This window comes from Benincasa hispida, chromosome 6 (genome assembly GCF_027475165.1).
Source record: "Benincasa hispida cultivar pf3 chromosome 6, pf3_genome.v1.1, whole genome shotgun sequence".
Taxonomy (NCBI): Eukaryota; Viridiplantae; Streptophyta; class Magnoliopsida; order Cucurbitales; family Cucurbitaceae; genus Benincasa; species Benincasa hispida.
Window position 1 is genome coordinate 21,756,469 of NC_143483.1, and position 72,089 is coordinate 21,828,557.

General features: G+C 36.7%; 2 protein-coding genes across 2 annotated transcripts; one reads left to right on the forward strand and one right to left on the reverse strand.

The window, feature by feature from the left end:
* The first annotated feature begins 999 nt into the window (after window positions 1-999).
* ARL1 (ARG1-like 1) lies at window positions 1,000-6,529 on the forward strand. Its single transcript, XM_039035090.2, has 12 exons — window positions 1,000-1,608; window positions 2,835-2,958; window positions 3,321-3,403; window positions 3,510-3,621; window positions 3,698-3,802; window positions 4,101-4,151; window positions 4,395-4,484; window positions 5,226-5,334; window positions 5,435-5,583; window positions 5,671-5,724; window positions 5,825-6,054; window positions 6,130-6,529. The coding sequence occupies exons 1-11, from the start codon at window positions 1,472-1,474 to the stop codon at window positions 6,032-6,034; spliced, it is 1,224 nt and encodes a 407-aa protein (XP_038891018.1). The 5' UTR covers window positions 1,000-1,471; the 3' UTR covers window positions 6,035-6,054; window positions 6,130-6,529.
* A 4,990-nt stretch (window positions 6,530-11,519) lies between these two features.
* EMB2004 (RNI-like superfamily protein) lies at window positions 11,520-30,965 on the reverse strand. The gene is made up of 18 exons (XM_039034767.2): window positions 30,707-30,965; window positions 30,317-30,611; window positions 29,899-30,099; window positions 29,492-29,550; window positions 29,179-29,316; window positions 26,281-26,355; window positions 26,099-26,182; window positions 25,940-26,001; window positions 24,614-24,683; window positions 21,522-21,597; window positions 21,265-21,395; window positions 12,846-12,905; window positions 12,669-12,743; window positions 12,469-12,573; window positions 12,291-12,386; window positions 12,113-12,193; window positions 11,929-12,030; window positions 11,520-11,849 (listed from the first exon to the last, which is right to left on the reverse strand). Exons 1-18 carry the CDS (start codon window positions 30,749-30,751, stop codon window positions 11,781-11,783), a joined length of 1,824 nt encoding a protein of 607 aa, XP_038890695.1. The 5' UTR covers window positions 30,752-30,965; the 3' UTR covers window positions 11,520-11,780.
* Between the last annotated feature and the right edge of the window lie 41,124 nt (window positions 30,966-72,089).

Here is a 72,089-nt window from a genome sequence, read left to right on the forward strand (position 1 = left end):
ATCATTACTTGTATAATGAAAATAGTAGGAAAAAAACATAAACCCAAACTATCTGCACTCCAAAACACTGATTGAAATAATCTATACTCTAAACACAAGCTATTACAATCATATTAAAATAATCTACACACCTATACTATTATAGTCCACGTACTATAATAACATGAACTATAACTATCACTAAGCGTTCCAAACAGCTTGGAGGTTTGGATCTCATCCATCCAATATCGTACTTAAAAACAAATTAAAGGCAAATTGCAAAAACCACCATTGAAGTATAATGGTTGTTGCAATTACATTCTCAAACTTTCAGTTGCAAAAATTGATCAATAAACTTGTGCAAGTGTTAAATTGGACCCTTAAACGTACAAAAGTTGTAGAAAATACACCCTCAAAAGATAAGATTGAATCCTCGAACTTATAAAATTATTACAATTTCTACAATTATGTAAGCTTGTGAGTCTAATTTTAACACAAGCTCGAGGGCTCAATTTTTACACTTGAACATTTGAGGATTTAATTGCAACTACACCATACTTTACAGGGTGATTGTCAATTGCCCCCCCCCCCCCCCCCCCCCCCCCCCAAAAAAAAAAAGTCTTTATACTTTGATTTTAGTTCATTTTGGTTTATATACTTTGAAAATGTTCATTTTGGTCCATATATTTCTAATTTCGGTTCATTTTAATCCTTGTACTTTCAAAATATTCCATTTTGATCCTTATACTTTAAAAATTAACCATCTTGGTCCCTTAATTTTCAATTTTATTTCATTTTTTTAGAGATTAAAATGGTTACTTTTTGAAAGTTTAAGAACTAAATTAAACCAAAGTAGAACATACAAGAATCAAAATGAATATTTTGAAAAATGAATATTTTGAAAGTGGAGAGACTAAAACGAACAATATGTGGCCAAAATAAAAATTTTAAAACTACAAAGACAAAGAAGAATCAAAATAAAAAGTAGAGGGATTTAAACAAAAAAAAAAAAAGAAAGAAAGAAAGAAAGAAAGAAAGATGAGGTGTAGGCCTTTGTCTTTTGTAGCAGTGAGGAGGGAGTGAAGCTTGCGGCTAAAAGCGTAGCGGGCGATGGTCTGTGAAACTGAAAGAGCCAAAGAGGAGAGCGCAATACGCACAAAAAGCGAAATGGTTTGGAACTTTGAATTTTCATTTTACCGAAACAAACACAATCTACACCTAATCTCCTCCTCCTTCTCTCTCTCTCTCTCTCTCCCTCTCCCTCCCTCTCTCTCTCTTCGTTCTATGTGATCCAAACTGCAAAAGCTTCGGCTGGATGTCCATGGAATTGTTCTCTGTTATTACGAGCTGACGTTGTCCGGGTTGGTCGAGAGCTAATTCCATGGCCGAATTGCAGTTGCAAGCTCCAGTTTTAGTCTGAAACAAATCCCAACTTCAGACCGGGGTTTTAGGGTTTTCTTTTTAAGGAAAAATCCCATCCCCTTTTCCAGAAATGCCCGCCCACGGATCCAAATCCGAGAAGCAAGATGCGGCGGTGTTGCACCGTCGAGATCCATATGAGGTTCTTGGTGTCTCCAGGAACTCCACGGATCAGGAAATCAAAAGCGCTTACAGAAGAATGGCTCTCAAGTAGGTTTTGAACATTGATCTTTTGCCTCTATTTGCTTCATTTTTCCAGTTTTATTCGTAGAACTTCGACCTTTTTCTTCTGGATATACTTGTAGTTATTTGTCATATTGGCAATTTCGTATTCGTACAGTCTCGTTTTTCCCTAAGCTTTATTCTCAAGGAGACTTGGAGGGGTATAATTGTTGCTTTTCTGGTAGGTTAAGATATCACGTAAAGTCATATTTAGATTGTTCCCCAAACTAGCGCACTTTAGCCCTTTGCAAGAAAGACTGAAAAGTGAAGCTGTAGCTTTGAATCACTTCTAAGCACTGGGTTAACGGCGCGCCGAAACCTAATAGTAGCACTGCGAATTGCTTATTCTGCCCCTTCCAACAAGTCAAGTATGGAGCTTTCTTTTTCCTCGTTAGTCCTTAATTACACTTTAAGCCCGATGTTGTCAAGTTAGGGGGTCGTTAACAATGGAAAATCTTTCAGAAAGTTATCCATCAAAGGCTAACTTTTTGTATTTAAATTTAAATTGTTTTACAATTTTCGTATTTGTAACTTGAACCGTCTCATTATCTTGTTCACGGAGTAGGATTTCCTATTTTTTTATGTCAATTTCGTTATACAATTTCCATATACCAGTTGATGGTCTTTACTATTTATACAAATAGTATTTCTTAGTAAATTGGGTTTATATTATAATAAAATGAAGTCTGAATTTATTGGAACGCTTATATGATCTTCCCTCGATTTGATAGTTTGCCAAGGAAGTATTTAAAATTTCCAAAACAAAGTAGTGAATTTTATTTGTTGTACGTTGAAGCAACTTTTATGATAATTTATTTAATTGCCATTGTTATTAAAAGTCACCTCAACCATTATTTCTGTGCTTATAATACTGCTTGCGCTGAATGTTGTTAATGAAGTATCATATCCCTTGATTCTTAGTAGGCTCTTGATCACAATTGCCTGTGAACCCCAATATTTCGTACTACTTCCATCAAATTTCGTCTTCCTTTTTGCTGATGTACTTTAATGTGTGTTAGTTAATCTTTTCCCTGCATAATAAGGATTAAACTCTACCAGCTAATAAGTATGCTTATGATGTTACACCTTACGATGGTAAATAATAATGGCTCTTTATTGCATTACTTCATTGCACATGTTATTATATTGAAGTGGTTTACTAAATATGTTGACATGGTAGTTGACAACATCATGAACTCTAATTTTAAAACCAGGTATCATCCTGACAAGAATGCAAATGATCCCAAAGCTGCTGACATGTTTAAGGAGGTCACTTTTTCCTACACCATTTTGTCAGATCCAGAAAAAAGACGACAATATGATGCTGCTGGCTTTGAGGTGAAAATTAAATATCATTTTTGTGGATTTGTGCATTTTAGGGAAGTTTCCATGTTCAAGATGTGTATATAACAACTGTACTTCGAAGAAAAATGATTAATGTATTTATTACATAATTGCAAAGGGAAATAACTATTGAAGCAGGGGTGAAAATAAATCAAAAGCTTCTTCCCTCAAACTCCTATGTACATTGAAAATTTTAAAGTGGACTCTTATCTAAAAAAAATCTTTTTTTAAAGTGGATCGGACTTACTAAAATTACTAAATACCCTTGTTAGAAGATTCTCTTGCAGTTCTTTTTTGCTTTCCATTACATTATGTGTTTATTCTAAATGAAGAAAGGTAATGTTACCTTTGCCTAGGCCGTTGAAACAGAAAGCCAAGAATTGGAGCTAGATCTTTCAAGTTTGGGGGCAGTGAACACCATGTTTGCTGCCCTTTTTAGGTATGTCTATCCCTGTTTCTGCTAATTTTTGTCACTTCATAAACTGTTTAAGCCCATGTTTTCTAAATTATACATGTTTTATATTGTAATCCGTCCTTTCATGCAGCAAGCTTGGTGTGCCAATTAAAACTACTGTATCAGCGACAGTTTTGGAAGAGGCACTTAATGGGGTTGTGACTGTTCATCCACTTCCATTGGGCACTCCTATTTCTAAAAAGGTGTACTGTTGTACTGAATGTTTGACAACCTTTTAGGTTATGGGTATGCTTATATAGGTTTCTCTAATTTTTACAGGTTGAGAAACAATGTGCTCATTTTTATTCTATTATGATTAGTGAAGAGGAAACACAGGGTGGACTTGTTTGCCGAGTTCAATCACCTGACAAAAGCAAATTTAAGGTCCGGTCCAACTCCAATCATCAGTATCTGGAATGTCATTAGTGTTTGTCTATAGAAGTTTCTCACTGAGTATTTCTTTCCTGAAAAAATTTGAGATCGTTTGCCTTTACCATGATTATACTTTCGTTCTCTTGCCACAGTTCCTCCTTTTCCACTTTAATGATTACTGAATTATATGGTTAATCACTATTTCAGATAGGCAAAGAATACAATGAAGTCTAAAATAAATAAATAAACAGAATTGCATTTCATCTTGCATTAATTATTTTCTAAAATTTTCATTCATTTTTCTATGTAGTTATTGTATTTTGATCGGGAAGAAACTGGTGGACTAAACCTTGCTTTACAGGTACTGTGCAAGCTTTCCTGGTAAATATTACTCGTTTGTAACTTGTTCACCAGTTAATTATTTATTGCTGGAGAATATTTCTTCTTTTAGTTTTGTGATAGAAGTTCAGGTTTTTGGTTATTATTATAATGTTTCTCTGGACAGAAAGGGTAAATTCATAGACATCAATGAACCTCTTAAGTCTTAAGATCTTTGCATTAAAGCTCAGTACTTGACATGTTTGAATTCTTGTTATATTTGTAGGAGGAAAGTACAAAAGTCGGAAAAGTCACATCTGCTGGGATGTATTTTCTTGGTTTCCCTGTATATCGATTGGACCAAACAGCAAACTCGGTAAGCCATCTGTAGATTAATTGCTGAGATTGAGTTTGATATCATATTTTGTTCTCTATCTGATAATTTAAAAAATAAAAAATATGTTCAATGATCATTTCACAGAATTTGTTCTCATACAAAAAGGGAAGTGAAATATTACCACCATCTCACAAAGGAAACAGAAATACATTTGACAACTCTTTCTATGTCTAATTTTAGAACTTTTTGAATGAAGAATGAAATTGCTTCTGAAAGTCACCTTAAAAATAAGTAATTATTTGAATTAAGATTCTGTGCCATCTGAACTGCAGTTATCCTCTGGAACATGCTACATTTGCTACTGTAAATTTTGCATTCTCTCTCATCCGTGTGGGATGAAAAAAGATTAGCTGAACATGCTATTGTATGACCATAAAAGTGTACAATTTGTTTATGATGGTTAATTTTATGGAAATGTAATGTTTAAGTGATTAAGGAATACAAACTATATGAAATCAGGAAAAAAAAAAGGGAATACAAACAGAATAACTTCAGTAACTTTTTTGTATAATTGGAAACGAAAAGCAGTGCCTCCTCCAAAACACAATTGTAAGAGACTTTGAAGGAGAAACAGAGAAGTTGAATCTGGCATTCTGCTAAGTATCAAATGCACCTGATTTCAAAATGTTTGAGAACTATGAAACAAGGATCAACTTCAATTATACTTAATTGCCCAACATCATGATATTGTGCTCATTAGGATTTTGTTGATCTTTCCAGATGACTGCCGCTAAGGATCCTGATGCTGCCTTTTTTAAAAAGCTAGATGGATTCCAGCCATGTGAAATTACTGAACTAAAGGCTGGAACTCATGTCTTTGCAGTCTATGGTCAGTTTGAATAGGTTTTGATATTCAATAACTGAGTTTGGAATACAATGTGTTGTTTAATATTTTTTTTTACATGGACCTGATGACCTGCATTCTCTAGGTGACAATTTTTTTAAAAGTGTGAGCTACACAATTGAGGCATTTTCTGCAGCATCGTTTGCTGAAGAGAAAGAGAATCTTAGAACTGTGGAAGCTCAAATCTTGACAAAAAGGGTGGAAATATCCAAATTTGAAACAGAATATCGTGAGGTCTAGTATTTGATAATTGATATTGAGCTCTGATTCTGTAGAACTTCTATATGAAAGCGTACTCATAGTTATTGGAAATCTCAATAGGTTCTAGCACAATTTACGGAGATGACGGGTAGATACACTCAAGAAATGCAAGTGGTAAGTTCAACTCTGAAGATATGAAGTCTTAGCTGCCTAGTGAATATGCTTTTGAAATGATTGTTTCTTTACAACCAACTCCGGCTCCTTTTCTCTACAGATCGACGAGCTTCTCAAACAGAGGAATGAAATTCATGCCTCCTACACAACTGGTCCTCCAATAAAACGGAGTAGGAGCCGGATTAGGGGTTCCTTTAAAGATGCAAAAGAAGACAGCCAAATAAGGGAGAGGAAATCTACAAGGGATAGGCCTAAGAAGAAAAAATGGTTCAATATCCAATTAAAGGTTGAAAAAAGAAAATCTTGCTAAAGAGGTGGAGAAACATGAAGGTATGTTCTTTCCAGCATTCGTTACTGTCGTGTACTATGGCTTCGTCGACACTCTACTCATCTTCAATATTGCAGGGAAGGTGAATCTTTTTCCCAAACATAATTTTTTCGGTTGCATTCGGATTGATTTGGTATAATCAAAGAAGATATGAGACTCGATAGCGAGTAATAGCCTGACCAGAGTGCTATATCATATGAGTAATGGCCCTGAACTCCATGGGCATGCTGTGGATGACAACTTGTCTACAAAGATTCTTTTAGTTGGATCCTTCTAGTTGGATCCTTTCTCCAGCAAAAATCATGCATGTAAATTGTATAATTTATTTACGGAATCCCATCGCTGAACTGCTGTTTGTGTTGTATAATTAAGTTTTGTGAATAGCAATATTAGCTGGATTTCGCACGACAGAAGGCTGAGCTGTATTCATGGAGTTCATTGTGCTCGTATGAATGTTAATGCTTCTCTTTACTGTGACCAGGCTTGCTATTCTGCTAGTTCATCTTCCCCTGATTCCATCGGCGATACCAGTAGGTGACTCGCTGGACGATTTCAACTGAGCCGTGCTAGTATTTGCTAAAAATACCTTTTTGATTTGGTATGATGGGTTTGGGGATGAAAAAGTTGTTTTACTAGTTGAACTGTTCATGCATTTGGTATATCTTTCATTAGAATAGCCTCAATGGAGAATATATGGTGATGCTATTGTTATTAGGATATCAATATTCGAAAAAGGTTTCAGAATTGATTCATTGGCTAAAGAAATGGATTAGAAAACAACTGTAGATTGACATTGTAGAAATGGATCGTTGTGTTTGGGGCGGTTCCTGTTCTTTTTCATGTTTGCAATCAATTTGCATTGTTGGTTCTGGAAATTGCATTTTGAGTCTTCCAAGGACTGAAGCTACAACATTCCTCACTCACGGTCCATGTCTCTCATTGAAGTTTATGGTACCTATAAGTCTGGTTCCTTGAATTAAGTTTGACTCATCATAAATGATGCTTGAATGCATTAAATAGAATCCCACCTTGAAGTCCTTGTAGTGTGATGCCTTTCTTCATATCATTCTCCCTTTCCTCCAGAGGATTCATTCTCAAATCTGAAAGTATCTATTATATCGATGGATGAAATTCTAACGGTTTTGAAAAAGTAATTCTCATCTTTCTCACCTTCTAGAGTAATCTTGTAGTTGTAGGATTTCATATGTGAAATATCATTCGAACTCCACTTGGATTTCTTTGAAGGACAACAGTTATACTTTCAAAAGTGTCTTCACGCTCAATTTCTCGTGTTGAACACCTTATGCTTGTTGCCATGGAGGAATTCAGAAGCAAATTTGGAGTTGTATTTCTCACAAGATTATTTTTCAATCAGTGTATATGCTTTTGTTTTGGTCTTTTCTCACTTTTCTCTAACTCACACACATCAACATGAACTTTTTTACTATCAAACAAATTTTCACAATCTAATTGCCAACTAAGTATGATAGTATCTTTAGTATGCATTGCCACCAAACTACAAAGTATGTAATCATTCTCACAAATTCAACTCGACATAATTTGGATTTACAAGTCTCATATTTTCTCGAAAACCCCTTCATTATGGATCCTTGCTAACATGATTTCCATGATGTCCTTGTCCTTGAGATAACATGGATTTGTTTGAACTTCTTTTCTCTAATATCTTAGGTAACATCTTAGTTGAAAGAACTTCTATCCTTGAGATAACATGGATCCTTACTAACATCTCTTGTATCAAATGATAAGGCATTCATAATAATACTGCTCAAGAAAGAACCCTTGAATCTCCTTACACAAGATTTGTATCAAGCAAGAGACAAGGCTAAAATAGATTACCTCTTAAGATCAAAGATCTAGAAGTAAGATTCGAAAATGTTTTCTAAATTGAGTCACTCCACAATCAAACTTGATCAAAGTTAGATTGAATGGCTTAGATATATTCTATCACAAGAAATGTAGTAAAACTTGTGATCTATTTAGTCTAAAGAAGCCAAAAGTCAAAATAAAGCATTAAAGAAAGAAGTCATCTTCTCAACCTCTATCTTTTCAACCACAATCTTTAATGTCTCTCCATTAATGAAAACAGCCTCCGCCTTTCCGATCACCATCTTTAATGCATCTCTTTCCAACCATATTTAATGCATCTTCTTCTAGAAACATTGACTACGCATAAAAAGAAAATAAACTGAAATTACAACAAAAATGTTATGAGAACTAATAAGAAAGAAGTCTCCAAAGTGCTTGGACTCCTTGATTCTTATCAACTTATGTTTATTAATGGCAATTGGGCCATAATTCATATCAATGTCTTCGAAAGTTAGGGCCCTTTAGTAACTAATTCATTTTTTTATTTCAATTTTTAGTTTTAAAAAGGGTGTGTTTAATAAATTATTCATTTCTTGGTTTTTCAGAAATTTGGGAACAGACTACTAAAATATATGAGATTAGAATGTGAAACAATGCATGAGTAATTTTAACCGAAGTTCATGATTCCGTTCAGCCACTCTCCTTTAGCCTGTTTTTGGTTAAAAATCTTTCATTTGAAAGTGCCCCGCAAATTTTCATATCCTCTGAAGCAGAGAAGCTGCTACTAATCGATGGAGACCACGGCCATGTTTGTTTCAAGAGCTGAGGTGCTAATGCTGTGTAAATGAGAAGAGAAATGGCGTGTTTGGTTTTACTTTTCAAGCATTTAATTTTGAAAACAAGTTTTTCGCAACAGTTTTTTAAACACTTTGGAAGTGTACCATAAACAGTTTTTATCAAAAGAATTTAAATGAAAATGATTTTATTGAAATACATTCTTTTTTTCTCTAGTCAATCCAAACATGCTTGAAACTTATGAGATTACAAAATTTTTAGCCATCATGTCAACTCCAATGATCACCTCTGGCGCCATTTACGTAACCAACTTCGACGATCACTTTGTTGACTAACTCCAATGATTCATATAGTTTATCTTCTTTTTTTTTTTTTTTTAGTAATTTGACATTAATAAAAATACCAAATATAGTAAATCAAACAAACTTATGTATAAAAATACTCTTGAGAAAAATGTAGTCAAAAATTTTTATAAAAAAAATGCTTAAATGAAAAATTAAAACTTTTTGTAAACATTTTTTGCCTAGCTAATCCAAACATCTCCTAATATATAACTTATTTAATGGATCTCGTCAAAGTTCAAAGCAAGAAAATTGTGTACATACGAAAGAGAGAAAGAAAAAAAAACTCGTTCATAAAATTAAGCTAGATAATAAGATAGGAAATTCTCCAAAAAAATCTTTTACAATGATTTATACATGTTAATTCAATTAAAATAATGTGATAGTTTATTTTAGTATTGCAAGCTCTTCCTCAAAAAACACGCTTGATCAATCATTTTTCTTGAATTGCTTTTGAATTCACCTACAGTCCCTTTTTTTTCTTTGAATTATGTAACTATGTTGACAGTAGTTTCTATGTGGTATAGCAGTGGGAGCCTATACTCGACAACTATCACTCCTAAATATAAGTTCAACAAATTAGTCAAATCTCACGTATTTTGTGTATGTTCAATCGTACTTAAACGTTCACAAGATGACCAATGACAGAAAATAACGTAACTTAAAATCTAACACATTTTTAAAAATTAGTGGAACATATCTTTTCATTTCTATTTACAAAATATGACATTTAAGGTACCAATATTTGTATAAAACAACACAATACGGGAAAAAATATAATAAAAAAAGTAAAAAATAACCTCAAACCCATAAGAACTCCATTTTAAACGATTCGAAAACCCAAACACATAAATCCTAAACTCAAATTAAAGTAATTTGCAATCAAACAAAGACTTTCTAAATGCAAAGTAAAAATAGTTCACACCCCAAACACAAACTATCTACCTAAAATAAAATAACATACATCTCAAATACAATTATGATCCTATAGATTATAATTATCACAAACTACTATAATCAACTTTGCACCCTAGACATCCCATTATGAACACATATTTCAATGTCACGTGTACAAATTTGAGTATTATAATAATGAAATGATATTACGAGCATAAAACAAATGGAAGTAAATCATATGGGTATGAAAATACAATATCTCGTTTGGTAGTCATTTAACTTTTGCATATAGTTTTTGAAAATTGAACCTAAAAACACACTCACTTCTACATTTCTTGTTTTGTTATCAATTTCTTGCTAGTATTTTCAATAACCAAACCAAACCAGCCAAATTTTAGAAACTAAAAAAAAGTAATTTTGAAAACTTCTTCGATTTTCAAATTTTACTAAGAATTCCATTCTTACTTAACAACGATGCAAATAATGGTAAAAAATAGCAAGAAAATAGGTTTAATTTTTTCTTTTTCAAAAAAAAAAAAAAAAAAAAAAAAAAAAAAAAAAAAAAGGACCCAAAACTTACTGAACGAAGCTCAAGGAAACCTAGTAAATTGGGAATAAAGAAAACTTAGATTGTTAGTTGGCCATATGACACCATAAGAATCGTACTTAAGAAGCTCGAGTATTGACTCCATATATACTACTATAATTTTATAAGTTTCTACTATTTAAAATATTGTTAGATAAAATGAAATTATTGATCTTGTAAAATAAAACAAAAGATTATATAGTACAAAATTGTAACAAGATGAAATTCTAATAGAAGAATTTGTTAAAAATTAAGTCTCATAAAGGCCGGCTAAAAATACTCAACTATAATTCTTTAAATGGCTTAAAAGTTTATTCTACTTTTCAAACACAATATAGCATCCAAACACAAACTTTCTAAATCCAACGTACTAACTCCAAACTTCAAAACTCGATTTAGCGCCAACAATCCCAATGCATGAAAATAACCTATACATTCATGTTGAAGCCTCTACAATCTCTCACTTGAACCACTTGTATGAATAAACCACAAATTAAAAATACATTATCGCTTTCAAAACCTGAACTGGCAAATATAGAAATTATTAAATAACTAAATATCAAACAGAATTTATTCTCAAAATTTTCATAATTTCCATGATAGATGTGTAGTTATAAGTAATTTTTAAAATGATTTTTGAAAATTCTAAAACCACTTTTAAAAAGATCATTTAACTTATAAATTTTTATTATTTATATTCGTGAGCGAACGAGCTTACGTGCACTTTGAATAATCTCAAGAGACAATCCACTTGAATCTACAATATTTGGGTATCAAGGAAATATATTAAATCCTAAATAGATGGTCAACATGGATTAAACCCATTACCTCTCTAACTCTTTATCAAACTTAAGTCTTTACCACTAGGCCAACTAATGATAGTTAACTTCCAAAAAGTATTATATAAATACTCCCAGTAGTCATCTCAAACACACTCTAAGACAACTGTGATTCTCTTATTGGGAATTGGAAACTTTACTTTTTTTAGTACAATAGGGATAGGAAGATTCAAATCATAGATCTCTCGATCAATTAACACATCTTTATTTCAATTGAAATAGAAAAGAAACTTTTTATAAGCTTGCTAAGTTACGTCAGAACCAATAAAGAATAGAACAGAAAAAAAAAATTATGATACAATTTCCTATTCCTCTCGATGTCAAAATTTCAAAGCTAGTCCCTCAGAGAATAAAGCGAGTAAAATTTTGGAGGGAAAGAATTCAAATAAGTAAATGGTTTCGCAAAATGCATCTAAATTCAGCATATATTTTAAGGAAGCGTTCTAGTAAGAAATACTAACTTCCTTTTCACACATCTCATGGACATGATCTCTGGCATCTGTTAAAGCACTCTGCAAGGACATCACAAAACCTCAATAAGACAGAATCATCATCATGATGAAGATGAAGAAGATATGGTGATGATACAACCTGCCCAAATTTGGTCAAGAAGTTATTGGAAAGATTCAAGGATGTAACTGCTATGTCCTCATTCGCTTTGAGTGCTTGGGCAATGGCGAAAGCGCCCGGATCCTGTTTTCCCAAATTAGAACCAAAGTAAAACAATATGAATGTGTACAACCGATGAACACAAATAAGGTCAAGAAGCATGTACCCTTATTTCATTGAAACCTAAATCTAGTGAAGTTAAAGCTTCATTAACCACTTTCAAGCTGCGAGCAAGGCAAGTTGCACCCTGAAATAAATGGTGGGAAAGGAAAGAAATTCTACTATTAGATGAGTACACTTCAGTTTCTACTAATGAGCACGACACTACAACGATAGATACAAACCTCGTCCCGGAGACCATTGCCCCGTAAATCCAAGACAGATATTGTAGTATTATATTTCAGAGTTTCAGCAATTAATTCAGCACCCTTTGGTCCTATCTGCAGACCATTTTTTTGCAAGAAATTAAAAGAGGCATTTTTATTATGGCTCATCGAGCCAACCAGTCATCATATCCTTTACCTTACACCAACCAAGCTTGAGGTTTGTTACATTTCCATGGAACTTCAGAACCTCAGATAAAGCCTCCGCTCCTTCTGGTCCAATGGGATTATAAGAAATTTCCAACTGTGTTTGTGGGTGTAAGACAGAGAGATAAGGATATATCTGTTCATGTCAAAATACGACAGAAGTTAAACATTCTCAAATGCTAGATGGCTCACAGTTGTGATGGCATCGTTATCCTTCAATGCTTGGGCGACCTTGCTAATACCCTCACCATGGATGTTATTCCCTCCCTGTAAATAAACCCCACAAAAAAGAGCCGTCCATCTTAAAATTTATAGTCAGGGAAGAGAAAAACAATATATGAAAACTTACAGAGAACCATGGCTCCTCACCAGATCTAAAGTTTTTATTGTCCGATTTTGCTTTAGAGCATCAGCAATCTTTTCTGCACCCTGGAGAATTGGAGAATACAAAGGAAGTTCGTAAATAATTTAATGTCCTGCAGAATATATGTATGTACACACAAACACACACACATACACTACATATACATTACAATTATAGTTTCAATTTCTTAACTCGTGCACACTAAAAATCTAGTATTTTCTTTTCGCTCAATCCGAATAATTTATTGTGCTTCTCACATAATACAATAAAAATAATTATAGTTGGGTGAATGTTGGATCTTGAAGCTAGGTTGAGGAAGTCTTTGATTGTGTGCCCAAGTCATGTTTCTTTTATCAAGAAACAAACCTTTTATTAGGAATACAAAAGGCCCAATTAAAGGGCCAAGAAACCTGGGCCAGCAAATAGTATCAATACCATGGACAAGATTCAAAGGACATTTCCTATTTTGTCTCTCTCTCTAAACTGCTGTAGGTTGTGCTGTAAAGATTGAAGAAACCATCAACCACCTTCTGCTTCTGTGCTTCATTGTGATTTTGCCAAAAATGCGTGTTTTTCTTTAAAGCACTTGCAAAGCTTTGGTTAGCAAGGTTTTAATCCTAGTTCCTTGAAGATGTGGCTGTCTAAAGCACTTTCTGGCTGTTTTTTTGAAGGACTAGGCAAGAGTTCTTTGGGAAAATGTGGTTTAGAGCTATTTTGTGGTTTCTTTGGAAGGAAAGAAATGTGTCTTTTCACATAAGTCGTCTTCTTTTTCATGCCCAACATAGGTTGTTTACTTTCTTTTTAGTAAAAGAAAAGATTCATTGATATGTATAAGGGGAGAACCCCAAGCAAAGATCAAGAAAGATCTCAAATTACTAACTTAAAAAGATAAATTGAAGTGAGTGAAAGGGTGTGTTAATTTACACCAAGAAAAAGCAGTAGACAAAACAAGTTCTAAAAATCAAGCATTAAAAGAACATGTATCCTTAAAAAGTCTTCCATTCCTTTCACCCTATAAGCCCCAAAGGAACGTACGGATGAACGCCAACCAAAGCACCTGCTTAGTACCACCAAAAGGATGACCCACTAAAACGGAGGCCAAAGCGTCAGAAATATTATTAGGACAAGTGAACGACCAACCAAAAGTAGGCAAAAGAAGATCCCAAAAGCTGGTAGCAAAAGAACAATGGAAAAAAAGATGAACCGGCGATTCAGCATGCTTCTGACACATATAACACCATGAGGGAGAGAGAGACATATAAGGCATTCGTCGTGGCAAACAATCAGCAGTATTGATGGCGCCCCAGCTGAGTTTCCAAAGAAAGATTTTAATCCTCTTGAGATATTTATCCTTCCAAATCACCGAATAGAGATCAAATCGAATCCATGCCACCCATCAAATTAGTCATAAGAGATTTAACGGTAAAGCCCATAGAGGGATTAATAGGCCACAACCAAGCATCAGGGGAAGAATGTAAGCAGACAGATGTCTAGTGAAGGGATAAACCCATTCAACAATCTCCAACTCAGTAAGATTACGATGAAAATTCAAATTCCAAGAAGATCTAGAAGAGATCCAAGCATTGACAACAATAACCTCAGGTTGTCGTACAAGACAAAAGAGTCTGGGATAAGTACTGGCAAGGACACCCCAACTAAGCCAAGAGTCATACCAGAAAGACATAGAAGAACCATCACCAATACAATGTCGAATCCAATTGGCAATCAGATCAGCAAAAGTACAAATGTACCTCCAAAGTGCTTTGGAAGAACCACCAAATAAGTGAGGGCCAAACCCAATCAGTGGAATAATATTTAGCAACGATAAGCTTTCTCCATAAAGCATTACGCGTAGAAAGGAATTGCCAAGTCCATTTTGCAAGAAGAGCAGAGTTTCAACATTTAAAATTACCAATGCCAAGACCACCTAATAACCGAGGATGGTGAGAAATCACCCCATTCACATTATGTAAGCCTCCATCACCTCGAGAACCCTCCCAAATGAAATCTCTGACCAATTTATCAAGGCAACTAATAACAAATGAGGGGGCCTGGAACAAAGACAAATAATATGTTGGAAGGCTAGAGATAGTGGCTTGAATGAGAGTGTGATGACCCCCTTTCAATATATAAGCATACTTCTAATTATGGAGCTTATGCTGAATTCTCTCAACCACGGGCTGCCAAAACGAAACAGACTTCGAATTGCCCCCCAAAGGAAGCCCCAGATAAGATGCAGGCCATAAACCTCTTTTGCAACCAAAAGAACGCAACCACCAGTCAAAATCAGAGTCTGAAACATGAATCCCAAGGAGCTCACTCTTAACAAGATTGATTTTAAGTCCTGAAGCACATTAAAAAATGTGGATAATGTGAAACAAGTTCTGTAAGGCAGATCTATCAGCCGTAGAAAACAATAGTGTCATCAGCAAATTGTAAGTGAGTCAAAGAAAAAGCCGAGTGGCCAATAGGATAAGACCCAATGCAGAGCTGTGGTCAAGAAGACGACTCAAACAATCAGCAACTAGAATAAATAAGAAGGGAGAGAGAGGGTCCCTGTCGTATTCCATGTGTAGGGATAATCTTACAGCGTGGGCGGCCATTAACAATGATGGAATAATTCACACTAGTTATGCATCCTCTGATCCAAGTGCGCCAACGGCAACCAAATCCTTTGATCTAAAGAATAGAATCAAGGAAATCCCAATCAACCGTATCAAAGGCTTTCTCAAGATCCAGTTTTAAAACAATCCCTAGTTTATTCCTCTTATTCCAATCATTAATAAGCTCATTAGCAATCAAAGAAGCATCAAGAACCTGTCCATTCGCCACAAAAGCAAGCTGATTGGCAGTAATGGTAAAGGGAAGAACCTTCTTCAGACGATTTGATAAAACACGAGCAATAATTTTGTAGGCACATGGTATAAGGCTAATAGGTCTATAGTCTGAAACAAATCTTGAGTCAACCTTTTTAAGGATCAAACATATATAAATTTCATTCAGCCTTACATTAATCACCCCCGATGTACAAAAATCATTAATAACAAACATCATATCAGATTTAAGAGTAGTCCAGAAACATTTGAAGAACTTCGCTGTAAAACCATCTGAACCAAGGGATTTACTAACACCAAGGGAGGAAACAGCAGCAAAAGTCTCATCTTCAAAAAAAAGGACGCTCAAGATCCGTAGCTTGAGAGGGAAAAATAGGATTCCACTCAATATTAGTGGGAAGAAAATGCTGGCTCGTCTTTTGTGAATAGAGATGAATAGAATGACAAAAATTCATTCTCAATATCCTGAGCAGTCAGAAGACTATGACCATCCCGAGAGAATTTCTGTAATGAAAACTTACGATGGTGGGCAACAACAATTTTGTGGAAAAACCTGGTATTTTCACCACCCTCATGATGCCATTTCATCTTACAACGCCGTTGCCAATGAATGTGATCTTGAATGGTCAATTTTTGAATCTATTCCCGAAAAAGGCAACATCGCATAAGTTGATCCTCATTAAGGGCACCTTTATCTTCCAGATTATCTAAATTGGTTAATTACGAGACAAGTGAAGGAAGATTATTAACTGCATTGCATCGAACATTATTCCAATCCCTAATAATTTTCTTCATACCATAAATCTTTATCATAAAACCATGGCCTAGCCAGCCATCAATAGGATGGGAATTCCACCAATTCTCCAGCAAGGAATGGAAAAAAGGCACCTGCAACCAAGAGTTCTCAAATCTAAAGGGGCAAAGGCCCCCATCAATATTTCCGAAGATAAGACCAAAGGAAAATGATCAGAGGTGATGCAGGCCAAGCGTTTGAGAGTAACTGTTCCAAATTTATGAAGACAATTTTCAGTAAGCAAAAACCGATCAAGGAGAGATAAATATTGTATAGGACCTGAGCTCGACCACGTAAAGCAACCATTTAATAAAGGAATATCCCGTAGCTGATAATCAAATATCCCTTGATTGAAGGCCTACATACTAGAAGAAATTGTCCTGCCATGAGATTTTTCCCAAGACCATCGAGTAACATTGAAATCACCACCAATAACCCAATTCTCACCACCCAAACCAGCTACATCATCAAGTTCTTGCCAAAAATCTGCTCGAAAAGCATTACCAGAAGGGCCATAAATTTCCAAAAGCCAAAAAGAAAACCCATCCGTCAGTGAAACATGAATTGGAACATAAAAGTGTCCCTGTATAACCTCAAGGATTGAGAAATTAGGCTCACTTCATAAAATAAAAATACCCCCAAACATATCAATAGCATCCAAAGCAGTCCAACCAATAAAAGAAGAACTCCATATAGATTTAATTAATGCTGAATCAACAAATGACAACTATGTTTCTTGAAGGAGGACAAAACCAAGGTTATGTTGGTGGATAAGCTTTTTAACCAAAGCATGCTTCTACCAAGAATTAAAACACCGAACATTCCAAGTGAGGAACGTCATCGATTCTCAGAGGGTCCCTCCCTAATCGCCAAGGTGGCAAATTTATCGCAGTGGATAGATGAAAAAAGGCCTTGCAACTCCCTTTAAAGCTTCAGTTTTTTGCTAGTAGTATTGATGATTTTTTTGTTTTTGGGGATTGGGAGGAGGGACAGAGGGAATAGCCATAACACAGCCATGTAAGGACAATATAAAAGCCAAGTCATGAAGATTAATGGGTAAGGAAGGTGGAGTAGGGAACGGCTGTCGATTAATTGGATGGAGGGCATTAATTGGGGAACTGTGGTCAACCGTAGAAGAAGCTAGAGGATTTTGATTAGAGCTCAATTCTAGTGGAAGAGGAGGAAGAGGGTGAATTGGCAAGTGATTTAGAACATCCGGTTGGTCAAGAAAATGGCCACACGAAGGGGCAAGGCAATAAAGTCATCTTCCTTGGTGGGGCTGGAGAGATAACCCTCTGTATCAAAACCAATAAAAGGAAGGTTTGGATTGTTGGTTGAGATGGAGTTTAAAGAACCAACATGTAAAGTGGTGGGGCCCTCACGAAAAGTAACTGCTAAGAGAGAAGGTTGTGAATAAGAGGGAGAGGCCGAATCGGACAGACTGATGTTTTGGTTTTGGAAGGTAAAGGATTAGGTGGACTTGGAGAAATGATGTGCCTTGAATTTACAGTTGAAGTGGGGAAGGTAAGGATTCCGTTGGTTGGCCCACAAATTGATCAGTTAAGGAAAGGGAGGGAGGAAGATTGGAATTCTCCATATTCATAGGAGATTCGGCCAAATAAGGAAGGTTTATAATTTCCTTAATTATAGAAGATTCGGTCAATTGACCAAGATATGGGGAGAGAGAGGGAGTGACTGACTGATTGGATTCAAAAACCATTGACTTACCTTTTTCACTTAATCGAGAATCAATGAGATCCACCTTTTCAGTAGCCCCTTTAATGTTGTTTCCTTGTGGAGAGAGAGAACAACGTTGTCCCTGTCCGGGGCCGGCATGTTGGATTCTGATCAAAGTTCCATCGGCGGCTAACTCTTTTGGAAGACGAATTTCATAAGGAATGAAACCACACTTGTTTTCCTTGATCTTTAGGCGAGCAAAGGAAATAACCAAGCCCCGTTCAGTATGATTTGAAGGTTGAATAAATCTGCCACACATATCACCAATGTATCTAAAGATATCTAAAGATGAGTAATTCAACCTCCATAAGATGCAGCCATTTATTGTTGGAAAGATGATGGTACGGATGGGGAGAGAAATTTAAGTTTCAGAGGGCCAATGGAAGTCCAATCTGAGTTGGCACATAGTTTTTGAAAGGTATCCGAACTAAAAACATGCAGCAAAGCTTTGTTATCAGAGATGGGATTAATAATACACGAAGATGATAGATAGGATTGGAGAGAGTCTCGGATAGCCAGCCATGAATCACTAATTGCAAACCGCTGGACAATCACCATAGCTTGCCAATCGAATTGTGGTAGCAAAGGGGTAGAAGAGGGGCAAAGACAACCAGAACTTGAAGGGGGAAGTCATGATTGGTCGTGGAGAGGGGGAGGCTTCTTGATTGAATAGCCTCTTTGTAAGATTGCTTGATAGTATTGATTGGAGCTTTGATCATTGTTTTAGACTTCGCAGGATAATTTGAAACCAAAGAAAAGAAAGAACACCATCCTCTTTTGTCTTCCATAGCAGGGACAAGGATTATGGAACGGCGGCCAGACTGCTCTAAAAGGGTAAACTCAACAAAAAAAACCATATTTGTTTGCTGTGTTTTTCAAGCCAAAGATGGTTACAGGGATCCTTGAATAAAGACTGGAAAGAAGAGGCCAACCAATCAAGCGATTTCTATGAGATAAAGACAGAATGGATGTTAGTTTGACTTTGTTTTGAAAGCTTGAAATGTTTCCTTTTAATCGGAGTTATCAGTGTTAGGGAGAAAATTTTCCCATCAATATGTATCGACCGGGTGATGGAGGAAGAAAGGGTTGTCGGTGGAGGTTGGGGCATGGTGGTTGGGGCTAGAAAAGGAAAGTTCTATGAGGAAAGAGGAGAGAGCATTTTTTTCCAACATAGGTTGTTTACTTCAGACACCATTCCGTTATATTGGAATGTCTTTTTTGTAATCCTTCCTTTGGGAGAGGGGATGCCTTATCCCTCGCCCTTTGGGTTGTTTTGTTGAGGCCTTGGGCCATTTTGAATGGCATCCCTTGTTTCTCATTTTTTTTTTAAAAAAAAAAAAGGAAAGGAGGGGGGAGGAAAAAAAGGACCAGCAAAACAAGAGTACGCAAGAATCGAGTCCAAGAAGAGCCAAACAAGAACTAAGCTAATGAAGCAAAAAATGGCTCCAATTCAAAAGAATAAAACCTACCACTATAAAAGTCTTTAGTCACAGGCGCTCAAAGTGAGGCATTAAACCTAGCTAGAGACTAAAGCTCCTCCAAGATTTCTCTCAAAGACAAAGAAACATAATTGTAAAGTCCGTAATGAATTTTAGAACATACTTCAGAACTCAAAGACACAACTGTACAACCTATTAAACAAAGTTTTTCAAAGTCACCGTCATAGTGGATTTTAACCGACTTCATTGAGGTAACTCTTTATCTACAAATGACCCTCAATTGGAGATGATAACATCCTTCTTTTCAACCTCTTTTCTCTGAACTTTCAGCATGTCCAGTGCTTGTCACAAAGACGTCGGTGCTATGATCGAGGAACTCCTCAATCCGCCTTTTGGGGAGAAAGGCCGGTTTCTTCGGAGTACTGGTGTTTGTGCAATTTTATGGGTTTTATGGAGGAGCGGAACAACAGTTTTTAGAGGTGTGGAGAGGGGTCACAGGGAGCTTTGGTCCCTTGTTCGTTTTCATGTTTCCCTCTAGGCTTCGATTTCGAAGACCTTTTGTAATTATTCTATAGGCATGATTTCGCATAGTTGGGACCCCTTCCAGTAGGGGAGCCCACTTTCTTCTAGGCTTGGTTTTTTTGTATGCTCTTGTATTCTTTCATTTTTTCTCAATGAAAGTTGGTTATTCGTATTTTTTTATTAAAAAAAAATCATGGTCGTCCTCTACCAGCTCATCTTTTATGGTTCGACCCCGCCAAACCCATTTTATCAAAATTATGGTTCACATATCCACATAAAACATGGATGGAACACTTTGATATTGCTCGGTTTAAGGCCTCTCATTGTTTTTTCTTTTCTTTTTTTAATAGAAAACATCAAAAGATCTAAAAAGTATTTCCTCCTTGGAACTCAAGGACACAGAACCTATAGAACAGGTCTGTTCAAGTAAGTTCGTATCTAAAGAAGTATTTTCTCATTGTTGTTCTTTTTCTAATTTATTTGAGTGTTACTATCCTTGTGATGTTTATATTAGTTTTGAGTGCTTTTATTCAATATTCATAGGTTTCTCTAAAAATATTCATAGGTTTCTTTGTATTTGTATCGGTTCTCCTTTTTTCCTTTTTCTTTAGGAGTTTGTATATTGAAATTGGCTTGTTCAAAAGGAAACTTATAATCTTAGCCCTGGAATCCTTTTGCCAACATCAAAATTCAAGACTATGCTTATCTGAGTTATTATCTATGGTTCATCTCATAGACCGCCCCTCACAGATGGCAGTGGCTTCCAGCATTGGAATCTCTCTTCGTGTTCATGGGGAGTTTTCTTTTTCCCTTTTTGCTTTGAGTTGGAGAGAGTTCAAAAGTTCCATGCTATCATGAATTTGTAAATCAAGCTTCGTATTTTATGTTATTCAACAATTTAACAGAATACTTAAAGCTGGTAATAACTTCAATACTAGGAGCAATTTAGAAGCTATGCCAGTTACTATATCACCAATATCATTCATGTACAAATTTAATAAAATCAAGCTCTTAGTTCTCTATTCAATAACTTAACAGAATACTTAAACCTTGTAAGAAATTCAATACTATGAGCGAGTTTAGAAGCTACGTCTGTTACCTCATCACCGATATCATTCATGTACAAATTCAATAAAACCAAGCTCTTAGTTCTCTTAATGAATTCGGCAACATGAAAGGCACCTTTGGCAGTGATTGAGTTGTTACCGATGTCAAGAAGTGCAAGTTTTCCTGCAGAGAAAGTAAGAATGTTGATGAAGTTAATGAATCGCAAATGCATAAAATATAATGCATGAGAATTTGATCAAGCTCAAACGTAAATATCAACAGAAGAACCTAGAATTGTATATGGCACACCTTTACGTGAAGATAAACCTGAAATTAAAGCACGCACTCCCTCGTCACCAATTGAATTTCCATTCAGATGAAGTTCCTGCCAATTAAACAAAATTTAAAGAATTCAATAGGAGACAAGGGGATGTGTTTCATTATTCTTAACAAAGCTTTTCATTGATAAAATGAAAAGGGACTAATGCTCAAAATACAATGAAACAAAACAAAATAAAGTAACTACAACCAAGTATAACCCATAACAGAACTAATCAGGATTCCAAGTCCTCTACTACCCTTCTGTAGTTACTACTGAGCGGCCTAACCACTAAAGACCTAGCCGAAATCCAATCCAAGGTGGAAACTTCAAGTCTCCAAGTATGTTTTATCAAATGTTACTAAGTAAGTTGGGCCTCTGATGGATGGCAAGTTGTTGTTGGGCTAAACAATGAGGTTACCATATGGCACAAATTCTCCATGGAGCCAAAGACCAACCTGAGTTGTTAGCTTCATTTAAGTGAGATGCAAACTATATGATAACTAAAACTAAAAGAGTGACCACTCCATATGTTAGGATGAAATCAGACACAGACTTAAAGGAAGTCCTAATTGAATCTCGAAAGAAGCACATCAAATAGTTCAGGCAAAGAATGAAAGCTGTTTTTGCATGGATTGTTTCAAGACTAGGTGCTCGATTCATGATCAAACCAACCTCATAGACAAGAACTAAGAGGCCGTTTGGGGGCTGAAATGTAATCAAGTTTACTAGGAATCTTAAAGGTGTTGGATTGCTTACAGAATCAAGGGTGGAAAGAAATGGAATCGTGAAGCATGAAAACAGTGAAAAAGAGGGTTGAATTAAAAACGGTGGGAATGGAATAAGTTTGATATTTCAATTTGGACCCAAAATACTCAATCCACACATGGGTTTTGGATTACATGACATTACATCCCAATTCCATTTAAGTCCAACAAACAGCCCCTAAATATCAACAATTATACCCATCAATTTGTATACACAGCTTAATCCAGACAAAAGCGAAGCCTGATTTCTCATTATAAAAAATAATAATAGATTAAAAAAATCAAAAATAAAACAACTCGATCTAGATGAGGACACGGGTTCAATATAAACAATTCGATATCTTGTTAAGCAAGTAGTAGTAAGCATTTGCCACCAGATCCCAACCACTCAACTAGCTCAATCTTTCAAGACACAAATCTACTGCTTGCTTTATCGCAGAAAGATCCTTGCTCATCCCTTGTCCCTTATCCCTTTATCCTTTTTTTATAAGAAACAACAGAGTAAAGCTATCCAGGAGTCCCTGAGCCCTTATCAAGACATACAAACTTGTATGCTTGCCTTATTTATACAAAATTCATGGATTCCATAATATGCTCTATAGTTCCAGGTACCTTAACTTTACCACATTCTCCTTTTGAAATATGGAAATAACTCTTACCAAGTTTAATAACTCTCTTTGGACGTCTATTTCTAAAGGTTTTGATAACTATCCTCTTGTTCTTATCATTTAGGATTGGAGCCCTTCTTTATCTTGATTAGGTCTCACCAAGTTTAATAACTCTCTTTGGACATCTATTCTAAAGGTTTTGATAATTATCCTCTCGTTCTTATCATTTAGGATTGGAGCCCTTCATCTTGATTAGGTCTTTAGGTTTGCTTTAGCTCTATTTTTGGGTGGTGCTTTTGTTTGCCCATTTTGTATTCTATCATTTTTTCACAATGAAAACTTGATTTTTTTTCTAAATAGAAAAAAAAATCATTCTTAAAGAGAATAAAATGCTCATATCATATTGGTCAAAAGTCCTACCTAATACATCGACCTAAACGTAACTACTATATATAACATAACAAATTAATAGAAATTACAAGAAAATTCTGAATTACCTAATTAACAAAAAATATAAGTAATTAACAGAACCTAATGATTTGGTTAAATTAATTGACTGAATAAATTATAAGCCCAAGACTAATTATCCAATACATTTTCTTCCAAGTTCCAACACTTTACCAAGCCCTCACCAAGTCACCCTTCATCAACGTTCTTCGCTTGGTCCAATCTCCATGAAAATCCTTTGCTCTTAACTTCAACCTACACGACATGTGTATGAGTCGGTGACCATCTCAAACACATTTTCATTTAGACAACTAATGTTCAGGAAAACACCATAGTTCATATGATATGGTAACCACTTACGTACTAAAATCTTCAATGTCTCCATTTAAGGGAGAAACTCGCTCCTAATTCTATTATTTGAAGCCAAACTGGCTTCTTTTTCTTGAAAAATAAATAATAAATCATAATTCATACTTCATAAGCCAACAGGCCACAATTGGCAAATGCACAAGGACCTCGTCCATCATAGCAAAACACTTTGTTTCTGGTCAAATAAAGACGATGATGTGGAAGGAACACAAAAAGCCAAATAGGTAAACCGTATTTGAAACTTCAAAGACACAAACGCACTAATCCAACTTGTGATATTACACATCATATACACACCCAGTAATCCAACTTCTTCACAAAACACAAACCCCTCAACTCTAAGAATCCTATCAAGAAAATTTTCTATCAACTTTGACATAAGTTTTATTAAGAATATCCAGCTTAAACATAAATTACTTTCCATCTTTTCCTACCATTCTCTTCAATTTTATTGAAGCTTAAGATGGGTCTATGTCTACTAACTACAATAGCAGATGAGAGGAGAAAACAGTAGCAGATGGGATAGTTCTAAGGCTTGCAGCCAAGACTTTAGCAAGATTCTTATAAACACCAGTTGTTAGGTTGATAGGTTTGAATCACGGGCTTCGATTGCATTAGAGCCCTTGGGTACAAGACCAATATGTTGTCTTGTGGGCACCGGAATTGACAAGCCCATTTTGAATTTTCTAAACAGCTCAAGAAAATCAAATTTGGAAGTTCTTCGCTCCTTTTGGAATAACATATTTAACCAAATCAGGCCCAAGAATTTTGTTAAGCCCTTAATCATTCCACGAATTGGGTCTCTATCTCCACATGAATAATAAGTTACCACAAAATTGATAAGAATTCTGACACTGAAAGAACATTGTGTATGAACAAGACAAGATGTACCCTCAATGATTTGTTCCCTTCAAGTCCTTTAGCCAAAGCATTAGCTCCCAGGGCACCGCCATAATTGCCACTAAAAAAAGAATCATAGATCAGCTTGATTAGGGAAAAAGGAAAGTGGACAAGGTGCTACAAATAAATATTGCAAAAGAAGGGATACGCTAGGGAATTTTATACACAGTTAAATTTTACATGCATCGTTTGAAAACTTCAGGGGGGAGGGGGGGCTCAACATTATTCACTTTTGAAGTTTGCACATTTATCGAAGAACTTTATCTTCCCCTCTTTCTCTCTCCCTCTCTCTAACTCCAACTAAACAACTCAACATCCCAAAAATAGACTTTATAACTCCAATATATTGACTTTAAACTTCAAAACTCAACTCAATGCCTCAACCACCCCTTAAATGATTTTGTTCTGCAATGTACTTAAGAATATATATAGAGGGCGTTATTCATGAGTTTTACATTGTACAAGTTAATTGAACATTTTATTTGATTTTATGCACATTAATTTAAATATTTTATAAATAATAAATTAGTAATATTTTGAATTTATAACATAAGTTATATTTGAAAATATAATAACGTACCTTTTTATTTTGAAATTATTCACCAAGGAATGAAAATATTCATTGAAGAAAAATTTATTATGTTAGTTTTTCTGCTTTATAAAACATAAAACATATTTATATATTTGAAAGATTTAAAAGTTGAGAGTAGAATACTAAATTCTACAATGTTTGTTTAAAAAAAAAAAAAGAAACAGATAAACTAAATTTTAAATATAAGATTTTAAAAAATAAATCAATCAATACCATTTATTAGATAGTAAATCATGACCTTCATAAACAAATGTTTTGAAATTGCAAGCAGCAGTAATCGAATATTCTTTTCAAATACTACGCATTTAAATTAAGCAAACAATTAGCATTTGAATTTCGTTTAAAACCAGAGAGGTTTTTGCTTCTTTATTTTTGTCCGAAGAGTCAAGTGAAAATTAAATTAATATTCTCATATGCCTATATCTCAATAATTTATTATTGTCTATATTTCTTTTCAAAAATGTTAAACTTTGCTAAAATCTCAATACAACTATTATAGCATTTATTCTTTTTGTAAACATCAATGCCTATTTAATAAAACTATTAATGTCTTCATTTTTTCTAATAAATATCAATATTAAAGTTAATAACCATATTAAACTGAATATGAAAATATGAACTTATATATAATAAATTAAATATATATTTGTAGCTTCTTTTTTCTTTTTTCTTTTTAAGGAAGATATAAGTATAAATATAGCAATTGAGGGGTGATGAATCCTCACATAAGATGTATGTTCCGTATGGTGTTGTTTTCAAGAAGTGCCCCGCCGAGACTTGTAAATCCCTACCTCCATTATCCAAAAAGAATAAAAGGAATCAATGTCACTGTCTATATTGACTAAGTTCTTGAAAAAGAGACATGTTCAAATTCAGTAACTTACAGAATAATCAATCATATTATTGTTAAGTTCAAGTACGCGCAAGCTTGAATTTTTCTTCAGCATCTCGGCAACAGCTTTTGCACCCTGGAAAGAACTTGATAGTAAGATCAAATTTAAAAAATCAAGTGGGACGCACATGAATATCTCCTACAGTTGAGCTTTAATCAAATTAATCAGCTAACCTCATCTCCCAAGTCAGTACTGTTTAGCCGAAGCGTCTGAATGCTAGAATTATTCACTAGCAAATCACACAGGGTCTGAAAACAAATTTAATTGCATTATTTAAGCCAGCTGCATGAAGTACTACCAATAATTTAATGGGAAAACCCACTATTCATGCTCACATGAACGGGATAAATAAATAAATAACTGATCTATAAACAAGATCAATGAATATACTTCAGTTCTACAACAGGACACCCATTGAACTGTCCCATTACATTCCCCACATTCTAGTCCTCATCGATAAGCTCTAGGTTCAACAGCTAGGTAAGCCAATCATGTGGACTCACATCTATATCAAGAAAAATCAAGTTTATGTTAGCGTATTTGGGACATCAAATATCCCGGGACTATCCAGACTACCAAATGTTATGATGAACTGATGGATGACCAATCCAATACTTCATGAACAAATACTGAGAGGTAAGTGTGGGATACCTTCAAGACAGGACAGCGGGCATTTTTCAAAATGAGAAAATACATTAGAATTATCGGAAATATTAATGTATTAGAATTATTTTATTCTCCTTATTTTGTTCAACTTTAACATCTTAAAATTAATTTTATTAAGATTCTTCCCCCTGATGAAATTTTCTCCCCCAGATAAAGAAAGTCCATCCCCAAAGAATCCAACCGTTCTTACAAGTGGGGGATCAATAAACAGCTCCTCAATCATGTCCCAACAACCCTACTAGGAGTTAAACTAGCACAAAATGTGTGAGGAAACCCCAATTTTCATGCTAAGCCAATAACTCTAAAGCATATGATCCAAGTCTTCCACCACCCTCTTGCATGACAAGTAATACAGGAGGCAAAAAACCAGATACAAAGGTCTCATCGCAAGTCCATGATATTGACCATCCTCCCCGTGAAAGTAGCTACATTGAGAGGATGGTCAATACCATGGACTTGCGACCAAAGGATACTCTCCTCCTTTCAGACTTCCCCTTTTTCAAAACAGTCCTTCATATAGGTTAAATTACCGAACACTCTTACTATCTAACACTTTGGTCATGAGTCTCACACCGCGCGGCTAACAAGATCCATGTGTCTCGCATGTTTGAGTAAAAAATGTCACCAAGCATGCATCTCAATGCACCACAAACAATAAGCATAATAATAGAGTAACACTAGCCAAAATATGGGAAAACTCACTCCCAACCATTTTCATTTACAATATGAGTAAGGAATATGTACAATCCAGTGGCACATGCCATGAAACCCATGACATGCCCAGCTCTACAAAATCGGCATTGGAGCCCTCCATCAAGACTCCACATTGATGGATTACAACATGACTCCAACTTGATTCCTAGAGCTTGCAAGGAAAGACTTCCTCCCAATGAATGACCCTCCATTCACATTGTAAATGAAAAAGGTTGGGAATGAAACTCATGACATGCCCAACTCTACAAAATCAGCGTTGGAGCCCTCGATCAAGACTCCACCTTGATGGATTACAACATGACTCCAACTTGATTCCCAGAGCTTCCAAGGAAAGACTTCCTCCTAAGGAATGACCCTCCATAAGGATCATGGAATTTCTCCCCCAAGGGAATATGGAACGTCTCTCCAAAATGAATTTGAATGATCCTCCAGAAAGGAATTCCTTGGACAACCCCAAGGTCATCCTTTTATAGGCGAGGGTGAGGATGTGGTTGGAAAAAAATTGTTTTAGGAATGGGCTAGTGGGGCTTGACAACAACTCACGTTTCTATAATCTAGGAGTCCACTATCCATTAGCATTGGTAACCACCCACTACCTAGGGCTACCCTGAACAACTACCCATGTTCTCGAATAACCAACAACCACTTTGAGTAACCACCCACATCTCGAGCAACTACTCCACTCTCCACCAGTTTAGGTAAATGCCCACATTTCAAGCAACTATCCACTCACCACTATCTTAGGTAACTACCTACATTCCAGATACCTACCAACTCGCCCAGTACTTCGATAACTACCCATGATCTTAGATAACTACCCACTTTGACTAAACCACCCATTTGTGCACCCCAAATGGTTATCCAGTCAATCAAGCCAGTTGGCACCAAAGACTGCATCTCTCGTTCACACCATGCGCATGTCGTGTCTGGGCGCACCGCTTGGTGCGCACTCACGACACCTGTGCACCTGGCTGGCTTGCACACGCCTAGTGTCGCTCACCGCAAGCGCCATTACCGCCCGTCTAACATTACCCTTTGCTTGCATGCGTGCATGTCGAATTGCGCAGCACATGTCTGACGTGCTGCAAGCTTCCTTGCGCCAATGTCTTGCGCACTTGCTATGTTGCATGCCTCGCTCTTCACCTGTGTCTGTACTCAAGAACTACAGTCCTAACACTAACCAAGGAAAGAATCTAATCTAGCTTAGTCTTCCACATATTGACACAAAAAGATAAGGAAAAAAGGAACTAAAATGGGCAAGATGGGCCACAAATGAGCAAGCAGGGACACACAAGAAAAGGAACATTTACCACACAAAATGGGGAGAAAGGGGCATCTCCCTGCCTAATTCTTCTATAGGCAAAAGTTCCAAATTACATCACGCTTCAATAAATCAACTATCGCAGCTTTGATAACATTTTTTTTTCCTGATGCTACAGCTTTGATAACAATTGAATGCACACAATGTGAGAACTTTTACTGGGATTAATTTGACAACTTTTTAGAGTTTTGGGGCTGTTAATGGGTTTCACAGCTATAGGAATCTGAATTCAGATTCTTTACCAGTCTTTGCATAAGAAAACACAGCAAGAAACAGACAAAGAAGAAATAACAAAGAAAATTCCCCAAAAGCATTAAATTAAGTAATTGAAATACTCATTGAATATAATGATATAAAAGGTTATGACAACCTTAACTCCATCATCTCCAATTGGGTTTCCAGAGAGATCAAGGGTCTTTAAAACAATATTTGATTGAAGGACGCCATCAAATGCTTTTATCCCTTCAGCTGTTATTCCATTTGCAGAAAAATTAACTTCCTCAACTGTCTGTAACAATAAAATATTTCAATTAAATACCCAAATATACAACTAGCAACACTTCATGTCATAATGTTGCATAGAGAAAAAAAAAAGTTGAACAAAATAGCAACTGTTCGTGTCAACCACACTCATCAGCTATAACGCAAGACATCATAGAACCAGAAAAAATCAATAGAAGAACCTGATTGTATCCTAAACTCTCAGCAAGAAAAAACAATCCTTCATCTCCAAAGTTGCGTGCTGTTAATAAATGAAATCAAATATCATAAACTTCACAATTGGCAAGTCAATATAGTTTAGAACTCAAACAATTTAAGCATAAAAAAATAAATTGACCTTTGTGCATACTCAAACAAAGAAACACTGAATCCATGGGAAATGATAAATACATCTAAATTCCAAATAATCAGATTGTGAAAATCCCATATCCATTTTAGAAGACTGATAACGAAAGTTGACGAATCTAGTTGATTGAAACTAACAAAGTTCTCTAAGATTGAACAAGTATGCCATAATGCTGCAGCATTCAATAACACGGCAACATTGAAATTAATAATCATGTCTTCATTGACTCTCTGAGTAGCTTACCTGTCATGTCAACACTTCTAAAAGTTCGTAGCTCTTTCGCAAAGTCATTAAGCTTCAATTTGGCTTCTCTGTCAATCTTGGCGGTAAGATCTGGAAACAAATTTATACCAGCACCGAATGACCATTTGTTTTTCACGGGTGAAGAAGTCGAAGACTTCTCTGACTTCGGAACCATGAGTCTCTCAACCAATTTCCATAAAACTGTGGGCTGAAAACTCAAATTAGTATCTCTAACCCAAAATACCGTGCTATTTTATTTCCAAATATAAATGGCAGCAGCGAAAGTTACAAAAACCGCACTCCAAATTAGTACATTTAAACTCGTAAAAGATCAATTTGCACTTCAATAAGAAAAACGTTTAGTCATAGGCAATTCCTTTCGATTTACAAAAGAAAACGAAAAAATGCAAAACCGTACCGAACGTAACCACCACGAAAACACCGGCAGGTAAAACAGTCGAAGCAAGCTGCTTCACCGGGGCAACCAACGATGAGCTCTCAATTTGAGACTCTCTGTAAACTCTTCGAGAAGCTGCAGGCCGCCTGGAGCTGCCGTCGGACCTCAACGTAGCCTTCAGCACGAAATTTCTCAATCTAAAACCTCCTCTCCTATGCGTAACCGGGACAACCGCACCATCATTGGCACGATAGTCCAAGCTAGAACCGCGGAAGCCCACACCTCGTGGCCCTAGCGAATGAAGTCGGAGGAAAATCTAGAGTGGTAACAAAGAAGAGTTGAAATTCGGAGGTAGAAGAATTGGATTGATTGACGAGAAGAATCGGCGATTAAAAGTATTGGCGTTATTACCTTAGGATGAGAGCAGAAAGAGATTGTAGAGGTGGAAGAACTCATAGGCGCTGCGTAGAAGTGGATTAGATGCTCATGGAGGAGAAGATATGGGGGAGCCGCTCGCTATGGGAGAGAGAGTGAAGTGGAACTATGGAAGTGCTTTGGCTTTTGCAGCCGATTGCTCCACCACACCAGAGTGCTGCAGGTTCTTTCCCAAGTTTTCCCGATTATTCTTTCTGGAAAAATAAATAAATAAATACTTTTCGTCCCCTTATTTGAAGTTTCGGACTCGATAATTTTAGGTTAAATCATAAATTTGGAAATAATAATTTTAGGCCAAATCGCAAATTTAGATATATGATTTAGGGGATGTTTGGGCCCAATATGAGATGGTATATCCCCACATCTTATATTATCTCAGGTCATTTTACTTCCGTGTAACGTATGTCATTTCAATGCTTGAACATACTCAATCGTTCATACTCGATCAAAACGCCCACATCCTATATTATCTCAACGTCCCCAATTTGAATTCTGTGATCAAAAATTATTTTTGGATTCTATAATTCAAACAGTAAACTTAAAAATAATATTCTTATATTTTTATTAACATTTTTATGTTTTTATTATATTCATAATTTGAATTTTAAAAATTAAAATCCAGAATCATATAGTATATCATGTTGTAGATTAAATACAATTCTTTTTAATTAAATATGTAATGTAATTTACTATAAATTAGGTTAAATTCCAAATTTAGTCCTACGATTTGGATAAAGTTAAAGTTATTCTATATGGTTTTAAACTTTTGAAATTGGTTTCTATAGTTTGATACAACTTCATATATAGTCTCTACAGTTTGTTAAATCATCTTAAATAGTCTCATGTTGATGAAACCTTCATCAAACTATAGAGCTAAATTCAAATTATAAATCATAAGACTTTAACTTTAACTTCTTCTAGGGGGCAAAAATCTCTATTTGCATTATAAATTATATAATATTAAAAACTAATAATTATACAAATTTTTTAACATAAAATCATGTTCTTAAATAAATTAATAATAATTCATTCTCAACTAATATTTAGTGGGTAACTACTATTAGTTTATATTTGTTTAAATTAGAATTCAATTTTTGAATTCTGCTACCAAGCACATATCTAAAAACTTAAGATATTTTCATTTAATCATTTGTTTTCAAATTTATGTTTTCAGATTCTTTACCAAACAGACTATGCATCTGTTTGTTAAATATATTTTCATATATGAATTTGGTAATGAATTTGATAATAATATTTGAATCTAAACAATTATTTTAAGATAAATTGCATGCATATTGGGATGAAAAATGCACTTTTGAAAAAAAAAAAAAAAAAGGTAAATGAGTGGTTTCAAAAAAAAAAAAAGATGGGGTGGTTTTTTTTGTCTTTATTGAAATGTGTCTCTTTAAGAGATGCATTAGCAATGGAGAAACATTTGATCGAACGAAACACCAGTGAAAAAGGAACAGAAAGTGTCAAATATGTCAGAATTTGTCTTTTATCCGACGAAAAAAATAAATGTTGAGAATGCGTCTCTTAAAAAGATGCACCCTCGTTGAGTCAAAAAAAGATGTGATGTGAATTGACATCGATGTGATGTTTGACCAGATTCTTGACGCTAATGTGATGCTGACAGTTGCACTGATTACCGATGGAGTCAAAGCCTATTACCTCCTCCTCCCCTTATTGAATGTTCACCTAAAAATTCGGTCAACTCCCCATTTTTTCTTCATTCATCTTCTTCATTTTACTCCATACATATTCCTCCTCTCCTCTACCTCCCCTCAAGCTTTTTAAACTTAAATAATCCAAGGAAATTTGTTTCTTCTTATTTTGTTGATGATTTAACATGCGTCGATGGTCATGCATTGATCATTCATTGATAAGAATAATGTGTGATGATAACATGATAATCTAAAGGATATGTAGTCTGCATTAATCGTTTATGCGATGTTCATGCGTTCCTGCCACAAGTTTTCTTGCTCTCTTGCCAAGTATAACGAAAACGCAAGTTTCTCGGGATGATCCGAGGTCGAACATGAGGATTTTCTACTAAAGAATGCTTGTGAAGTAATGCGTTTGAGGCGATAAATAAAAAAAAAAAAAAAAGTTAATTAGCTATGCCCTACTCCTATTCCTAGGTAAACAGACTAAGCAATTGAAGTTTGACTATGAGAATTGGTAGAGATGCGACAAATGTTGACGCGTGATGAGATGCATGGAGAAGTAGGATTAAGGGAGGAAATTTCACCAAGTCGTTAAGTTGGTCGCAAGGGTAATCCCAGCTCACCGCGCATTGCACACCTCTCGGTGGTCAGCTACATGCTTATATCTCTATAACGCATGGTTGCATTGAGCATAAGATTATTCTTATCTCTAGAAACGCTGCTCATTTTGCTTGTGAGTTCCACTACTTACCCTCTTGGGCAGCTGGTTATAGCTACTCAGTTCATAGACAAGCATTGTGATAGCCTCTCACTAAGCAAAGAGGATTGACTCACTATATTTCGTGCAACGCATACCTCTCAATGGTTTGCTACATGCATCATATCTCTATGTCGCATGATTGAGTATGCAATAACAATGAAAGTAAAAGATGATAAAGTAGAAGATGGTGGAAATGGTGTTAAAGGAACTAAAGAGATGCATTGATTACAAAATGTATTAATGTCTTAAACCAAAATGTAATACAATACAGAGGTAAAAAGAGTGGTGGAGGGCTAGATGTAGGCAATCTCTTGCTTCCATCAGATGTATGTCAAAGTTGTCGGTGGTGCCATGGATGGACGGTGGAATAGTCTCTCTCGAGCTCTATCTCCGACGAAGCTCCGGTCGTTAATCGAAAAGAGTTATGGGAATGAAGAACTCTCAAAGACTGTCTACTCATGCTCTCGTCTGTGATCACAAGAATCTACCTGAGGCAGAGACTCAAATGCTTTGAATTTGGACTCTAAGGTTATGTAAGTAGAGCTCAAACGCTGACAACATTGGTAATCCCACTCTGAATCACTATCATTCTTGTCGCGGTGAGTGAAATGTCATCATGACCTTATCTCTTTGACACACCTGAGGTATGCGTCATGATTGTCTCTTCTGAAGTATCAACGCATCCCACCCACTTTGCGATCATCCTCTATCACGACTATCACTCTGTAATTGCAACATTCCATGCGACGAACTTATTTTCATGAAAATCAATGCATGCGATCAACTTTGCGATGGTCTGGGATCAACGCATGCGATCGATTCATGCGATAACTACAAAAATAGACATTTTGACGCAAGATAACGCATAATATAGGGTTAACTAGAATTTTCCTTGTTGATCGACGCAAGTTCATTTTTCCACATGAATTCTTAGCAATATTAACGCATACTCTGCTCATCAACCCTTATAATTCTAAGAAAAATGCTACAATAGCTTGTATTTTTACAAGCTATTAGTGATATCTGACTAGATTTTTGATGCTAATGTGATGTTGATGGCAACACTGATTACCGATGGAGTCAAAGCCTATTACCTCCTCCTCCCCTCTCCCTCCCCTTATTGAATGTTCACCCTAAAAATTCGGCCAATTCCCCATTTTTTCTTCATTCATCTTCTTCATTTCACTCTGCACATATTCCTCCTCTCCTTTACCTCCTCTCAAGCTTTTTAAATTTAAATAATCCGACAAACCACCCCATTTTTTAAAATCATATTCTTTAGTTTTTCACAGCTTTCTCAACAAATTTGGTGCAACATTTTTCTTTTATGTAAGTTATAATATTATTTTTTTATGTAAGTTAAAATATTTTTCTTATTTCATTATAAACTAACATGATTTTATATTGATTTTTTTTAAAAAAAAAAATTAACACTCATGTTTACAATGAGGATTATTCAATAGAAAAGTTGCCCAATCTTTCAAAAGTTATGTATTTAGTTATTTACTTTTGATTCAAATGTTGTTCTAATATTGTATACATATACTAATATATTTTCTAAAACACATTTGAGCAGGAAAAAAAAACTACACAAGTGAGTTGTAGTTGTGGAGTAATATTCGCACGACCAAATTATTGTGAAACTCGAGGTACAAAAATCAAATGTTCCATCTTATATATATAGTGCTTAATCTACTAATATATTTTATACTAAAAAAGGTTACGTATAAATATCACCAAAACAAATTATCCTATAAAGAAAAGTACACATAATTTTAACAGGTTTGAGGTTATATTTTATGATAGTATTTATATAACATATAGAAGTGATATGCCCACCTATCTTAATATGCTAATAAATTTTTATAATTCATTGGTGCAAGCTTTTTGTCATCAAATGTTGGGTGGTTGCAGTAATGTCAAAAAAGATAACTAAAATCCGACTCCAATCTCACCATCACTGTCTTCTCGGATGTCGATTGGGCCTTTAACCTTAATGATAGAAAATTGACCGTTGCCTACTATCTGTACCTTGGCTCTACTTTTATTTCCTGGTCCTCCAAAAAGCAATTGGCTGTTGCCAGATCGAGCACCGAGTCCGAGTATAGAGCCCTTGCTCACGCCGCTACAGAAATCAATTGGGTGCATAATCTACTCTCTAAAATTGGCTTCTCTCCGACTAGTGTCCCTATACTTTGGTGTGACAACATGGGCGTCAGAGCTTTAGCTACCAATCCGGTTTTTCACGCGAGAATAAAGCACATCGAAATCGATGTACACTTTGTCCGTGATTAAGTTCTTCAGGGTCACCTAGATGTCCAGTACGTTCCCTCCATTGAGCAATTGGCCGACTGCCTAACCAAGGCTCTCCCTCATGAACATTTTACTTATCTTCGGAGCAAGCTCGGACTAACTGCATTACCCTCTCGCTTGAGGGGGGATGACAAGGATAAACGTCCAACCCACTCAGCAAATGACGAGGTGCCACAAGGACGCTGAGCTCATCCTCTCTGCCACCGTGGCTTTCTTCAATCTATAACAAATTGGTTGCAACGGTCATCCTTCTCCCTGCAAGAAAAGATTCTTTATTCATTTTGTCATTATTCTCCCCATTGTGTGTATAAAAGGGGAACCCCCTGTACAGTGTAAAATGTGTGGAAAAATTATATACTAAAGGCAGAAAAGGGAATTAATTTCTTGGCCATTGTCATCTTCCTTCTTCCTCTTTTATCTATTTTTCTGGTTTTTGACTAAAAGATTGTAAACGATTTAGTAAATTTGAGTTTAAGTAAATATGTGAAGAAATTCCACTACTAGCTATATTAACATGTTTTAATAATCGGGAAATGAATATATTTGAAAGATGAGTTGAACATGTACTTGCTAGATATGAAGTATTAGCATCTGATTCAGTCAAACTGCTGCTAATTTAGATTGCAACATCGTAAGAATCTCATGACATTGAAAGAGTGTAGCAGAGGAGATAGATGTTGAGTCGATTGGTGCAGGAATATTTGTGATAGTATTAGCAGTAGCAGGAGGAACTGGTGTTGGATTAGTAGTATTAGGGGGTTGTTGTCGTTGACCTCTTTTCATCCGATAACCAGGAAGATATCCATGGACCTTATAGCAGCAATCCACCATGTGTCCTGATCTGCCACAATGAGAGAAAATTAGACGATCTTTATGTTGTCAATTAGAGTTAAAGGAACCTTGTTATACAACTTCAAGACTTAATTACAAATTACAACAACAACTGTAAAACCCTCCGGAAGTGTAACTGTGGCACGTGACAGACCTTGACCTTAGTAGCACCCCAGAACTCCTCATCTTTCGCTACCAGAAGGGGGGGAGGTAAAATATAAAACATGGAAAACATGAGCTATAAAGCCCAGTGAGTGGTGGCTTTAGATAAACAAATAACTTTGTCAACAGACATATACTTCTGGGAAAGCAATACAAAGTCAACAAGAACAGTACCACAAGTTCATTATTATTTTCCAGTCAAACCGCTGGACAATCCCCAGCTTGACCGCTGATTAAAATAATCAACCCCAGCTTGACTGCTGGTTATCACATAATAAAAAAATCCCCAGTACTTTCACACGTATACAACAATTCTTGTGGAAACTTTTCCTGTACCCTATTATCCCGCCAATGTGCACATCGACTATTTTCTCGCTAGCTATACTTAGGTAACTTGACTATATTTCCCGTCGGTCGTCATCGACTATCATTTTTCGTCGACCGAAGCCGACTATATTTTCTCGCCAAGTACCTTTTTCAAGCACGCTAACTATGTATCCTGGGTACAATTTCAGTTTCCAAAACAAACATGCAAGCAATATCTCAACAAGCATAGTAATCAGATAAACATATATCCCTGATCATGTCAATTTAACATTATCCCCTATATATATTTACCTATATATAGAAATTATATCAACAATACAACACACAATAACCACTCACCTTGGTTGGTTAGGAACTTTCCTTTCCGAAGTTCCTTAGGTTTCCTTGGTTCCCTTTTTAACCCTAAATTCCAGATTCAAATATCAGTTTATATTACTCATAGTTCCAGAACTTATTTTAAGATACTTCCTTTTGTAAACATGTTTTAAAATGTCTCAGAAAGCTTACCATAAAATCTTAGCTCATAACTCTTTCTGGTTTAGCCGGAATCTTCAAAATATCAAGACTGGCCCAGCTTACCCGATAGCTCGACCCTTCTGTATTTTCCTCATTCTCCATCCCGATTCCTTGGAGTTTCTTCTCCAGCAGCCCTACCATGAAAAATAGACTCTTTTAAATTTTATATGGCTTTAAAATCACTCCAAACACATGAGTATTCTGGGAGAACTCCTCGTTCCAAGTTGATGCTACTTTCTGTCTTTTCTGCCTAATAGCATCTCCCCTCGTGGAACTTCTTGACCAACGCATGGTCTCCTCCCAATACACTCTTCTTTATGTCTTTTGAAGAGAATTTGAGTTTTCATCTGAAGTCCTTGACTCTATTTATAGGCGTCTAAGATTGCTCCATGGTCGACACCTCCTACTTGGCCGCACGACCAAGTGTCTCTTCCTTACACCATCAACGCAATCTTGCATCAGCATAAGCCAAAGTGTCTTCTTCTCCTTTCACCAACACATAGCCCCCATCCTTTACATGTCTTCTTATGCCTCCACCTAATTTGCTTAAGGTTTAAGAATTCCTCCTAACAAGCCACATGTCTAGATGACATCCTCCATGAGTTCATCCTTCTTATGCGTCCACAAACCCTTGGATGTTCAACGCATTTTAGGCCATCAACGCATAGTCTATAATCCACGCATAGCAAGCAACTCCAAATCACTACCATCGTAATCTAACTTAGCCATCGCAAGAGCCAACCATCACCAATGCATAGGGTGACCACTCATCCTCGACGCATGGCTCACTAGGTATCACTGCAAGGCTTGCTCGGCATGGGCGCATGGCGCTTGGCATAGGCACTAGCCACTCGACGCATGAGCGTGCTGCATAGGCACTGGTCATCGCTCGACGCATGTGGCATACTGCATAGAAGCTGGCCATCACTCGCAGACTTGCTCGGCCGCATGGGCGTGCTTGACGCATTGATGCTCGGCAGGGCGCTGCACGCATAGGCATGGCCGCTCGATGCATAGGCACTTCCATCGACGTATCGCTTGGCATGGCAGCTTGGCCCGCTTCGACGCATGGCTGGGTAGTTTGGCCAAGGTGCTTCGATGCATGGCTGGGCAGTTTGGCCGAGCCTGCTCAACGCATCACACCCTCTAGCCCTTGTGCCATCCCAATGCCTCATCCTCGGCTGCCATCCTTCTACCGACTGCCACCCTTCAACGCATCCTTCCATTTTCCTTCCTTCACTAATGCATCCAATGCATCCAACGCATCCATCATCCAACACATCCAACGCATCCAATGCATCCAACGCATTCAATGCATCCATCATCCAATGCATCCCTTCAACTTTCTTCCAACGCATCCATTGAGTCTAATGTGTTAGTCTAACCTCTAAGGCATTCATCACTCCCACTTTAAATTCTCCCTTTGCCCAAGTAATCTTTCCAAGATCTTATGGCCAATGCATAGTACTGCCTAGTCCAACACTTAGTCAATTTTTCATCAATTAAAGCTTAACTCAAACTACTCAAGGAAAATATATTCAACACCTAGAAATTTCCTTCACTTCAACATAGGATTTAACTTTTACTTAGTTAATTTCCTTAACCACCTGCTTAAGTAGGAATAATGGAAATCCGGGTTTCACAAGGAAGACTGAAACAACAGCAGCAGTATGTGTAACTATAGAAGAAAGATGATCGATAGGCAGAGAGGACATATTTGGAACAAATCTTTGTTCTTCTTTTTGTGTAATTAGTGAAACAACCTTATTAATTGAAGGTGTTGGGTCCATCAGTAAGATTTGAGAACGGGAATGGTTATAGGATTCATTCAATCCCATGAGAAAACTCATTAAGTATTCATACTGATTTTCCCCCAAATCATTCATACCTCCATAAGTACATTTTTTGCATGTACATCCAGGGCGATACATGACATATTCATCCTATATACTCTTCATCTTGGAGAAATACATCATAACTGATTGTTATTATGATTTAGAGTGGTAAGACTATGTTTGAGTTGGAAGATGCAAGGTCCATTCTTGCGTTGAAAATCGCTCCTTGAGATGAAGCCATATTGCTCGCGCTGAATCGAAAAATAGAATATTGTAAGCTATTCCTTTTGATACTGAGTTCAAGATTTAGGCAATCACAATGTAATTGTTGCAAATACAGGCAGAGAACAAAGCGCCAGTTGGTTGAGTGATTGTGTCGTCAATGAATCTAAGCTTATTGCGAATAGACAGGGCCAAGGTCATTGAACGACTCCAGGTAACATAGTTCCCATCCGTGAATAACTCAGAGACCAATACCAGATTGGATGTATCACTGTAATGAAGAAAGAAGAGGCTTTGTGAAGATTCAGATGAAAAAATCATAGAGGAATTATCATTTATAGGTTGAACTCCAAACTGCGGTTCTTCAAGAATTATGATGAAAAGCTAAAAAATGTTAGTTTCTAGAAACACACAGCGGAAGAAAACAGGATTATTAAGGATTCTAATTCCTCAATTTTGGCATCAAATTAAGCATGTTCATAGGGTATCAAGAGAGTTACATTACATACCTTTGAAGATTATCTTCAATCTCGAAATTCAGCTACAATCTTCTCCAATTCAAGTTGTGGACCACCACTAGAACTTTCCTACTATTCTCTAAGAACCTTAGATTGAGTTGTGAGACTCAAAATAAGCAAGAATTTAGGAAATTATGCGGAGAAAGTCACTAATACACTTCTTCAGCCTTGAGATATCGGCCAAATTCTAGCATTTTGCATGATCTATTCCATTTAATCAAGAGTGTATTAGTGGAAGAGCTTCATGCAGTCTAAATGCATGAAATAATTTCAGCTCTACCTTCATTTTTCAGCTGTAAAATGGGAATGAAAAGTGACTAAGGTGCTAGGTTTTTTTAACTGGAAAAATCCCACATTTGGGAACTTTCCATTTCCATTTTTTTTTATTTTTCAATTTTTCAATTTTTTCAAAATCGAAAAAAACTTTTTCAATTTTAATTCTTTTAATTAAAATTGAAATTTTATTAATTTTATAAAAGTTAATTCAGTAATTAAATTTTCTAATAAAATTAATAATTAATTAAACAATTTAATCAATTCTATTAATTTAATATAAAATATTAAATTAATTCATCACCAATTACACTACGATAAAAATAATATTTAAATCATATTTAAATATTTAAATTTATTTTTAATTCCAAAATTAAATGTATAATTGTATCACATATAATTACTAATTCCCTTATTTTGAATTTGAACGATTCAAATTAATTTATCACGCTATTCTAAGGTTTATTATGTTTGTGAGCTAATAGGGGGACCTAATGGACCTACAGATCATGGGCTCCAACAATCCAAGATTAAATTGCTAAACTCTTTACACCGAATTAACCTCCATTTTGGGTCACTCCACTAAAGCCCAGTAGCACTCCCCTCACTGTAGATATATTGTGTCCACTCAATATAACCATGACAACTCTTTACACCGAATTAACCTCCATACGTTAACTACCGAGTCACTCCACTAAAGCCCAGTAGTTGTACTCCCCTCACTGTAGATATATTGTATCCTCTCGATATAGCCATGATTAGTAAGTTAACCCTTCACAGGTTATTCGTAGTGATGGCTGGGTCAAATTGATATTTTACCCCTGAGATTACTTCTTGTTCCTTAAGTCCCACTGATCCTCTAATAAACAATTGGTTTGTGATCCGATCATCAAACCGAGTCCCCCTCGGGCCAATGAGAGAGTGGGGCCCCTTGTTCAAGACCCAGAGTTAGCACTTAAGGGAAAAACTTCTCTACTATCCCAGAAAGCAAGTAGGAGTGAATTCCATCTTGCACCCTATGTCTCCAGCTATCTACTCGGTCTTACCTCTGAAATGGAAGGTTTATTGAGTCATCGCTTTTGAGCCAACCCTCACCTATGCAAATCTAAGGATAATCCTGAATAAATAGGAGTTCATAGTTATCTCAAGATTAAGGTTAAGTTACTTAGGTCACTGTTTCGAAAATAGTCAATCTTAATTAGTAATCAACGTTATAAAGTAAGAGTGACTTATTTCTTGGTCCGATCTTGTGCAAACTTATTGTATAGGACACCCTCACTCCTCATGTCGCTAAATGAAAGAATCAGGATCACTTCATTTGTAGCACTTTACAATTTCTTATAACAACTACAGAGTGGGCCACATCCGATAGTGTTACGAGAAGGCACCCAACCTTATTCGTATACTATAGATCACTTTGACTATTTAATCGAACTTGATCTACTCTTATATCTCCTACAAAGTTCAAGTACTCATGTAATGGTCATGGATCTTTTAGTTTATTGGATTTATTTCTAAAACAAAATAAGCAATTCATATATTCAATAACAACTTTATTGAATCAAACTTCAATAATAACTTTATTGAATTTCATAATAAGTTTATTGTTTACAAACCACGAATTTTAGGATATAAAACCCAACAAAAAAAATTCTTCGAAGACGATGAAGATGGAAACAAGAATTTTTCTCTAATACCATAACAGATTCAATCTTGGGAAAATGAAAAGTTCATCTTTATTCAATACTTTCCTCTCAGTACATATAATCTGATACAAAGAATAAAGAGTCCATAACAGAATGGACACGTGTCCACAACTAATTGGAAGTATGTGAACTAACTAATATATCGAATAGAGATTAAGTAAACACATAATAAATTAACTATCAACGGAAAAAAAAAACTTAGTGCCCATAAAAGTCAATTTATTAAATTAATATTAACAAAAAAGACTAATTAAATCTCTTAAATTCTAATTTTTAAACAAGTTTGTTTTTCATCTTACTATCTACTTACAAAATCTTTTATTTTAAATATCAAATTTAATTGGCCAAACTATAATGGATGTTGTTGAATTTCTATGTTATGTGAATAGAAACATTATTAATGGGCCAAATGGTATATAATACGATGTGCAAACATGTCTTCATATAAGTGTTCTTTGCCAAATTGAATTCGATGCATCTATTGAGAGATTATGTGATGCATTATCCATAGATATAGATGATGGGATAGAAGTAAAATTTAGATGTAATAGTTTTGTAGCAGGATCTACTTTCTACATTCTTATATCATTATGAAGTGAACCTGATTTAAATTTTATGATGAGCATTGCTCCATCCCCTCCAGATATAGTGGATCTTTATATTTCTCTACCAAACATCACAAATTGAACTTCAACGAGAGAAATTGAAAATAATGTTGAGGTTGAAAGTGATAATGACAAAGAGGAAAATTTGGACCTAACTATCGCCACAAATTTAAAAGAAGTTCAAATAGATGATGATGATAGTGATCTAGAGTAACCACCTCATGGACTTTATGGTGTTCATGATGTCCCTGCTGTCCCTAAAACCTTTAATGAGATAGATCTGAACAACATGAATATTGAACTTGATTCAAGTATTGAGAGAGAAAATACTGGATCTGATTCTTTGATTATGAGGATGGTATTTAACTTAAAGTTCGTTTTAAAAAGTGTAGTGAAAAGCTATTCAATCATTCGTCATCAAAATTTTGAAGTCATTGAGTCGAAAAAGAATATTTGGGCTGTTAGGTGTAAGAGATATGATAGTGGTTGCACGTGGAGACTTTGTGCCAGCTGCCATAGAAAAACATGGCAAACTTGTACTACATTGAAGACTATTACAAGATTCTCACTTATTTGTCTTGTTATTCACCTCAGCTTGAGCATGTCCCTAATAAAAAATGTTAGCCTGATCGCAACTTTTACACTATTTATCCAGATGAGACAAGGGTAAGAAATGTTGGTAGACTATGTACGTCTCACATACAAAACAAGATGGATTGGAGAGAGGCAGCAGTCAAGTCACGGTGTGGCATTTGCAGACAGGAAGAAAACAATCAAATTCATGCCCTAATCATGGTCATAATGTGACATAGTAACTAGAACTCATTGTTATTACACATGTTGAATGTAAACTATTTCCTTGATGATTAATACAAATTCAACATATTTGCTCAACATATTCTTAATGCTAATTGTTGCCTTATACTAATTGTTCCAGATATGTCAAAGTCCATCACTCTTTATTGCGATCATAGTAGTGCATCGCTAATTCTAGAGAGCCCAGGAGCCACAAGTGTGGAAAGCATATTGAGCGCAAGTATCATTTGATTCAGGAGATTGTGCATCGAGGGGACGTGATCGTCACGAAGATCTCCTCATAGCACAATGTTGCTGATTCATTATAGATTAAGGTGTTTGAGGGTCACCTAGAGAGTCTGGGTCTACGATTTTGAGGTTGATGCTCTAAATCTCATGAATCCTATAGTTTGTAATTGTAATGTACAAACGTTTTATTTATTTAATAAAATATGAGATATTTTATTCGACATTTAGTAGCATTAACCTACAAAACTAATAAACTAACATCCAAGGTTATCTTTTATAGCTTAAACATGTATGTAGAGACATACAGATAGATCATGTTTAAGTGATAACCTAAATGGTCTGTAGTAGATGGATAAGGTTGGATACTTTATCTTGGTGACACTACGAATGTGACCCACTTTGTAGATGTTACAATTGTTGTAAAGTACTACAAATGATCTGATCATGATCATTCATGTAGAGACATATGAGCGGAGGTGTTCTATACAAAGGGGATTGTATAAGACTAGACCTAAAATGAATAGCCTCATTATATAACGTCGCTAATAATAGAGACTTACATTTCACCAGGATGACTATAGGTGACATGCCCTGAATCTTGAGTGAGTTATGAACTCCTGCCTATGAAAATGTTCATTTAATTTGTATGGGTTAGAGTGGACAGATCTCCGACTCAATAAGCCTACCATTTTAGGGCCTTTATGATTGGGGAGTTGGGAACACAGCTACATAAGACGAAATTCACTCCTTCTCTAATTTCGAGGTAAGTAGATAAATTGTTCCCTTAAGGGCTGATTCCAGGCTTGAACAATGTGGCACCACACCGTCTTTTGGCCTGAGAGGGGTTAGGTCATAGTTGGACTATGACTTATTGTTCTTTAGAGGAATCAGTAGTACTTAAGGAGTTAGATATAACTATAGGGGCAAAATGGTAATTTTGGCCCAACTGTACTTACGAGCAATTTGTGAAGGGTTATCACGTTGTTGACGGTTATATCCAATGGATACATAAATATGTCTATAGTGCGGAGAGTGCAACTGTTGGTCTTTAGTGAAGTAACCGATAGTTAATGGATTTTGAGTAATTTAATTAATTATTCAAGTACCATTGAAGTTTCAATCTACAGGTCCATCAGGTCCCCTTTGTAGTTCAACAAAAATTATTGAGAATCAATTTTGGATTAATTTGAATTGTTCAAATTAATTAAGGGAATTAATTATATGTGATATAATTAATTTAAATTAATTATGTATGATATAATTAATATAATATATTTGGTATATTATAATATAAAGTTTATTTTGAGAGGAATTAAATATTTGAATATGATTCAAATACTAATTATATGGATGAGATTCATATAATTAAATTTAATATGAATTGGATTTATATTAAATACCATGTATCATTGAGAGAAATTAAAACTATAGGTTATATTATATTTGATTTAATAAAAAAACTATTGGTTATGTGTTATATTTGATATAACGTATAATTATATTTACATATAATAAGTTATATATAATTATATATATATATATAATTATATATTATTGTTTAAATTAAAATTAATTTTAATTTTAATTTAGTTTTTGAAATTAAAGGGAGGGAAATAACTTCCCTACCCTTAATTTTCTCTCAGTTTAACGTGGTAAGTGGGATGGTTTTACGTGAGAGATTTTTCATCTTCTTCATAGAAAATTTCACAGAGATGATGTGTGTTGTGTGTTTGTTGTATCTGTCAAAAATCTTCCAAGAAACCTTTTCTTTTCTCTAAATTTTTCTTCCCTCTTCCCAAAAGAAATCAGACCGATAACTCCCTAGGATTCTCTTCCCCTAACAGAGAATATAGAGGAAACTTTTGTGGTGGTGTCCTCGTTGACGGTCTTTTGTTTGTGATTGATCATGACTGAAAAGGAGGATTTTTGCGAAAAATTAGTTCTTCAAGCGTATGTAATTTTAATCTTCCTCATTCTCTTATTTGCATGATGAGCTCGAATGTAAATTTAACCTTGGAGGCACTGAAGCATGCGTTGGTCGGGTATGTTGTATGTGTCCGAGTGAGCTTTGCGCTGGTAAGTGTTTGAAGGATGAGCCATGCATTGGTGATTAGTGAAAGCCCTCAGCTCGATCTAAGTGGGCCAGCTGTCAAGGTTAAGGAAATTAAACCCACTTAATGGGCTAGCTGGCGTCTTAAGTGTGGCTGAGGCATGTGGTTCCTGCTATGAAAAGAAAGATTCACTTCAGGCTCTTGGTTTAGGCATTTTACTCGTGCAAAAAAAGAAATTCTAGAGCTCATTTGAAGCTTGAGGAGTGTTGTTGATGTCCTTGGATTATCGAAAGAAAACTCCTAAAAAATTCAGTTGAAATCTGAAGATTTCCTTAAGAAGGTCAAGCTCTCGGGTGAATGGGAACAAGGTGTGAAGATTTAAGGTTTCTGGACAAACCAAAAAGAATTTGAAGCTCATATTTTAAGGTAAGTAAGCTAAGACATTTATAATCAAGTTTATAGAATTTTTTTTTTCCAAAATAAGGTCTGGATAAAGAGTTATTCGAGCTCAAAGTTGAATTTAGAAATTTTGGTTGAATAAGCAGGTCACTCCTTCAATTGAGCAAGCATAGAATCTTTACTCAAGCAGGAAGTTTAACCTGGGCCTAATCTTTCTTGATGGCCCTAACTCCAACTTCCTGCTTGAGTAAAGATTCTAAGGTTACTTCCCAATATATATAACTCGAAACATAGACCTTTTCTTGTTAATATTCCTTCTTCAAACTTACTTGGAAGGGTGTCCACGAGAATACCTTAAAGATTCAACTTGAAAGTCCAGATCTATGTTTCTTCGTTGAGTGCTCGAAAAAGCTCGAAACGACTCTTCGTTCCTTCTTCGGCCTTCTTCCAGTGAGATCCCCTTCCAAAGGCTCGATTTCAGCAACTAGACTCAAATGACTTTCTAATGGTACTAAGTTCGCCTAGTTTGCTCGAGTAAAACGTCCAAAACGAACCCTTGATGTCTTCTTCCTTTTTATACTAATGTCCAGTCCTTCACCTGGAATCTTCTTAAGCCACCTCACCCTCTAATGGAGATCAAGGGTTGAGATTAAACCATCTGTCCAGATAACTAAAAGAGAGGTCTAAAACTGAACGTTTAAATCTGAGTGTTTTGAGCAACTCGTTTCTTGTTGGGGAAACTTGATGGGCAGATGTCCTTACTCGACAGACAATTTCAAGACTCTCTATCAACTACTTGATGGGAGGACTCACTATTCGATGAGGAACACGATGCTAAGAGCTCGCTCATCACGCGCCTCTACTCGATGCTCGAACTCGACACGTGCACCTTCCTTGCTCACCTTCGACACTCGCCTCCTTCCTTGCTCACATATACTCGAAACTCGACAACATCTACTCAATACTCGACCCTTCTCGATCACTTATTGTTGACGAATCGCTAATAGGTATGATTGATGATGTTCTATGCTCGAAATGATGCGATACTACTGCTAGATATGCATTAATTATGGATGTTCACGTAGTATGCCATGCGTTGTCACAAGTTTCCTTACGATGGAACCAAGTGTAATTCCACCGCAAGTTTCTCGGTATGATCCGAGGTCAAACTCAGGGATTGTTTTAGGTTATTGTGATATGTTCACGATATATGCGACCAGGTTTTCAATCTTTGAAAATATGTTTGTACAGGTATATAAATTGCAATAAAATAAAGTAAAGCAGTAAAGATGCGATGATAAAATAAAATACAATAAACATAAGCTAGATGATACAAGATACATGCTTCATGTTACAAGATGTTGGGGTCAAGGCTGGTTGTGAAAGTTATGCAAAGACGTGGAATGCGACGACAAGTCTTATGAACAGAATAGAAAAAGAAAGATAAATAATATAAACAACGCAAGTTCTCAATTGCGTTGAAGCTAGAAATACTGTTTCGCTCTTCTCTTGGCGTACACCTTTCAGTGATCGGCCACACTCCCACATGTATGTGGTGAAACAGAGAATAACGTAATGGACGCAAGGTTGCTTCCATGTCTAGAAGTACTACTCGCTTTAGTTAATGCATTCTTCTAACCCTCTCTTGATAGATCATAATGGCATCTTCACTTCTGCTCTCACAAGTGAAGATGCTGTCTAGCATGCCTTAGCTAAACGCATTTTATACCTTTAGCACAGATTAAGTACTTGTTTGATTCATATTAACTATCAGGGGATTGAAAAGACATCATGGAGAAAATGATTAATGGAGGAACGGAAATTTACAGAGAATGGTATATGAAAGCTATCGAAACATTTAATATATCTATTAAGCGTTTGATACATGGTGTGTGAATGAAAAGATAAAGAGAAAGTGAAATACAACGATGAAAGAGATAGAACAGATACAAACAAGTGCCAATGTCTTAGCACTGATTCGATGAAGATCTGCTTGCTGGATAGGATGGATTTAATGGTAGGGAGAGTTTCCCTCTCAGGCTTGCTCCACCGGTAGCAGAGATTTATGCCAGAGCTTCCGATCAGGTATTCGACAGATTAGATCTGAGATTCACCTCTCGACCTTATCTCGTCTTCTTCTCGGATTTCTTCACTTAAGCACTCAGCTCAGCCTTTTCTTTCAACAGTTTAGCAGCACTTAGCCCCGTATCAAGTAGCATAAGTTTTCTCTGAAATCTATGGGGTATTTATAGGTACAGGTCTTTGACTCCGGCCTTGTGATCTCTACTGATGGTTATAGTAATTCCGAAGATGGAGGGATATTATTCCTTCTATTATGCAATCAGACCGTCAATTCTGTACAACCATTAGTTGTACACGTGCCTCAATCCTCCACTTTTGCGTTGCTCAGCTGCATCTTTCGATCGTGGATTTGCATCGGTGTTGTTTTTATTACCGCATGCGGTTGAAAGTTAGCTTTGGATCGACTGCTGCATTGCACTGTCATTGCGGTGATCATCTCTTCATTGTTGATTGACGGGCGGAATGTGACAGAGATGTGTTGATCAGTTTCTCGTGAGCCTTGAGTGCAAGCGGTGACTTGGTTTCCTGCAAAACAGAGTAAAACTCGGCTTGTCTTCCATCTTTATGGCGTTAGTGGGTGTAATTGCGATCATTTATAATTATTGTAATTCTAATCTAATCTTCATACAATTGGCGCATATTTACTAACTTTTGGCCGCAATATCTAGATAAGGCAGTCTAAATAACTTGTATTTCTACAAGTTATCACACCCCCAAATTTAGATATATGTTTGTCCTCAAGCATATCTTTTACTAAGGCAATCATGCTCAATTCCTATCCTCTATTTTTGCGTCAATTGGTTGCTCCGAATGTTACACTTAGGCACATTACTTGACATCGCAATTTCCTTCTATCCTTGCTAATTCTTAATAAAGCTCTACTTTATTCCTCTATATAACAAATTTCTGCTAAAAAATGCTTTTCTAATTTTTCAAAATAGAATATTTTTCTCTTCTTGTCAAAACAACTCGATGTATCTACATGCGGTGATCAAAACTTTGCGTCATTTATTCACTTAGAGACTGCTGATCATGGTTACACTTTTCGTTTTGGCTTATCCCCACAGGTGTCATGCGAACATCCAACTACGGTTGTGTGCCAATTTCAACTTTAACTCATGAATTTCAGAGGAGTTGTCTCTTGCATTTATTTTTTTATATTTTTATTTTTTTTATTTCATATTGCGTTGTTCTTGGAAACCTACCTTCGTTTTGGTTTGCTCCTACGGATGTCATACGAACATCCAACTACGAGTAGGCTCCTTTCACAACTAAACTCTTATCAGGTTGGGAATATTTTTAAGGATTTCCCTTGCGTCGACATTGGAGCTTTGTATGAAATCTTTTTATTTTTTTTATGATCGAAAATGGATGCATTTTTCTTAAATACTGCATATTCTTGACTCATCTTCCCAGACATTCCCCACCCCCAAATTTAAAAATGAGCAAGGTCCTCATTGCGTTGTTTGGATAGACTAGACAAATACTTAGAAGAAAATTTCAAAAAGAAGGTTTGAGCAGAACTTTGTAAGATAAAAGGTAAAGTATTGCTAAACTAAGAATTAACTAAGTGTTAATCAGATATTACTAAGTATGAGAAATGTTTCTAAGTATAATCATATATTATATCATAGCAACGCAATGAAGAACACAAAAGTAAAAGATTGAGAATATTACAAAAATTGACAAAGGAAGATAAAGAAAAAGGCACAAGCAAAAAGTGGAGTAAATATGTACTCTGATTGTATTGAATATTAACAAAGTATACAAATAAGGTACAAATGAACGAAATACCAAATTTATGCCTGTACAAGTATCAAAGAATTTGATTAACTCATAAAAGAATACATAAATTTAAAAGAATACATAATGGTCGCATAGAAGAAAAAAAAATATATATAAGAGGATTATTGTTGAAGGGCTGGTGGGTCTGGAGGTGGATTTTGAGGTGGTGCAGGAGGCGCTTCTTCAAAATTTAAGTGCTGCTGGAAATGTAGGGGCACCATTGGGCCATGAAGATATGTATTGAGAAAGTTGAAGTACTCTTGATTACGCTCCGCAATCATTCTCTGGTGCATATGGACTTTATAAATGTTGCACTACATGTTGATCAGCGCCTCCCTTGATGTGGCAGCACTGCGTTGAATATCATCAATGCACTCCATTACTACTTCAAATCGCTGGTTGAAGAAGTGTTGTTGTTGAGAGAAGAGTTGTTGTTGTTGGGAGAAGAAGGTTTTCATTTCTGCTAACTCAGCAGCCATGGAGGTGATGGAGGGTCTTGCATGCGATGTCTCGCCAACATCGTTTTAGGGTTGGGCAGAGGTGCCTTCACCTAAACCGTGTGGGTCATCAACTTGCGACGGTGGAATGGTGGGCTGCGGTGATGATGCTAATGGTGAAGGTAGGGCTGCTGGGTAAACAGGGGATGAGGTTGGGACAAGGAGGAGATTGGTAAAATGTTCATGAAGAGGGGAAAAGGGTTGCGCTGATGGACTCGAAGGGTTTGGCGGGCAAATGACTGAGGGAAGAGGTTTCATAGGCACTGGATCTTGCGTTGGTGACTCCAGAACCTTATCTTTTCCGTTGTCTTCTTTGTGTCGTCTTTTTGGCCTGGGTTCTTGCGACGCATTCAAATCGATCGCGGGCCTCTTTGCTGGAATCTCGAGGCAATGTGGTGAGTCTTTGAGAAGCAACCTCAAGATTTTTATGTTAATGAGGCCGTGGACTTCTAGCATGGGCTCCTCATTAATGCCTACGACCATAGACAGACATAGATTTGAAACGATCCACGGGAAGAAGTACTGCCCCCGGATATGCCCCATCAATGCTCTGATCTACCTTACGATCAACTGCCCAACGTCAATAGGAATGCCACGTGCGATGCAATATGTGGCCATGACCCGATCCCTTGATATAGTTCTATCATGCGTTGTTGAGATCAGCCGCTTCTTGACCAGGTAAACCCAGAGCCTTCCTTTCAGAAGCAAGGTCTTGGCCTCCAGAGTGTGGATGTCTTTGAGCGAAACAGACCACTTCGTGCCTAGTTGCGTTAATATCCTCAGCGCGTCTTCCATCTGTTGCTCCGTGGGATCATCAATAATTTTATTCCCTAGTGCATCAAGGTTTTCTTTCATTTGATAAATTTCGTTGATGTTCCTTGCATTGAAGGATACTAATTCTCCTTTAGAGTCACCGCATCCTTGTTTTCATGAAGACGCCCGTGATAGAAATCCCGTACCACCTGAGGCACAATGATGGATGGGCACTGGCAGAATGTGTCCCACCCATGTTCCATAATCACGCTCGTGATAAGGTCAGGTAGTGGATTCGACGCAGGAAAGAAGCCCATCTCGATCAACATATCATCATTCTCATTTTTCCTTGATGAATGCTTCCTGGCTGATGCGGGTTCACTACTCTCCACAATTGCCTTGCCTTTTTCCTTTGCCAGCGCAAGACGGGCTGCTTGTCTTTCTTTCTTTTCCCGCTCCTTGCGCTGTTCTTCTTTCTCGCACTCTGCGAGTTCTTTTCCCTTCTTCTTGTATAAGCTCCGCTTATTGGTTTTGCGCTTTTTCCTTTTCTCTTCCTCCAATAATCTGTCCTCTTCTTCTTTCTTCCTCTTCTCTTCTTCTTCTTCTTCTTCTCTTTCTTCTCTTGTAAATTCTTCTTCAAATTACTTAGAGGCCAGCAACAGACGTTGTTCCTCCTCGCGCTTCCGTATCCCTTCAAGTCTGGCGAGCTCATTGTTGCGTCGCATTTCTTCAAACTCCAATCTTCTTCTTCTATTCCCCTATGCGATGATGAGCTTGCCCCTCTCCATCTTTTCTTGTTTCTCCTCCTCATCTTTTCTTTTTCTCTCTTCTCTTCCAATGCCAAAATTAATCTCTGAGGGTCAATTATGGACCCTTGCGGTGTATTCTCCCTGCGACGCTGCATTAGGGGGGTTCCCTCTGCTTCTTCTCCTTCATCGGTCGTAACTATTTGCGTTAGTATGGGTTGCGTCGATTCCATTAACTGTGTTGTTTTCCCCTATACTCCTTTACGGAGGTTGATTCTCCATCCTTCTCAGGGCTCGCAGCCCTTTGTTTCACTTCCTCTTCTTTTCTCAAGCGCCTCTCTTCACGTTGGCGCAATTTTCTTTCTTCTTTCTCATTCTTCTTCCTCTTCTTCCTGACCTCTTTATCTTCATCATCATCCTTTTGCTCTTTGTTCTTTCTTGCCTTGCGATAATGTGAAGACTCCGCCTTTTCAGCCTTCTTTACCTTGCTCTTCTTCTTTTTCTTTTTCTTCTTAGCCCCTTCTGGTTGCGTCTCCTCTGCAACCTCCTCCAACGTAATGGCAGGGGTCTCTAACGCAACCTCGCCTTCCTTGACCTCCTCCATTGCAATCTCTTCTTCTTCTTTTTCCTTTCTGGCAATCGTTTCTTCTTCTCTTCGTGGAGGTCTGTCATAGGCTTCTGCGATGACAGTTGCCTCCTGAGTTTCTAGGACCAGAACATCATTCCCCATTTCTTCTTCTTCAACCACCACTTCTTCCACCACCACCACTCTGCCCTTCACTGCTCCATCTGCCACTACCACCGCCTCCTCCTCCGTAGGCAGTGATTAGTTTACAGCCCCTGCCTCGGACAGTTCACCTTCTTGCTATAAGGTACTCAGGATGTTGCCAAACACCTCCGTATCATCGCTTCTCTTCCTTTCACTTTCAGTTAAAATGGTAGGTGTTGGCGTAGGCATGCTCTCGGTGCTTCTTCCTCACTTGAACAAAGGAGGCCTAATGGCCAAAGGGTTTCTCTGGGCTCTCCCGACGAGTCTGGGGATAGTGTGGGCTTAGGCGGTAAGCCTGCGACTGGTAGCCAGGAATGCTGCCTCTCGCATGCTTACTTGGTCAAGTGTGGAAGGTGAAGTAGATTGGGTAGGAGTTTGGTCAGCCACGGATACGAGCTTGGAAAGGTCTGGTAAAACTTGAGCTATTGAGGAGAAAGAATGGTCTGGGTGCAAGACACTTAGGGTTTCTGGTTTGCCAAAGTGAGGTAAAGAGTTTCCAATGAAGGAGGAGGCCGCATTTATAGGTTGGGTCGTGGTGGGGCCCAGCGCGATTTTTGCGATGACAGGCCTCGAGCAGCTCAATAGGCTCGTCGTTCCACCTCCCTCATTTATGGAATTTCAGATAAAGCTGTCCTTTAGTCTGCCAAGTCATAATTGCTTGGGGATACGAATCAATGGACTCCCCCCCTCAAATTGCCAAAAGAAAATTTCTTTAATATTTTATTTGAATGGATGCAAGATAAAGATTACCGCATTGTGCTCACCAACGCAACTGCATTTTCGCAGAGGACGAGCAACCACACATATATCCCTGCAACACACCCCTTAACCCCAACACATTTCTGGAGGATACTTCAATATAGTGCATTCAGCTAAGGACAGGCAAATGACATATACGAGCGCAACACACCCCTCAACTCAATACAGTTGAGTTAGGTGAACGCAAAGCATTCTTTATTGGTTTGAGATGCGTCCATTGTCGCCTTGCATACCTATTGTTAATTGTTTTATTATTTTTATTATAAATTTTTTTTATCAACTCAAGTGCTATAACTTGCGGCAATAAATTCTCTCTTTATTACTCAATCAATCACCATTTAAAGCTCAACGCATTAATTATAGAAAAAGTCAAGGAATTAAAGACGAGACAAAATTAAATGCAAAGAAATAAATGAGGAAATAAATTCATAAAGTCAAAATTAAATGAAGAATTGAAGACAAAATTCAAAATTCAAAGAGACAGAAATTCAATAAAGCATTAAACATAGTATTGAGATATGGACCGAAAATTGCGTTGTCATGAGTGATCGCAATCCACATCTCCGCAAGTGATCAGACTTGCCTGCTTAATGTCTTAAGAACATTGCTCATTTTCTGTAGATCTCGGGGCTTGTGAATTGCTGGGCAACATTCCCGGTGTTCGACTTCTTAGCTCAGAGGCCAGCTGCCCCACTTGGATCTCCAGATTCCTTATTGAAGACGTTTGCGCTTGCATCACTGCATCATTTTTATCCATATATTGCTTCAGCAGCATCTCTAACGAGCTTTTCGAGGTGTTAGATGATGATGGTTGCTGGTTGTGCGGACTTGATTGCCCTTGACTGTGGTGAAAAGGAGGATTCCCTCTACTACCCCCTTGATGGTTAACTGGCCCCCCTGGGTTGGGATTGCCTCCCCAACTGAAGTTAGGATGGCTCCTCTAGCCCGGATTATAGGTGTTGCTGAAGATGTTGTTCTGGATAGCACACACTTAATGAAGGTTCAATGGGCACATATCAGCTCCGTGAGCCCCTCCACAATTGCCGCAACTGATTGCGGCCACTTGAGCCGGTGCAGCGGGTTGTGCTGATTGTGGAGCAATGGCTCCTTGGTTGATTGCCATTGACTGGAGGATCGAGGTCACCATAGCCATTTGCGCGGCCAACGTGGTCATTGTCTCCGCAGGGACAATGGCTATTTCATTTTTCCTTCTCTCGACGCCTCGGCCTCCATATCCATCATCGATCTAATCATCCATATTCCGTGAGATGCGGTCGAGGATGACTTTAACCTCTGTGTATGTCTTATCCATAAAACCTCCTACCGCGGAGGCATCAGCAACAGCCTGCGTTGCTCTGTTCAGGCCATTATAAAACATTTCCATTAAGACGCAATCGAGGATCCCAATATGCGGGCAGTTTTTCACCAATCTCCTAAATCGCACCCAGGGGGTGCTTAGGGTCTCATTCTCCATCTGTTCGAAGTTCAACACATTCTTTCGTCGCCTTGTGTTGACGGCAGGTGGGAAGAACTTCTTCATGAACCGCTCTACCAGTTGATCCCATGAAGTGATTTCATTTGGCTCAAGTGAGTAAGCCCACCTCTTAGCCTCGTCCCTCAAGGTGTAAGGGAACAGATACAGTCTTATATTCTCCGGGGTCACGCCAAGTAAGGAAAAATTGCCGCACATTTCGACAAAGCTGGTCAGATGGGCGTGTGGGTCTTTACCTTGCAGACCCTCAAACTAGCCGGCGTTTTGAATCATCTGCAGCATGATCAACTTAATCTCGAAACGTCCATTCTCTTCCACAGTCGGCCTCGAGATTCCAGACGAAAAATCATACAAATTGGGTGCCGCATAACTACGCATTCCGATGTTGCGATCAGCCACCAGGAAGAAAGGATCCTGAGTCGGTCGAACATCCCCTTGGTTTACAACCAGTACTGCATTATCATTATTGTCCGCCATGCTGGCTACCTTCTTTCGCCTAATTCGGTTCTGACGTGCCCTTGCGCGGAAAGTACGCTCGATCTCAGGGTTAGCTTCGAATTCCGGTTCAGCACTAGGACTCATAAACTGTCAGGCTGCTCTCTACGTTAAATAGTCAGTACAACAAGATCTGTCTTGCAAAATACCAAAAACACACTCAAGCAATAAAACGTTAACTAGTCCCCGGCAACGGCGCCATAAACTTGTTGACGAATCACTGATAGGTATGATTGATGATGTTCTATGCTCGAAATGATGCGATACTACTGCTAGATATGCATTAATTATGAATGTTCATGTAGTATGCCATGCGTTGTCACAAGTTTCCTTATGATAGAACCAAGTGTAATTCCACCGCAAGTTTCTCGGTGTGATCCGAGGTCGAACTAAGGGACTGTTTTAGGTTATTGTGATATGTTCACGATATATATGACCAGGTTTTCAATCTTTGAAAATGTGTTTGTACAGGTATATAAATTGCGATAAAATAAAGTAAAGTAGTAAAGATGCGATGATAAAATAAAATACAATAAACCTAAGCTAAATGATACAAGATACATGCTTCATGTTACAAGATATTGGGGTCAAGGCTGGCTGTGAAAGTTATGCAAAGACGTGGAATGCGACGACAAGTCTTATGAACAAAATAGAAAAAGAAAGATAAATAATATAAACAGCGCAAGTTCTCAATTGCGTTGAAGCTAGAAATATTGTTTTGCACTTCTCTTGGCATACACCTTTCAGTGATCGGCCACGCTCCCACATGTATGTGGTGAAACAGAGAATAACGTAATGAACGCAAGGTTGCTTCCATGTCTGGAAGTACTACTCGCTTTAGTTAACGCATTCTTCTAACCCTCTATCGATAGATCAGAATGACATTTTCACTTCTGCTCTCACAGGTGAAGATGTTGTCTAGCATGTCTTAGCTAAACACATTTTATACCTTTAACACAGATTAAGTACTTGTTTGATTCATATTAACTATCAGGGGATTGAAAAGACATCATGGAGAAAATGATTAATAGAGTTGATTACTTCAAGTATTGTGAAGAAAAACCAAATGCTGACTGTAGAAGATCTAAGCACTCAAGTTTGTAGCCATAATGAATTTACATAATACAACTGTTTGGAGGAAATTCATGGCAGAAGACTTAAGAGAATGAATTGCAGAAGACTTAAGAGAATTGTTGCTAAAAGAAGAAACAGAGAAGCTTTAAACATGTTTCCTTAGCAATGCTCATCCAAAAGTTAAAAAAAAAATGTCTTCTTAACTTTTAGGAGCTTAGATTTTCAATTTATCTCCAATTAAACTACTACTAGCAAGAGCCAAGCTAATCCAAGTCTAGGTAAAACTAATAAGAATAAATTCAGACAACAAATAAGATTACTTCTCAATTTTAGCCTATCAGCTTACGAACTAATCACTAATTAGAATGGTGAAAGAAACAAGATCTTGATAAAAGAAAAATAAGAGAATACAATAACCCCAACAAAGTAGATGAAGAAGATGAAGAAAATTCAACTACACAAACAAACAATTCTAAGAATTAGAAACAAACCAACTTTAAACATGACTCTCTCACAAAACACTTGAAACCACACAAAATCGACCTAATCTTTACCAGTTGCTTTGGTCAATAGTTGCTTATTCCAATTGCTAGAACCAAGCCCTATGAATCACTTAACTTTATGAGTATAACATCTTTCTTAAACTAAACAAATGTAAAATGGTAAAGAGATATACCTAGTATAGATGAGAATGCTTTGTTTTGACATTACATGGTGGAAGACTATCTAGTATGTATAAGTACAATCAGGAAACATACAAATGTAGAAACATTTCAAAGTTTAGAAAATATAAGTAGCCAAAAGAAAATATAACCATATGTTCTAAATTTAATTGATTTAACAAATAAGGGTAAGAACATTCTTAATGAAAATTTTCCCCACCCGACTCTTTTACATGGAGAAGTATACTCACCCTCTTTCAAGATTCAAATCCAATCGCTGTCCAACTGTGACTTTGTCAATTTCATACCTGCACTGTAGTTAAAGGTCTTTGCACAAATAAGATTAATTTAAGAGAGTACAAGATAATGTCTAGATTCAAAGCTAGTATACATTTGATACAAACTGAGGTATAGTAAAACAGACCTCAACTCATTACACATCTTCTCAATATTGAGTATTTCAGACGTCAACTCACTCACATATTCTCAAATGTAACTAAATATAATTAAAAAAAATAGCATTTTAGAGTTAATCTTGCATTCAATGAATCAAAATTATAAATGCACTTTACCAATAAAATCTATGGAATATGATCAAGATTTTTACTCAAATTGATTTTGAGTATATAGTTCATTAAAAACGAGTTTTAATATTAAGATGAGTACCTGCACTTATTGAGGAACCATATTCCAATGCAAAGATTTTTTTGCTTCTTTATTTTAATCTAAACCTAAACATCTAAGTTTTTATGGAATAACCCACTTGCAAAGATCTATAGAGTAAAAACACATTCATAGGATTAAAAATAGCAAAGTTGAAGCTGAAGAAGAAGAGGAAAACCCAAACTCATGGAAGAAGCTGAAGTGAAGATAAGAGAAAAGAAAAGAAAAGAAAAGAGAGATCTTGAAACAAATCTGATGGAAAGAAAAGAGAGACATAAATCACCCTTTATGTAAAAAATCATGCTTTCATCACTAGTACAAAACTGAAACAAATCGGACCTTGAAGATCTTGAACAATTCGTGGCTTGAACAGATCTGAGCGGAGCTCGAACATTGGAACATATCTGAGCTGAGATTGGGTTGAAGAACGACAGGTTGGCGAATCTGACGAATGAATCAACGATTTGACGAAGGAATCAACGACCTGATGCACGACTCACGATGGTGGACGAATCGGCGCAGACCTAACAGATGAATAGATGGTAGACCTGGTGAAGCTAACAATCGGACGGACGAAGTTGGAACGCATAGAAAGATGGTGGAGTTAGATCTGATAAATGACTCAGCCCGTGCTGATGGAGATGGTGGCGAGAGGGTTCTGAGGGAGAGGAAATTTGTGAGAAAGGAGAGAAAAGAAAGTTTGATAAATGAAAAAATTAGGATTTTAATAAAAGGGAAGAGTAAATGGTAGTCCTGGTAAACCTGACTATCGGATGGACGAAGTTGGAACGCACACAGATCTGATGAAGGAACGGAAGATGGTGGCAAGAATGGAAGACCTGATGAACGATGGTGATTGACTGATGGAGATGATGTGAGAGGGTTCTGAGGGAGAGAAAATTTGTGAGAAAAAGAAAGTGAAGAAAATTTGATTAATGAAAAAATAGGGTTTTTAATAAAAGGAAAGAGTCGATAGGGTTTAGCTACAATGTCAGTTTTAAACCGACATTATAGCCTGATTAAATATATCTTTAATGCCGGTTTAAAACCGACATTAAAGATCCGTTTTTTTTTTCTTTTTGTAACTGACATTATACATCCGTGTTTATTTTTTCCAACCGACATAAAAGGCCAAATTTCTTGTAGTGAAAGCCATGAACCTTGAAATGAAGTCCATGTACTTCAATTCAGTATGGGAGTTTGTCGATTTACCTGGAGGGGTTAAACCCATATGGTGTAAATGGATATACAAAAGAAAGAAAGATGTAGTTGGAAAGGTACAAACCTTCATGTTGGATTCAGGAAGCAAGTAGCGAAAGAAAAATACGATCATTAAATATTCTAATTCATTAATTTTGGCTTCAAATTAAGTATGCTTATAAACTAAAAATAGAGTTTCAACACTAACCTTTGAAGTACCTTTGATTCACGATCTTCATCTACAATCTTCTTCTTCTTTGGATGTGAACCACCACAAGGTCTTCTCTACTATCATCTTGGAACCTTAGATTGAGTTGTGGGACTTAAAACAAGTTTGAACGGAAGGTTGCGAGATTCCATAGGTTTAAAGAGAAACTTAGGAATTAGTCAAAGTGAGACTAAGAGGAATAGCAGAAGTGGCGGACCTAGCAGACAAAGTGAGTTGGCAGTCACAACGCTACTTGAAGATTCGTCGGGGAAGGTAAGAATGAATTAAGTTATTCTCAATTAGATTTTGAGATAGAAAAGTTATTTGTATATAGTTTGATTCGACAACTAGCTAAGAGATGGCTAGGAGAACCGTTGGACAAACTAAGGAAGTTAATATCACATTAGTGCAACGGAAGCATAGTAATAGACAAGGTTATAGAGGTTTGTGACAAAGGTTGTTGTAAAACCTTAAACCAGAGTAGGTCCGAGCAAATTTCGAGGGTGAAATTTTTTTAAGGGGGAAGTAATTGTGAAACCTGTATCCAAATTTCCCTACTTAAGCAAGTAATTAGAGTAATTAACTAAGTATAAGTTAAATCTTATGTTGAAGGGAAGGAAAAATTCTAAGTATTGGAGTAAATGTTTGAGTAGCTTTGAGGTGGAGCTTAATAGGTGGAAATTTGGCTAAGTGTTGAAGCCTAGAACAACCATGGGTTGAGGCTTGTGAGGCATGGGCGCATGGTGAAAGTTGGCTATGCATTTGTCTTGACATTGGAAGGTGGCATGTTAGCTAAGTGGTGGACACATGAAGAACTATGCGTTGGTATAGAGTGTGCGGCCAAGACACCAAGCAATGGGTCAAACCATGATGGACGCATGTTTACCGAGCATTGACATGAGGCACTGCCCAAGCGTGGGCGTGATAAGGGTTGCTCATGCATTGGGATGATAAGAGGCGACGTGATCAAGCAACGAGGAAGGGCAATCGAGTAACGAGGATGAGCTAGTCACGAGCAGGACGCATTTTGTTGCGTGCAAGTATGGGCACTGGTTGTTGATGCATTGCGCAAGGGCAATCACATAGCTGCTTGTGAGGCTACAGGATAGCGCTAGACGATGAACGTAGGCTCTAGACGATGAGCGCAAAACTAAGCGATTGAGGCTGGGTGTACGTCATCTAGTGTGCGGCGATGAGCGCAAGGCGCTAACTATTCCATGTGCATTAGAGCTATGCGATGGAGCGAGGCAGTGTGCGTTGAGGTATGCAATGATGGGCATGCGGTGCATACAAGAGCTACACAATGAAGCTATGCGATGGGCTAAGCCATGATGGGCGTATAGTGTAGTGTCTATGCGTTGATGGGGCTTGCGGCACACAAGGCTTGCGAGGTTAGGTGGTGAGTGCGTTGGTCTTGTGCACGCGGCTATGGGCATTGGCAAGCAACAAGGGCATGCTTCGGTCATGAGGGTATGTGTTACCAAGAGGCTAGGCGATCATAAGACAAACCATGAAGCGGTGGCTTGAGACCTAATTTGACCCAAGGTTTGGCATGCGATGGTGTCATGCGTGGACAATAGGCCGAGCGATGGTTGAGTGATAGCCAAGGATGTGGCCAATAAAGGGATAGGCATTGGGAAGCTTGCAAACATGCGATGGTCATAGTCCTAGTTGAACGCATGCACCAAGGGTGAGCCATGGAGAAGAGTATGCGACCAAGTAAAAACTTGCGATGACTTGAGCTTAGTGTGGCACAAAGGAGGGTGATGCGATGATCAAGTCATGCGATCAAGTAAGCATGCAGCTATGAAGGGTATACGATGATAAGAAGAGCTATGGGCTGATGGATTCATCCGGACAGGTGGCTAAACCGAGAAGAGTTTGAGTTTAAGTTAGAAGGAGGTAGACAAATAGGGTTTTATATAAAGGAGACTTATGTATGAGGAAGACAACGCAACTTCATGCAAGTACGAAGTGGCATGGAAGTAGGTGGTGGCAAAACGAGGTGCAGACACTCCAAAAGCTCCTAAGTAGAAGGTGTCATGCGTTGAAGCCTTAAGAGATGATGAGGATCGGTTGCTAAGGCCTATAAATACCACCACAAAGCTTCTCTTCAGTTCATAACATAAATTCTCTTCAAAGGACATTAGGAATAGGGTTTGAGTGCAGATTCGGAAGAAGCTTTGCGTTGATCATGAAGAGCATGCATTGCTGCAAAACCACTTAACTACAATAGGATGAAATTTTGATATTCATGTATATTTGTGTCCCATAGGGACTAGGGGCATGCTTACGTCCCACCAGAGATAGGCATCTAGAGGAAATAGATGCCTAGCCTGACCCCAGTAGTGGAACATACTGAGTATTTTATACGCACCCTTTCTCAAGTTTATGTTTCAGGTAAGGGTAGGGAAGCGCCGACGAATGACAAGAGAAATCCATGAACGAGCCACTGAGGACTAGTTTTAATTCTTCCGCTCATGTTTTAAGAGTTCTTTTATGTTTTTAACTTGCGGTCTTGACATTTGAAACTTATCGTTTGAGATTTGTTTTCATACTTATTTATTTCTATTTATGACTTAAGGGTACCTATCATTTAATTTTAATATTTGAATTTAATGAAGATCTTTTAAGTTACCTTTTTTATTTAGCATTTATTTCACTATAAAAAGGATGTCATTTTGACTTCCATGCATTCCTAGGAAGTTGGGTCGTTATAGTTGGTATTAGAGTCCAGGTTTTGGGTTCTGTAGATTGACTAACTATGTAAGTCCAGATTGTCGAATAGATTCCTCATCATCGCCAAGTATGTCTTACCAATTAAAAGTTTTATGGTAGTTGTGCATTAAAATATTTGTTTAGCTTAAATGCACTAGTTATATTCTAATGCTAGGTTAGTGACTCGTTAGAAGTTATTTTAAGCGGATTATTCAGGTACGACGTTACAAAAGGAGAAAAAAATAAAATTATGAGGTCACTTGGCACTAGTTTATCTCATGGAAATTTTGTTAGAAACAAACAAATATATACCTCGGTTCAGAGGTCTTAAAGGTAGATGAAACTATGTAGAGTTATGACAATTTAGGAATAAAGGTATTTAAATGTTTAAGCCAAGACATAAAATTGTCCAGATAAGAATTCATTAAAGACTAGTGTTATGTTTTTTTGTTGAGTAGTGCAATTGGTGTTAGTATAAATAAATTCCTTCACAGACCACATACTCAAGTATAAGGTTAAAGTTGTTTTATGGATAAGAAGGAGAAAAAGAAGAGACTATAGATTTATTAAAGGTTCTGAGATAATAAAATCAAACATTTTGAGAGGGATTTTGGAAAGGATTAATAAGTCATAATTACTTTGGTAATACTACGACTTGATGGACTAGGTAAAGTATGTGTAGTGATATGAATGATTCTTTTAGAATATCTAGTTAAGTTGATGCCATTAAAGGAAGCCAAAATAGTTGGACATGAGTTTATACTTAAAGGGGATAAAGCAAAGTGTTATTTGTTTGGGTTGAAGGATTATTTTAGAGTACCTAGATTAATTAAATCCATAGCCTTATTGTGATGAGGAGATCAAAGTTGGACAAATTTGAACAAACAAAAGTCTTTTGGAGTTTAAAAGCATGAAAATTGGCAAAGGAGAATTCTACAAGATGAAAATTCTTAGTGAGAGAGATAAGACTTATGGAGGAGTTAAGTAAAATACACTTTAGTAAAGAGATTATGTTCCACTTGGAAGGTGGAAAAAAAAAGTATCCAAGAAAGTTTACTCTTTTGGAAAGAGAAAGGAATTTAATGTGTTCAAAACTCCTAGTTAATTATGGTTTGGAGGCATGATATGGGGGGTTATAAGGAATTTGTTTTGGTGTAAAAGAAAAATATCTCATTATCATGTGGAACTTTAGGAGAATATGAGTTGGATGGAAAGATAGCTTACATAGGTGATCGGTATGGAACTTTGTTTTAACACAAGAATCTGTTACCAAAATAAAAGGTTGAGAAGGGATAAGCTAAAATGGAGTTACTAGTAATAGTAGATGTTCAAAAACTATTGACATGGTATGTTGAGGCTTCATTAGTTAAGAGGTAAACCATTGAGGGCATTAGTAAGATTTAAGGGATCTTGACGTAGTGTGCAAGTTCAAAACATGAACTAGCAAGACCATCAATTTGACTGAAAAAGGGAATTAATCCAGCTCAAGGTATACAAAAGTGGTATATACACAAAAGTAAGTAAGTTGGATCTTCCAATATAACCATTGGCATAAGGGATAGACTGGTAATAAAGTTGAGTTGATAACAAGAAGTTGCTATAGGTGTGTTTAGAGCAGTACATGATAGTATGTTTTCCCTTGCATGGGCAATGAGTTAATTAGCTCGAGGGAGTACGAGTAATTCAAGCTATGACTTATGAATCAAGAAGATTTTATCGTAAAAACTAACTTCAAGGATCAATTACGGTTATTACGAGGTTATGGAAATGTGTTATCAATTAACTGATGTTTTAGCTTCTAGGGACTTCAAAACCTCACTTTCAGAGGGAATTTTAGACTCATCCACGCAAGGTCTAAGTAATAATATGTGATTGTTTTAAGACTAAAGAATAATATGAGGATTGGCTCAAGCAAGTTTTATAGCCCATGGTAGTATAGAGCCTCATGATGAGTTTCTCATAAATGTGAGACGTAATTAGACAGAGTTATTCTCAGACTTGTAGACTCTAAGAAAGACATCACAGTCGGCGCTTCTAGATTAGAAGTAGTTTTCAGTTGACCAAATTTGTTCTGGTACGTATCTTCAAATGACGCATTATATCGCATGACTAATTTCTCAACTACACATATGAAGTTTTCCCTATGACAGAATGGTAAGCTCAAATATATATTTTTAGTGGATAAGACTTTCTTATGCTCATGACAGTTTTCATAGTTCTCAGCTTGAACGTGTTAAAATATTGTAGGTTTTTCAGCATCTTAAGTTTCATAGTTATATATGGAAAGGGTTGTCACACCTCTTTTGATACTAGTTTCAGCTATGTCAAACAGCGACCCTCATTTTACATCTAGCTTTTGGAAGAGTCTTCAATTAGCATTGGGTACTTGATTGGATTTTAGTACAACTTTTCACCAAAGACTGATGGTCAGAAAGAATGTTTGAACCAGACATTGGAGGATATGTTGTGCACTTGTGCGTTAGAGTTTTCAGGGAGTTGAGACTCCCACCTGCATTTAATGGAATTCACATAATAACAGTTATCCAACTACCATTGGCATGTCAATGTTTGAAGCCCTCTATGGGAAAAGTTGCAGGTCTCCTGTGTGTTGGGATGAGGTAGAAGAGAGGAAATTGCTAGGACCTGAGCTAGCCACGAATGAGGCAATATAGAAGATCAGGGCTCGTATGCAAATAGCTTAGAGTAAACAGAAAAGCTACGTCGACGTGAGACGTAAGGAACTGGAATTTGAGATTGGTGATAAAGTATTCTTAAAGGTGGCACCTATGAAGGGTGTTTTGAGGTTTGGAAGGAAAGGGAAGCTGAGCCCGAGGTTCATTGAACCTTTTGAGGTCTTGGAGCGAATCCCATAGCTTACCTATTGGCATTGTCTCCATCACTTTCTTCAGTTCATAATGTCTTCCATGTTTTGATGTTGAGAAAGTATGTGACAGATCCATCCCATGTAGTTGACTTTGAGCCATTGTAGTTGAATGACAACTTGAGCTACAAGGAGAAATCTGTAGAAATTCTTGCCAGAGAGGTAAAGATATTGCACAGAAATGAGATAACATTTGTGAAAGTCCTGTGACAGAATCACCAGTTCAAGGAGGCTACTTGGGAGTGAGAGGATGAGATGAGGGCCCAGTACCTAGAGCTTTTTCAGGAATGAACTTTCGAGGACGGAAGTTCTTTAAGGAGGGAGAAATGTAACATCCCGAAATTTTGTTCGTAATGTAATTTTTGTATTTTGTAATATTCAAGATCATTTTTGAATTTTGGAAATTTAATTGGATTACTGAGATTCAATTATTGAGAAAGAGTTGTTTTAATTTAATTGTTTAATCAGAGGAAAATTGTGGAAATTGGACTTTATGTCACACAAATTTAATTTGAAATTAATGTCAAGAATTAATTTCATTTTGGAAGGGGGTTATGTCACAGAAATTTAATTTGAAATTAATGCCAATAATTAATTTCACTTTGGAAAAGGGTTATGTCACACAAATTTAATTTGAAATTAATGCCAAGAATTAATTTCACTTTGGAAGGGGGTTATGTCACGCAAATTTAATTTGAAATTAATGTCAATAATTAATTTCATTTTAGAATGGGTTATGTCACACAAATTTAATTTGAAATTAATGTCAAGAATTAATTTCATTTTAGAAGGGGTTATGTCACACAAATTTAATTTGAAATTACTATCAATAATTAATTTCATCGTGGAAGGGGGTTAGTTAAATTCTTTGTGAATTGAAAATTTTAAGAGAGAAAGGGATTAGAAGTTGGAAGCAGGGTCTGATTGAAGGAAGATTTTGGAGATTGGAATCTTGAGAGTGTTTGTTGCTCAAGCTTCGTTGGGGAATTGAATTCAAAGATTGATTATTAAAGACTGTCGCTTGGATCGATATCTGAATCTAGTATCGAAGTTAGTAATCTTACTATTGGAACTGTCCACGTGCCAGGCAATGTAGTTATGATTTACTGAGGATTTGAAGATTGTTTGATTTTTATGTATGCCTTGCTGATATGGGGATTTAAAAGACTAGATGCACATAGAGATTCAAATGCTAGCATGATTTGAATATATTTTTGTTCTATGAGTTTCTATTTGATCTGAGGATGATGGGATGTATATGCATGTTATAGGACTAGGATGATGAAATGTATATGTATGTTATAGAACCATGATGGTGAGATGTGTATGTATGTTATAGAACCATGTTATGATACTTGTGATGTTGAGATCGTGATAGTGTCCTCACTAATTAGTTAGATGGCCACTAGAGGTTGTGTGTCCTTCGGGATTCACTAGAGGTGATGCTTTCCTTCGGGATTCACCAAAGGTTTTGTGTCCTTCGGGACTCACTAGAGGTGGTGGTTTCCTTCGGGATCCACCAGAGGTTGTGTTTCCTTCGAGATTCACTAGAGGTGGTGCTTTCCTTTGCGATTCACCAGAGGTTGTGTTTCCTTTGGGATTCACCAGAGGTTGTGTTTCTTTCGGGATTCATTAGAGGTGGTGTCTTCTTCGGGGTTCACCAAAGGTTGTGGGTCCTATGGGACTTACTAGAGGCAGTGAGTATACTTAACTATAGTAGGATGAAATTCAGATATTCATGTATATCTGTGTCCCATGGGGACTAGGGGCATGCTTACGTCCCACCAGAGATAGGCATCTAGAGGACATAGATGCCTAGCATGACCCCAGTAGTGGGGTTACTTACTTAGTATTTTATACTCACCCTTTCTCATATTTATGTTTCAGGTAAGGGTAGGGACGCGCCGATAAATGACAAGAGGAATCCATGAACAAGCCACTGGGGACCAATTTTAATGCTTCCGCTCATGTTTTAAGAGTTCTTTTATGTTTTTAACTTTCAGTCTTGACATTTGAAACTTATCGTTTGAGATTTGTTTTCATACTTATTTATTTCCATTTATGACTTATGGATACCCTATCATTTGATTTTAATATTTGAATTTAATGAAGATCTTTTAAGTTACCTTATTTATTTAGTATTTTTTTCATTATAAAAAGGACGTCGTTTTGACTTCCATGCATGCATGCGTTTAGTAACGGCCTAGCTTGAGTCTTAGGAAGTTGAGTCGTTATAGGTATCTTGGTAAATACTCGATGGAAAATTCAATGTTATTCTGGAAAATACTCGATGGACAAACTCGATGCTCAATGGATACTCGATGTTCGATGGCTTGCTCGATGCATGATCCTTCCTTTAACACACATACTCGATGCTCGATCCTTCCTCAATCGCACATACTCAATGCACGATCCTTTCTCGATCGCACATACTCAATGCTTGATGGCATTTACTCAATGCCTTCCTCGTGCTTACTCGATGCTCAACCACCATTTTCACGACCAACACTCAGCCAAAATTTCTTTTTGCAAGGCTAGCTTATTAAACACCCGAGAGCCAAGTTTCTCATACTTAAACGTTTCCCTCTTCATTTCCTTATTCTTAAACATACTTAAGTGAGGTAATTAAAACTCGGATTTTACATGATTATGGCTTCATTAAGCTTGATAATTTCCTTGAGAACTACCTCTTTCATAGTGGGATTGCGTCTCATTTTTGGTTGCACTGTAGCCTTTGCTCCATCTTCAAGAATTATCCTATGCATGCAAAGGGATGGACTTATCCTTTTAATGTCCTCTAAAGTCCAACTGATCGCCTTTTTGTACAACTTCAAAGGTTCCACCAAGGTGCTTTCATGAGAAGGTGTTAGTTCTCTACAAATGATCACAGGAAATGTGTTCTCTTTCCCTAGGCACACGTACTTGAGATGAAAAGGGGGAGTCTTAAGCTCGATCCCTTGTACCTGGGGATCAACCAAAACATCATTAGAAGATTTATCATTTTCACAAAACTCATGAAAAGAAAGTAAAGAGTCATTCGAAGAGTCATCTTTAGCAAAGTCAATAGAAGGGGTCACCAAACTATTAAACTTATCATCAACTATAGAAAAGAATTCATCTTCAACATCAAAAGATTCAATTAAACACAAAGACAAATGCTCTTTTAGAAATTCCATGGCAACATAAATGTTGAATGAAACAATTTCACCATCGAATTCTACAGATAGAGAACCTTTATCAACATCTACTTTGGTCTTTGCAATTTTCATAAAAGGTCTACCTAACAAAATAGTAGAGGATGATGCTGAACTTATTTCATCCATTTTGAGAATGTAAAAATCAACAAGGAAAATCAAGTCTTTTACTCTAAACAAAACATCTTCAACAATGCCTAGAGGTTGGATATAGGATCTATTTGCTAATTATATGCACATTTGTTCTTTGCAAATCATTTAGTTTAAGGTCCTCGTAGACATGATAAGGCATCACATTTATGGAGGCACCTAAATCTAACATAGCATGAGAGATAATCCTATCCCCTATAATGCATGACAAGGTAAACATACCGGGATCCCTATATTTTTCTGGCATATCCTTCTTTAATAAGGCAGAAACATTTTTACTCACCGTCACCCTCTCTTTTTCCTTACAATGCTTCTTCTTTGTGTACAAATCCTTTAAAAATTTAACATATTTGGGTATTTGATTTTCATTAAGTATAGGAATGTTTATCTAGACTTTCTGAAACATTTCCATGAGCTTCATGTCCTTAATCTCTTCCTTAGGTCTAGCTAGCCTACTAGGAAAAGGTGCCTTAGGAATGTAGGGCTCAACAGTAGAGGAGAATAGTTAGTTACCTCGGGAAAAATGAGTGATTCATTTGTTTCCTTTGCATTACCTTTTTCTTGTTCTTTTACCTTTTCTCACATTTTCTTAGAAGGTTGAACGGGAGGGTCAACCGATGTGGAGGGTATGGTGGGGATCTCCTTCCCACTCATCGTGGCACTCACATTGGCATAATTTGATTGTGCCAGTAACTTGCTAGATGCTTTGTTCTCCAATCGACTCATTACCCTCGCCAATTGGGTGATTTGTGCTCCCAAATTGGAGAAGCCCGTTCTTGCTTCTTGTTGAAGAGAGTTGGTTTCTTGTTTCAAAGACTTAGTATCTTGTGAAATTTGGACTGATTCCCTTTGTAATTGATAGATATCCTATTGAAATTTAAGAGAGTGATCATCAAATGTTTTAACTACATCCTCTAATGACATACCTGAGGATAAGGAAGATGAAGGTTGGTTCTTATTGTCAAATTGTCCTTGAGGTCCCCACTTGAAATTAGGGTGGTCCCTCCATCCTTGGTTGTAAGTTTGACTGTGGGGGTCATATTTTCTTTGAAAGCCTCCAACTGTGATGACTTGAGCTTGGGGAAAAGCGTCAGATGAATGTCCCGCCACATCACAAGCTCCACATATCTTTACTTGAGGGTTAAGCATTACGCCATCTGTGCAACAAGAGTAGTTAGATTGGATAATTGATTTTCAACTCATTTACCTCTTTCGTTGTAGATAGATCAAACTCATTTGCCCTAGATCCAAAGTTTGATCATTTTCTGCCATACGGGAAATCAACTATCGTGCTTTCATCAGTGTCTTGTCGACAAGAGCTCCTCCTGTCATTAGAGAGCAAACCACTATAAAAGTATTGGATTAATAGCTGGTCAGAAATTTGGTGGTGAGGAAAGCTAGTACACAATTTCTTATATCTCTCCTAATACTTCGACAAGGATTCTCCAAGATTTTATTTTATCCCATAGATCTCTTTTCTAATTGTATTAGCCATAGAGGCTTGGGAAAAATTTTTCAAGAGATTTCTTTTTTAGGTCATTCCAAGTCTTAATAGACCTGGGGGCAAGTAATAAAACCAATCCTTAATCCCGTAGTTTATTGAAAAAAGAAAGGCCCTAAGGTTTAGTTGCTCCTCAGTCATCCTATAGGGTCTCATATCGTGACACACCATGTGAAATATTTTATATGTTTATGTGGATTCTCTCTTGGAATTATTTCAAAAATTGGTACCAAGTAAATCAAACTAGGTTTGAGCTCAAAGGACACGGTGGTCTCCAGAAAAACTATGCAAAGAGTTTGCTGGTCCATGTCTAGCTCGGCCAACTCCCTAAGAGTCTTCTCGCGAATTTCATCCATGATTGCTTCCTCCTCTTCTTCTATTAGATCTTCCAAAACTTGATGATCTTCTTCAAGCAATCTTTCTCTTCTCCTCTCCCTTCGATTCACCTCTCCTCTCTAGTGATCTCTACAAAGAAATTAAGCTCAAAAGTCCCAATGAGTGAGTCATACACCAAAAGAAGAATAATCGTACACAATCTTTTTTCTTAATTTTTTAAAAGAATTTGAAAATTGACTTAATTTGATGCCTTGGTTCCCCGACAATGGTGCCAATTTGTTAAGCCAAATATTTACATCATATTTAAAACCCAAACCTAAACAAATAAATTTGTAATCATCGAACCTACTCCTTATACCAACTAGTAGTATAAGTGACAAGTCCGAGATTGAACCTCAAGGAATCGTTTGAACAATTAAATCAAATAAAAAATTCTTAGAAAAGTGGGGTGGTTTTGGTTTGTAAAAGAAATCAAAAGAAAGTAATTTGAAAATCTTTATTATTTTGGAGACACACAAAAATATACTTGTAAATTTTATGGAAATAATCTTGGAAAATTTAGTCAATAACTTCAGTTCTATCATAGAATTCAAATATGTTATGAATTCTACACAATCCCACAACCTATCGAGCAACCAATAGCCCAAATAATTAATAAAGAAATTAAATTTTTAATTAACCCTAAACTAGTAAAAACACTTCATTTCCAACAATTATCATGTTTTTGTCCTAATTCGTATTTGATTCTAGGATTCTTTGTTGTGATGTTCTTTAAGTTGGACACCTATTCTTAAAGACCGATTAATTGGATGATTCCAAACTAGATTAAACATGCAAGAACTCAAGAAAAAGTCTTTATTCAATGCAAGAAAGTCTAATTTTTGCAACCTAATCTACTATTATGCAAAGTAGTCTAGTAGAAATTGCTAACAAAAAATTAAGAGTTTCAATTCGTCAATTCATCACAATTAATTTCTATTCAAGAATTCATGCAAGAATCAACCAAGAATTGCAAATTTTTCATAGAAAAATACAAAAATTCTCAAAAACTAACCTAATTGACAAATTCCCAAGAAATAGGACTTACCTAGCCTGCATAATGTTGAATTCTTCAACCAATCCAATGAAAGAATCAAAGAATACAAAAAGAATGGAAAGAATGATAAAAATGGGGCAGAAATTCTATAGGTGCTCTGAATTTTCTCTAAAAAATTGATCTCTCTCTTGTGCAAAAACTAAAAATTAGCTTTTATATCTAGGTCGCAGCGTTGCAACACTGAAAAGAGCGTTTGTTTGGACTTGAGAATCAATGTCGTTAATTCAATTCCAAATCGAAACAAAAGAAAATTTGTAAAATCACTAAACTATTCCTATTACTACTAAAACATAGCAACAGTGGTAAGTACGGGGTCAAACCACAGAGAAGCGAAGAATTGATTTCTTTTGGGTTAGATTTGACCGTGGAAAAACAGTAAAAACTAGGGTTTGTTTTTTGGTTTTGAAATTGAAAACAAGTAGGAAAAAGTAAAATGCAACGGATATATGGAACGGTAATTGATTCATTTAGTTCTCGGATCAAATAGCCATTCAATATAAATTAAATCATTGTTTTCAGCCAACATATCATATATTAAAATTATGCGTGCATAGCTACTCAATCGGTGTAGATTAACTAATCTCTATAAGCCCGAAAATCAATTCATCTGAATCGATCAAGCGTCCTAATTCGTAGTTGAGGCTGAAAGTCGTGCCCTAACTAACCTACATGCTCCTAGATGCAATTGGGTCCTCAGCGGCCATAAAGAATTAGAAATACATGCATTAAGATTCAGGATTCAACTATGTTGATTAAGTGTCAGGAAAGCCGTGTTCAAATAATTAATTTGTTCCTTAAATCTAGATCAAACATGCGATGCAAAGATTCATGGACAACCTAAAAAAACCTAAGCATGCTTATCTAATCTGTGTTACAAGGGTAAATTCAAAACATCATCGATACAAGGATGCGTGTGAGCTTGAATTTAACTAGCTAAGACATGCGTTCATAATAGGGGCGTCAATCCAACACATAAAATAACTCTAAATTAAACAAGATTTAAGAAAAACATAACTCTAGATTAAAGCATAAGAAGTGAACTAGAAACTCATCAAAATACAAAGAATGT

Coding starts and splice junctions, on each gene's coding strand:
- EMB2004 (XM_039034767.2), bottom strand. CDS start 30,751: ATGAGTTCTTCCACCTCTACAATCTCTTTCTGCTCTCATCCTAAG. Junction 12,387..12,468: donor TCAAGCTTGGTTGGTGTAAG/GTAAAGGATATG, acceptor AATGGTCTGCAG/ATAGGACCAAAGGGTGCTGA. Junction 11,850..11,928: donor TCTTGACCAAATTTGGGCAG/GTTGTATCATCA, acceptor ATGTCCTTGCAG/AGTGCTTTAACAGATGCCAG.
- ARL1 (XM_039035090.2), top strand. CDS start 1,472: ATGCCCGCCCACGGATCCAAATCCGAGAAGCAAGATGCGGCGGTGTTG. Junction 1,609..2,834: donor TACAGAAGAATGGCTCTCAA/GTAGGTTTTGAA, acceptor TTTTAAAACCAG/GTATCATCCTGACAAGAATG. Junction 2,959..3,320: donor ATGATGCTGCTGGCTTTGAG/GTGAAAATTAAA, acceptor ACCTTTGCCTAG/GCCGTTGAAACAGAAAGCCA.